The sequence below is a fragment of the Eulemur rufifrons genome, chromosome 4, assembly GCF_041146395.1.
Source record: "Eulemur rufifrons isolate Redbay chromosome 4, OSU_ERuf_1, whole genome shotgun sequence".
Classification (NCBI taxonomy): domain Eukaryota; kingdom Metazoa; phylum Chordata; class Mammalia; order Primates; family Lemuridae; genus Eulemur; species Eulemur rufifrons.
In genome coordinates this window covers 76,571,555-76,643,643 of record NC_090986.1, presented here as the reverse complement: position 1 = coordinate 76,643,643, position 72,089 = coordinate 76,571,555, and the positions used below count along the sequence as shown (strand labels likewise).

The 72,089-nt window shown below is 40.3% G+C and overlaps 2 protein-coding genes across 2 annotated transcripts; one reads left to right on the top strand and one right to left on the bottom strand.

Annotated features, from left to right (window-relative positions):
- The first annotated feature begins 37,027 nt into the window (after window positions 1-37,027).
- POMP (proteasome maturation protein) lies at window positions 37,028-51,752 on the top strand. Its single transcript, XM_069467397.1, has 6 exons — window positions 37,028-37,076; window positions 39,429-39,526; window positions 41,232-41,292; window positions 45,073-45,174; window positions 48,374-48,467; window positions 51,287-51,752. The coding sequence occupies exons 1-6, from the start codon at window positions 37,074-37,076 to the stop codon at window positions 51,352-51,354; spliced, it is 426 nt and encodes a 141-aa protein (XP_069323498.1). The 5' UTR covers window positions 37,028-37,073; the 3' UTR covers window positions 51,355-51,752.
- A 2,632-nt stretch (window positions 51,753-54,384) lies between these two features.
- Window positions 54,385-71,182, bottom strand: SLC46A3 (solute carrier family 46 member 3). Its single transcript, XM_069467743.1, has 6 exons — window positions 70,721-71,182; window positions 69,994-70,206; window positions 65,906-66,776; window positions 64,362-64,445; window positions 58,064-58,220; window positions 54,385-56,571 (listed from the first exon to the last, which is right to left on the bottom strand). The coding sequence occupies exons 2-6, from the start codon at window positions 70,180-70,182 to the stop codon at window positions 56,487-56,489; spliced, it is 1,386 nt and encodes a 461-aa protein (XP_069323844.1). The 5' UTR covers window positions 70,183-70,206; window positions 70,721-71,182; the 3' UTR covers window positions 54,385-56,486.
- Between the last annotated feature and the right edge of the window lie 907 nt (window positions 71,183-72,089).

Genomic DNA, 72,089 nt, shown 5'->3' with positions numbered 1-72,089 from the left:
CCTGACGTCTCGGGAGGGACTGGCTATGCTGGGCCATGCGTGTTCTACGTGACATAGTGGCTGAGTAGGATATTTTAATATTTTGGCATATTGTCTTTCTGGGTGTGGTGCACCATTGTTACCCATGCCGCACACCCAGACAACATTGTGTGAGGGTTGCTGCTTACCTGGAAACTCCGGGCACCAGGATTTGAACTGCAATAGTCAGAAAGGGTCCACCCTGCGCAGGTATCTTGCTATAACAACAGCTGGAGGCTGTCCTGGACCCAAGACTTTATGAAGATAACAAAAGGAAGTATCGAGAATGTCTGAACCTGTGCTATGAAATAAGACCAATCCAGTTACTTCCAGTTAACTTATAATTTTATACCACAAACTGCACATGATATAGAAAGGCATTTGGGCATAAAATCCCAAATTCTTCTCACCAAGGAATTAGAAAAACTCTTAGCCAACAGTGACTAAGGCAGTGTTCTCTGTTCTGGTCTTGTCTGAATTCTACTATATCTTGGGTCTCCAAGTTTTGGTGATTTTCTAAGCATAGTCCACATTTCTCTAGTAAGACCTCTGTCTCTACACTGGGACCTGTTCAGATTTCACTGTGAGTACCAAGTATTTAGCAATCATATTCCTAAGGAGATTTGTTTCTCCTCTTGGAGGCTCATTCGAGATCCCTGTTACACGTGATGTCTACTTTTTGCAAAGAGTTTCTCTATGTTTTTGAGTCCCTGCAAATCTGAAAACCCAATGTTCTGGCCAGTTGTATTTGGTTTCTTCCTAATTCACGTTGTCAGAAGTGATTATATTCAGCTTCTTTTGACAAGAAAGAGTGACCTTTTTACTTTAGATGCTCCTCTCATTAAAATCAAGAATGCTGAGCCTGATGTGATAGTGCTTGGAATCCCAGCTATTCATGAGGCTGAGGAGAGAGGATCACTTGAGCCCAAGAGTTCAAGATTAGCCTGGACAACATAGTGAGACCCTGTTTCAAAAACAAATAAATAAACAAACAAAACCAGGATTGCTGGGCCACTTCTTGTGTAGCCTTATTACAAATCCTTGGGGTGTAGCAGCTCAGGGATGTTACTATTAACAATGTTACCCTCAGTTTTGTGGGATAAGATCACTAAGATATGCTACTACAAGGGTCTAGGTTCTTAAAAGAAAACCATTCTGGTTTTGATGATAGGGGAACCAAATTTAGCATTTTTAATTTAGCTAAATGTGAACACCTTTTATGTGTTGGTGGTATGTTACAAGCATCACATACAAGCTTTCATTTCATTTTCAGAATTTCTTTATGAGTGGGTGATCTATACCCATCTTACAGATGAAGAAACTGAGACTCCAAGAAATTAGGTGACATGTACAAGGTCAGGGTCATACAGTCACTAGGACAAGATCTTGGATTTTTTAAAACTTGAGATCGAATTCACATGACATGAAATTTACTATCTTAACCATTTTTAAGTGCACAGCACAATAGTGTTAACTATATGCACATTGTTAAGCAACCATTGCCAGAACTTTTTCATCTTGCAAAACTGAAACCCTGTACCCATTAAACCACAACTCCTCTTTCCCCTCTACCCCAGCTCCTGACACCCCCACTCTACTTTGTCTCTATGACTTTGACTACTCTTGGTGCCTCATGTAAGTGGAATCATGCTGCTTTGTCCTTCGGTGGCTGGCTTACTTCACTTTGCATACTGTCCTCAAGGCTCATCCATGCTTAGAGTGAGTCAGAATTTCCTACCTTTATAAGGCTGAATGATAGTCCATTGCATGGATATACCACATCTTCCTTATGGATCTGAGATTTTAATCCACGTTTGTGAGTCTCCAAACCCCATGCTCTTTTCCTGTGAGTAAAACATGCTACTTTGTCAGTGCTTTAAATTAAAGATAATTACACACGTCACATTATACATAGAACAGAAGTGAGATGAGATAGTGGTGTCCCAAGCTCAGAGATGGAGGGACAGAGGGCTGACAAGGTCCTTCGCTGACTTACACACATTGCTAAGGGGAGCCGGTCTTTCTTGTTGGACAGAGAACAGCTCCCCAATCCTCTGAGCACCTCCCATGGCCCCAGACTGCCTCCCACCACCTCCTACCCCAGTGCACATCCCGGCCTTTCCTCTTCTGTAAGTCACGTACCAAGGGCTCCAGGACATCGCCAACTGAACACAAATAGCCCTGACACCGCAGACTCCCCACCCAGGCTTCCCTGTTGCCCAACTTCTCCATCCTGCTGAGCCGAGCCAGTACCCACCACTTCCGCAAGTCAGCAGCCTCCATAATCCACGCCGCCTCTCTAGTGTTCGTCACACGCTGTCAGCTGCCAAGGACAGCAGCTTCCTTCTCCACAGCCTGCCTCACAGCTGCCCTTGTCTTTCTCTTCCCCAGAATCCCATCCACATCCTGTGCCCAGGCCCCAGTGGCTTTGCAACATATCCACCCCCAAATCCCCACTACGGAGTGGCCTTGAACTACCTGCAGCCATTTCTCCTGCTCGGCTATGTTGTTCTACCACGCCGGGCGCCTCCGAGCCATGTCATCAAATCAAATCAACACCGTCCCGCTCAGGTCTTTCCTTCGGCCTCTAACCCACTGCCCTCCTCTTCGCCTACGCCCTCCTGGGGCAGCTCAGTTCTGATCAAGAGTTTTTCCGCCCCCATCCTGTCCCAACATCCCCAATCCACACGTTTCACTTTCCACTTCCAAGAACCCAGGGCCATTCGTTTAAACCGCCGCCCAGACAGGACTCCTTTCTCTCCCACCGCCCCGTGGACCTCTCCTTCCTCCTCCTCCCTTCTCCCTCCCTCCCTCTGGATTGCAGTTTGCAGCCCACATTCAACCGGCCCATTGTCCTTTGTATCTCTGAGCTCTCAGATTTCCATACAATTAACCTGTTTCTTTATAAATACTTCCGTAAGCTACCCATAAACCTATCTTCTTTTTATAAGTGTTCTTTTGAGGCCCGATGGGCTAGGCCTGCTCCTCACATTCCCACATGGTCCCCTCACCCTGACAGCTTACGTTACACCATAAATAAATTGTACCGTAAACAAGGCAGGTGGAGGGGATTGGACTTGATGTAAACTGTTTTCTCGCCAAGCTGAGTTGAGTCGACCAGTGAGGGCAAGAGGAGAACTGGAGGAACGGGGCTTAGGGTGCAGACGCTCCGAGAAGGCAAAACAAGCCCTGTTGGGGATCACAGGGGTTTGGAGGGTGTCTTGTCTGACGTCTATGTTCAAGTTTGGCACCTAAGCACGAGGGAGGACCCTCAGGGAAGGCTTCCGGGCAGCGTGGTAGAGCCTGCCCTCCAGCGTGATGTCCAGGGAGCACCTGGAGTTGCCCAGTGCTACCCACCCTTCAGCTCGGGATGCATAGGAGTGACTGAGAGGCCGCTGCACGGGATGCCACATGCAGGACGCCACAACCAGGGGAAGCCCCACCGTCAGCAGGGACCGAGGGCAGCACTCTGGCCTGAGGGCAAGGCCCAGCTCCTCAGAGGCAATGACAGCCACAGAACAGAAACAACCTCACTGTCCCCCCCACTGTCAACCCAGATCCCACCCAGAAGAAGGAGAAAGGGAGGGGCCAGAATCCAAGGAGGGGCTTCTCCAAAACAACAGAGATTGAACTGGAAGGGACCGAGCAGCTCGCTGGTATTGGCAGGACTCCCCCTTCCACCACCGAGGAGAAACGGGGCCTGGGAGGTTTGCTGCCAGGTCTGTGGCTTCCTCTCCTCCCAACAAACTCTGCACCCTGCAAACAGCCGCAGGCCTGGATGACTTGTGAACCCGGCCCTTTGACAGGGGCTATGGAGGTGACCTAGGTGGACCCTGTCATGTTAGTGGCAAGGACCCTGGCCCCAGGGAGGAGCAGGGATGTAGCCAGCTGGTGGGGAAGCAGCAGTGGGCTCAGCCCCCTGTCTGGAGTCCAGCGCTTCTCCCCACTTGTGCTGTCTGGGCAGCTCTGGTGCCTTCTGCAGGCGGAGGAGAATCAGCTCTAGCATGGCAGCATATTTTAAACGAAAGGACTCAGCAATTCCAAATATTATAGTGCCTGTGTGTATGTTAGGAGGCTGAAGGTGATATGAGATGGGGAGGGGAGGAGAATCCATTATTTATTTATTTTTACATCAAAATCAAAGTGGGGCAGAGTGGGGCAGAGGTGTGGGAAGGTGACACTTCCTGTCCTGGCCAGGCCCAGGCCCAGGAACTTGGAGGTGAAGGTGGGACACCTGGAACCCACCCTTCTGACAGCCATGAAGTAGCAGGGCTCTTGCTGGGTATTTCTGAAGCTGAGGGTTACACTGTAGTCTTTCCTCACTCAACGAACATTTGCTTTGCTTTTTACACAAAGGGTGCTTGCAAAAACATTGTACCCATTCGCACCATTATCTCATGCTTTTTCACAGTCAGAGAAGAAGCAATCCAAGCTGTCCTTATAGCCCTAGCCCAGCTCCGGCTCAGCTCCTGAGCCAAGAACAGAACACTTCCGTGTTGAACGAAGCAATCATGGATGATCAGTTTGTGGTGAAGGACTCACCATCCCTGAGTTAATACCTCATTTCCCCCACAGAACCACGTGTAGCACAGAAGCAGAAAAATTATTTTAATGCTTATTATGAGTAATCTCATAAGCTTATGATGAGTATGGTTATTCCAAGTGATAGTGACAGCAAACACCTGTTTCTACAGTGTCGGGATAAGCACCATGAGGTGCATTCACTTACTGAATGAAAAGTGCCTCAGTCATTACAGCCAAAAGTCTCTATTAATTGCATTGGATAAAATAATTTGGGACTTATGATGCCAATCACATCTGCTGTTTAGTACATCGCTGTTCTTACGTTACAAGATGATAATTTTCAAGTTTGTACGTGCACCCAGTCAAATTATTCCCTGCTGGCCTTTTGGAAGTGGGTGTGGGGGTGGGGAGGGAAGGGAGGGCAGTGGAGACCTGGGCCTTTGGCTGTGGGGTGATCACATGCTCATGCTTATGTCCTTGCTAAACAGCTAAAAGTGAGTACTGCACCACCCTGCCCCAGGTCGGGCCCTAGGAGCTAGGGAGGGATGCATGTTCAGCGGTGTTACGGGTACACGGGGCTGGGGACAAGGCTGGCTTACAGCTTTCTGCTCACAACCCCCCGGGGCCATGTGACGTCCAAGCACAGAAGGGTATCCAGCACCATTTCCTTGCATTGAATATTAAAGAATAGCTAATCATTCTCTAAAATCATTTTGAAGGTAACAGCAATAATAATGTCCTCATAAATGTTGTGTTGTGCCTTGCACCTCACACACAGTGTCTCATTCAGTGCTTTTCCACACCACAGGAGGAGGCATACAATGAGCCCCCTTTTGCAGACATGGAGTCTTTGTGGGTGGTGTACAAAAATGGAAGTGGGACAGCTTTATTTCCTTATATGAAAAAAAGATGGACGTGGCGACTGGCCCCTTACCTACATGCACGCTTGTGTTCTTTGTAACAAACACAGCGCCACGTGCTAGGCACTCCTCAGTGCTTGACGCATGCTCACTTGCTCACTCCTCATCGCAGCCCTGAGGTGGGTCACTTGCCCAGGGAGGTGGAGCTGGGACTGTGGCCCTTTAGTGGCTGGTGCCAGTCTGTGCTACCCCCACTCCACCCGCACTGTGCCGCGCCGCCTGTCTGTGGATCAGCTGTGTGTGGTCACACTCCGCATCGTGTTCCTCTCCTTCTTATCCATAACCACTAGATAAGGACCTAACTACTGGTTCCCTCCTTCGTCACCCGTGTACCCCACAGTGGCAAACACTAGGCCTGCTCTGCTCACCGTGGTCTCCAGGACTCAGCACAGCACCTGACACGTCCCAGGCCCTCAGAAACAAATGATTGAATTCCAGGATTTGTTTTAGTCATCTGTAACATATGCAGAGCTGAGCTGACCACAAGGACAGTCTTACAATTAATCTTGTTTGAAATTGATATATGATAAGTATGCAAGACATTGCAAAACTCTGAAACCATCTAAAAACTATGGTTTTGCCAAACAGCAATTGAGCTGACATCTATTAAATTCAGAGTAATCGAGGTATCTATTTAAAATGCACTGTGTTTTTCTCATCTAATTCTTGTAACAACTCTATGAAGTGATACTATTTTGCCTATTTCACTTTCTTTCCAACCTCAGATGTGCTAGCATTGGGTTAATTGGAATCCTTGGTTCAGGGCACACTGTCATTGTTCCAAGCATGGCCCTGTTTCATTCATCTTTCATTCATTTATTCATATTTTAAATAATAAAACAAAATGACTGCCCAACCCAAGAACTAGAACCTGAGCAACAACCTGCATCCACCCGTGTGCTCCTCCCTTGCTCTCTGCACGTGCAACCCCTACCCAGAACTTGGCATTTCCTTGTTTTTCTCTGTTGCATGCCTAAAGACTTGATTGTTTACTTTTAGTCATTTGGGATTTTATTTACTTTATATTTATTGACTCAGCGTCATATTTCTTAGATTCATCCCTGTTGTCACATGTAGCTCCAGTTCATTCATTTCCTCTGCTGTGTCATTTCTCCATACAGTCAGTTGACAGGTGTTTTAGTTGCTTTCCATTTTTTTGATATTATGAAGGATGTTTCTCTTGGATAGAATGCCAATTTTACAAAGGAAGAAACTGAGGCATAGAGGAGTTTTGAGTCACTCATCCAAGATCTCCCAGCCAATAAGTGGATGAACCAAAATTTGAGCCTAGATTTCTCTTGCTCTAAAACATGGGCTCTTTCATCACCGTAGCACACAGCTCTGTCACTCCTCCCAAGAGGAAAAGATAGTAGAAGGGAAAGAGCACATTTTCCTTCCTTATTTTACTGGTAGAAAGTTACTCCACCCACTCTTTGCCTACTGGAGAAGAAAAACTTGTAAGTTGAGTTAGCCTTTCAAATAAAATCACTTAACCTCTTGACTTTGGGAACTATCCACTCCTCCCCATTTCAAAAAGTAACACTGTGGAGTACTTTATCTCGGAGACCATAGGCCTAGTTTGGCTTTTCACCTGTAATATGTGTAGGTTTTGGTTTTGTGCTTAAATTCCCTTTGCAATGGAACTGTGTGTGTATGCATTTTCCTTTTAGTCAAAAGTTGTAAAGAGGAAAATGATGAACCAGTAAAGTGGCATGTTAGCTTCTACAGCCTGCCTTAATGTTCTAAGAAGCAAGAGAACTAAACTCCCCTCTTCAGATTAAAAATAGGTTTTATGTGGAAAATACAGCATTAAAATAAAAGAAGCTCTGATCATACAAACTATAGATCACAATTTTAAAGCAGAAATGATTTCACTTATGTGCAAAGGAATTTTCCAAAGAAAATCCTCGGGCATCTGGAGTTTAGGAAAAAATGGGAATGAGTACATGGTATCTTTGCATTTATACAGTTTGGGCTTTTAAAAAATGGGCATTTCTGTACTTTGGAGCACTAAAAAATGTAAACTTTGAATTTATGTGGATTTCAGATGTAGACCAGATTTCGGTCTGTTTCTACAAGGTCATGTCCCCCACCCCTGTCTGGCTCCAGGCTTATTGTGCCCTCTTCTTCTCACCCCTCACTTCCCTGTCACAGAACAGTCTGAAACAGCTCATTTCTTCGACAGCTCTCCCTCACTTCTGTTTCCAGCCTTCTGTGCGTGTGGATTTGGAGTGTACAGATGCTTTTATTGTTGTTTAAAAATATTAAACAACTGGTCCAAGTACAGTGGTGTTTACAACTAACTGATCACAACCAGTTGCAGATGAACTCCCACTGTTTCACTTGACTGGGCTAAAAAAACTCATTTAATAAAAATAAAGAAATAAAAATACCAAATAACAAATATTTTAAAACCTATTTTATAGAACATTTAGCGAGGAGGTAGAAACTCACACACTCTCATCTTCCTCATTCCACTCCCACCGTTGCTGCATGCTCCTTCTCCCCGTAGCCTGGGTGCACACGCACTGTCTACACGGTGGCAAACAGGGATGTGTCAACATTCCCCATCCTGCGAGTCTTTGCTTGGATTTTCCCAGAAGAAAGCCCTGAGGAAAGGATTCGGAGAAGGTGGTTCACTGGGGAAGTTCAAGTAACATGGTTAGGGGTAGTGGGGATGCAAAACAGGGAAGAGAAGGCCACCAATAAAGGGGCACTTATTAAGAGATAGAAGCTTAATCACCAAGGAAATTTGGGGAGATAGTGCTAAACTCACACCTCAAAATTGTCCTTCTCCAAGGATGATGGAGCCGGGGTATTCACACATCAGCTCACTGTGGTCATTGTTTGAGGACTGCTGGGGGCAGGAAGGGGCCACTGAGGCCTCAGCTGTGTGGGTGTCCACAGCCAGTGGTTCACTGGGACTGGGCTGGGACACACTGAGAGCCCTATGTGACATGGGCGGTCCCACAGTGCTGTCCTGCCTTATTCACTTAACATTAATTACAACACAAACACTTCCTTGTTGCTAAACAGTCTTTACACTTATGAGAGAAATTTCTGCATAATGTTTCATAATGGAGTCATACTTGAACTAACCTCAATATTGGATATTTTAGGTTGTTTCAAAATGGAATAAGTGAGTTGGCAAGAAACAGCTAACCCATTTCTGTCCAAACCCAAAAAACAAGAGCTATATACCAGGGAATGGAAATGGGATATGTTCTTGAAGATATTGGAGGTTCTGTAGCTGAACAAGCAAGCAGAGAACCAAAGGTGAGATTCATGAACTCCAAGACCCATGAGAAAGTAGGCTATGCAGCATGTGCTCTGCATTTAGGGTGACACTTTAATAGCTGGTCTGTGATCAAGCAATAGTACTATATTCTTCGGAATTTCCAAGCTCTATAAATTTTGTATATCGAAACTGTATCAGGGTTATGACAGTTGAGAAGTGCATAGATAGCTACCAAGTCATTTTGTGCCAAAAAGTAATATTGAAACAAGAGCCCTGGATTTTGCAATGGTTTGCCATCAAGCAGCTGTATGGTCTTGGGGAGACCTCAGTGCATCTCTGTGCTTCACCTGCACATCAAGGTGTGTGGCAGACATGGTCTGCAGCTTCTTCTACAGCCATTGCCACCTGCCCCTTCTTCCTCACTGACACAAATTTTATATGGCTGCCAGGTGGAAAGTCCCTGTTCCCAGGTAATCAGTCTTGAGATAATCATGATTGGCTTGAGTCACTTGCAGTAATTCCTATCTCCTTTGCCCCATACTCATGTCTCCAGCCTCCTCTGCAGTTAGGGATAACTAAGCTAAAAAATAATCATTCTTATACAATATAACACTTTCTATGGGGAGCTCTTTAAGTACGCAACAACCCCATGAGCTAAGGGTTATTATCATCCTATTTTCCTGAGGAGGAAACCATGCAACAGAGAAGTTAAGCAACTTTCTCAAGGTCACATGACTCATAGATGTTGGAACAAGAACGCTTATCCAGGCATGTCTGGCGCTAAGACCCATGCTCCTGTGTCACATGCAGAAATCCAGGCCTGTCTGTATGTCACTAGGAGCACATCCAAGCATTGTTCCTGAGTTAGCAAAGGTTGGCCTTGGGAGACATTAGCTTTCCATGCAGCCTTACTCATCCCCAGAGGGTCCCGCAGGAATGGTCTTCTGGCTTTGAATGATCAAAATTTGTAATGTTCTCTTAAGGGCCTCATCATTCATTACAAACATTAGTCAAAATCACACTACTGAAAAGGTAGCAGGTAAGAATGTTTAACTCCCTCTTTTTCCTGCCCTTTAAGGGTTAGATTGTACAGGGTTAGCCAGTTCCACCCTGTGTCTTGCACATGCTCATGCACACACACACACACAAACACACACACACACACACACACACACACACACACACACTAGGCACCTCATCTAGACGGTGCTCCAGGACAGGCTCGCCTTCTATGTGCTCAGTCCTCAACTTCTTATTTGAAGAAACGTTTCCTCAAACCTCACCCTGACTTGCTCTCAACTCTTAAAGTCACTCTTTACCTTCCACAATCACTTTTTGGCCTAAGACATTGTAATCTTTCAGGCTAGAAGTATGGGTTCTTTTGACACAGAGTCCTTATTTCCTGTCTTAGTGACCGGCTAACACCTCTCCCACTTCCACAGGGCCTGGGGGTCCCGCCTACCTTGATCTCAGCTCTCAACGCAGCACCCTCAACTGGAGTGCCCGAGGTTCCAGTCTTGAACTCTTCTAGTTATTGGCGACATAGTACTGTCTGCCTAGCACCGCTCATCTCTCATTTGAGGCCCAGGGACTCAGAACCAGTACTCGGAACAAGATCACTGGAGGATTTGCTTGAGGAACCACGCTGAGTTTTCTCTGAGAAATCATATAGAATGACAGGGTTTCCAGAATACCGGTGATAGAACACACTGTGTCAGTGTTCAGGTGGGAGAAGGCTGTATCACAGAAACGATGAACTCTTCAGCTCAACCCCTCCTGGGTGTGACAGTGAACATTCAGAAAAGAAACCCAAGGAGGGCACCAAAGCAGAGTCAACGTGAATTCCCTAAGAACAAGTCAGGCCAGGCTGACCTTGTTTGCATTTTGGGGAGTGCTGGTAAATTAGACAGCAAATCTTAACCTCAGCTCTCAGTAGCCTGGGGTGTAATAACTGGCTGAAATGAGGGAGAGGGCAGAGTTATAACCAGCCCTGCAGAAACTGCGCGTATTTTCAGTCCATATTAATCTGTTTCAGCCCTTTAAAATATAAAAGAGAAGGCTCCCAACTGAGCAATTGTTATATTTAAATACTCTTTAGAGGGCTGTGATAGAAGAAGGATTAGATTTCATAGGGCAGAGCCAGGGTATGTGCAATTTATAGGGTGGCAGTTTTGCACCCCAAAAAGGGGAAAACTAACACCTAGAACAGCATTTCTTAAACCTGAGTCATGTACAAACCCTGACAGAAAAATATTCTTACAAATTATTTTTCTATACTATTTCCTAATAGTGAACAAACATACAGTTAGGTATAAAGTCCTTATGGTTACAATTATACTAATTTATAAATTAACTTTATAAAATACAATTACAAATGTATAAATGAAAGGCAAACAGAGCTACAATATTTAAATAAACGACCTTATTTTAAAAAAAGAGATGATGGTGTTTTGCTGAAACAAAATCCTCATTCAGAGCATGATGATGGTATTAATGGCTTTTTTTGTGCAGGTACAGATGGCTACATGAATAGTGAGAACCCAAACCAAACACAATTCTTTTTCTAAGCCACAGACAAGCCTTCATATATGAGGCATGCTATCATGTCACTTTCCTTAGCTAAAATTGACATCATTTTTACCTATTTAGACACTTCATTCTTTTCTTATTCACCTCAATTAAAGTAGAACTACTTTCATAATACAGAAACAAAAGAAAGCACTGAAAAATATATTATGGTGGTACTCAGATAAAAAGTGGTCGCTACCTTTGTCAAAATCTATAAATATACAACACAGTGAACCCTAATAGAAAATATGAACTGTAGTTAATAATAACGTGTCAATATGGCTCATCAATTGTGACAAATGTACCACACTATTCTAAGATGTTACAAATAGGGGAAATTGGAAGCTGGGCACGGTGGCACATACCCGTATTCCCAGAAGAGTGAGGCTGAGACAGGAGGATGGCTTGAGCCCAGGAGTTCAAGGCTGTAGTGTGTGATGATCAGGCCTGTGAATAGACAGCACTCCAGCCTGGGCAACATAGTGAGACTCTAAAAAATAAAATAAAATAAAACAAATAGAGGTAGAGGGATCAAGAGGAACTTTATGCTTTTTGATCAATTTCTCTGTAAACCTAAAACCACTCAGAAGAAGAAAAAAAAGTCTACTAACTAAAAAAAAAAAAGTGGTCACTATAACATGCTTACATATTAGTTCTTTTTAGATTATTGTCCAAGTGAAAAGACAAACATTAATAGATCTTGTCTAGAACTCTTGGCCCTCCAAGAACATGTCTGTGTAGCCCAGATGCCCCATCACTGCTTTAAAAATGCTGAAATCAGGGGTTCAAGACTGGAATGAGGTATTCTGAGAACTTGTTAGAGCCCCTTTACTCAAAGTGTACCAGAAAATGCCTGGAAGGGCTGTCTTTCAGGGACGTCTTTCTGGGGATTATTGCTTTTGGAGAGATGTCAGAACACATGATCTCTAATTCCAAGATTATATAATTCCAGTTTTTATGAAGATTTAGCCCTGAATTAATTTGCTTTTAGCTCTACTTTTCACAGGCTGTGCAATGGCCCAAAGCCAGAACAATAATGTACTTGTAGCTTTCTAAGTCTCTTTTCTTATTGCCACAACCCCGTCCAAATAGCCACAACTTCATTTAGACCAACCAATTGTCAATCAATTGACAAATCCCACTTCATTCCAGCAAACCCAGATTGCATTCCTTTCTGATGGCCTGTCACATTGCACTCTGAGCCTAGTACCGTAGTTACAGCTCCATTTTACATCTTGGGGTCATCCATTTTCTGACAGTTCTCTTAAAGAAAAACCTAGAAAATTTTTCTATTTCATTATTCCCTTCGGAAAAGACTTCCTTCCAGGAATCTGAGGCTAGGATTGAATCTGTGTGAGGACTCTTGTAATTCTAACCTTTTTAAAACCCCTTTTTTATATTTTATTGAATTCACATATGTACATCTTTGTTCAGTTTTAACAGATGACACCAGCATGTTAAATGTTGTAACATCATTGTAATTGAGTGTGTAAAATCCTCTGGCAAAGTGTCAAAGTTTCATTTCTTCAATTGGGGTAGAATTCCTGAATTAGGGTAGAATTGTTTTCCATTTGCAAGGGAGGAAGGTGGGTATCTAAGGGAAGAGTAGAGCTTGTGTTTTCTGCTTGCCTCTGTGTCTGTCTCCACCAGGCAGGGTTCCTCCCCCTGCCCCATTGCAGCCACCGCTCTCACTTCTGACTGGGGACTTCCAGAAAGGGTGTGTGGCTCAGAGGCATGGCTTCTTGTCACCACCCACTGTCTGCTCCGAGAACTGCATGATTATTTCAGGCAGTCCAGTCTCAAACCCACCAGGAAAGGTGACTCTCCCAACCTCAGAAAGAGGAAATGCACTGGAATAGAAAGAATAAAACAGAAGAGCAAATCAACATCTGGGGAATCCATCTGAGAAATGAGTCACCAAGGGAAAGCTGTGTTTGTATATCTATTGTGATATTTCCAAAAGGAAAGTCTTATTTGTAAAAGATCACAAAGTCCAATGGTCTAAAATGAGATGATGTTTTCAATATAATGACAAGATCTACTCACTATTCTCAAGTTGAATTAAAAGCAGTAGTTGGATAGCATTTCTATGGAGTGATGCAAATGTATTTGTTTTTCTAATTGCTATCCCAGTGCGTTCCCTGTTTGAAAGCTATTACAAGGTTAGCATCAATGTATTTTTGAGGACAGTAGCAGTCTAAAAACAGGCAGAACATGACTCCTTAATGTGTTGAGATTCTTCTTTTTTCACTTTAGTGGTAATTTTTTTTTTTTCCTACTTTCACCAGTTTCAGGAAAGGGTGGGTTAGAGTCAGGGGCTTCCTGAAACTTTTCAGAACAAGAATTCTAATGAAGCAGTGTGTTTGGAGGAGTCCCCTGAGAATCGTGTTTTGGAACATACCGACCCCATGTGGTATTATCTTTGCCATATTTTGCAGTTTCGTGTGAAATTTATTTTTAATCTTTAACAAAGCATGCCCATGTTTATCTTAAATGCTGAAAAAGTTTAATGGTTTAAAACAAAACTTTTAAAAATAATTAAATATACAATGAATGCTGAAACATAAAAGTCAGACAGAATGTTACCTTAACAAGAAAGGGTTTCCTAAAGATCAAAGGAATGTTGTTTGTTTTATTTGCTAAAGACAAATAACAAGTACTTTCACTTTAAGGGATTCGGATTGCTATTGAAAGAGCTAGAAGTTCTTATTGCCCTGCCCCCACCAAGATAAATGCATCGTACACCTCATATTCACAGAGCTGCAAAATTTGCTTATTGATACTACAAAGATATACTGCATGTTCAGAAAAATAGAATGCTGAGATTTGATTGAAGATAGCATAGGATTCAAGCCAATGGCATTTTTCAACATCTTTTGGTTTTATTTAAAATGGCAAGGGAAAGAGACAGTACCTTGGCTTTGCCTTTTTGTGTGTGTGAGTAGTAAATAATCAGTGCAGCATTGATTAGTAACTAATTGCATGGGCTGCTATCACTGAATGCAAATGCTTCTGAATTCTACCCCTCTCATGTGGAGCTGGTTTTAATGCTACCTTTGATAAAGTCGGGAAGAAATAGACTTTTTGAGAATGAAAGTCCTCTTTCCCCCTAAATACCTACAGATTTGGGTTTTCTTTAAGTCAGTGATACTAGCTAAGTCAGCTATGGACTGACACGTCAGAACATGGTGAGATGGAAATACGCTCTCAGTCCAATTTGCAGTGGCATATAAGACATGGGTTTGTATTAATGGTGGGCCCTTTCTTTATTGGGCAATTATAATCAGGCAAAGCGACTGTGAATGATGTAATAGCTGGTCATTTCCATCTGCAGCTATCTAGCCCTTTCTAGTCCTACAAAAATACTACTCAAAGAAAAACAACAATTCTTTTTTTTTTTTAATCGTGTATGTGTCACCTCAAAACAGCTTCAAACTAGATTTGCTACTCTTTATCAAGGCTTCAACTGGCGAGATTGTGATTTCTGGTGTTTTCCTGTGTTGTTTCTGGACTTTCTAGCCAGGCAGTACAGTAACGTGTTTAAGAGCTTGAGCTCTAGAATCAAACAAACTGACTCTCACTTGTGTGATCTGAACAAGCTAATGAGCTTTCCAAGACTTCATTCACTCGTTTGTCAAGCGGCAAATATTAATAGTCCTTAACGTGAAGGGTTGCTGTGAGAATTGAATGCAAGTTAAGGAGCTCAGCACAGGGCCTGGAACTTAGAAAGGATCCGTTAGATAATAACTGTTATTGTGATCAATAAGGACAGGTGTCCAAGTCCTTAGATCAATTACAAAGAATCTAAAAGACTTCTGGCAGGAGTTAATGCTACCACTCTTCTCAACTCATTTCCTTTCTGTCTTTGCCTCACGGAATGATGTGGAAGTTCTCACTAGCAGGCCTGTCTATGGGCAGTCTACAGCTCAGGCTGTGAGGGGCAAATGGAGGAAGAGGGTCCTGAAGCAGAGAGGGTGACCTGATAAGTGTAGACATCACAGAATATTCATGCAGAAGACGGTTTTGTTGAACCTATGATTCTCTAAGACTGTGTATGGGACTGAATGTAACTGCAGTATGTGATAAATGATATCCCATGACTTTAAGAAATCTTACAAAAAAAAAAAAAAATGAACTCTCATGGTTGGGAGAGTGGTAATGCAAAGATTCCAAACACCAGATACTCCCCAAATCATGGCTTTGGAATGCACCGAATCAGCAAATTACTTTGTTTTGCTTAATTTACTTTAATGGGAGACAGTATGGCAGAGTGGTAAAATGTGGTAGTTCAATTGTTATGGTTGTTTCAAAAATTATTTCATAGTTTTGCTATCGCTAATTGCTTGTCATTGTTGATTGACATTTTATAATTGCATGCTCACCAAGACAGTGGGAAACGTTCATATGTAGTAGAGATAATAAAAGTAAGGTTTAAAAGTATTAAAGACAGAGTAGGAGACTACTACTTACAAGAGAGGATTCAGAAAATAGGACTAGGTATTTTCTATAGACTAACTCTGTTGTATCAGGCTTCTAAAAGAGTGGGTTTGGAGAAAGACTTGAGTTTGGATCGGAAAGAAAACATTTGAAAGCTCTAATTTATCATCCGTTTGATATGTTTTATATGTAGGGTTTTATTTGGTTTCCAAGAACTGAAAAGATGATTTTAGGAAACCATTTCATTGACAGCATGATTAGTATTTAGACTGACTTTACGAGTGTTTTTCCCAATGTGGATTTCATAGTTCCTTTTCAGTTCTGGACGTCAGGGACAAGCTTTGTTTGACCCGAGGCGCGGCTGGTTCTGAATGGGATGGTCCTACCATATCTCTGTTGGAATGTTCTTTGCAGTCACGTCCTGACCTTCCAGATTATTAGTCAGTAGACAGTTGTAGCTCCAATCCCACAGCTCTCCCACAAAAATAGAACTGCAGATTCTTTTAATATGAATGTTATCTAGATAAAACTATATCTAGGTCTTCCCTGACAAGTCATATAATTCAGTGCTTTGTTTCTGTGAACTAAAGTTAGAAACCCAGAGTGACTCACTTTTCTTTTTTGTACACATCTAAGTGTACGAGGAAATCAGGCTGCTTCTGGTGGTGCTTTCTTTAAAAGAAAAAAAAAAAGACATGCTTCTTCTGGAGTATCCTTTTTAGGTCAGCAATTTTGAAGTGCAGGACTTATTGGCATCCGAGCGGAAAGGGCTGATGCTCTGATTCCTCCCAGCTCCCTGTGAGTGGAGTTCTTCCACGGCTGGAGAGAGGAAAACATTTGTTGTACTAATACTGAATGTGCTTCCTGTGTAAAATAACCCTTAACTCTGCGGAGATCCCCCACTTTAATGACCAGGGACGTAGTGGGAGAAGAAGGAAATCCAGACTGCCCCCAGGCAGCCCTTCTCCTCCGCAGCAGGGCCAGCGCAACTCTCCTCAGGACAGAAATGACCGCTGAGGGAAGGTTCCCCTGGGCTCTCTTTCACCTATTCGAAGACATGACTACATGCATTGCTTAAAATGTGTGTGATAGTTCGACCCAGTAAGAAGGCTAAGTGACATCCGTCAGATCTCTAGAGGTGGATGGGCCTGGGGGGAAGAGGGTGGTCTTCCCACTGGGCTTCGGCCACAGTCGCGGGCACCGCTGAGAATCTGGCCAACGGCAGAAGCAGCCCCCGACCCCCAGCCAGACCACACGTTTCTAAATCACCACATCTTCATTATGGAAACACCCCTGAGCCTGCCCGGACTGCCCTGGCATGGAAACTCCTCTGTCTATGCAAAACTTGAAGTGGATTCTTTACACTGCAGGGGAAAGCCCGGCAGTGATCTATGATCTGGGTGTTTGCAAACCCCAGGTAGCCCAGCCCTCTGAGTTCTGCAGAAAGTGCATCCACGAGATGGGGAAAGAACGGGGTTAACACACGTTTTCAGGGCTTCCCCAGCTCCCTGTCATTGCGGTGTCTTAGTGAGGGACACAGTCACGTTCTGTCTCAGCTGCTGCCCCTGTGTAACGACTCTGCATTTCCAGCTGCAGTTAGCAGTGGACAGAGGTGAGTGTTTTCCACGGGCAATCGATGCCACGTCTGCCTCCAAGCTCACTTGCAGGTGGCTCCTTTTCAGAAGACGCGTCTACTTATTAAAAGACAGCTGAGCTGGTCAGAAGAGAGGGGAGTAAAAGCCACTCACTATTTTCACCTCTCTCCCATTCTTTTTCTCTCTCCTCCCCACCCCCACTTACATCTACAACTCCCTCAAGCCAGATCTGCCAATTCATCTTGATTTTCATCTGTCTTGCCGCCTCCTTCCGAACAATGAATGATTCGTCTCAGTGAGTACAGAACAAAGCTTAATGACCTGAGTCTTGTATTTCACATCCCTGAGACTGGATCAATAGGTCATGAGACTCCAGTGAGGTCTGACATGGCTGTGGTACGGTGGAAGAAACACTACCTGGTATTTTAGTTGTTTGATAACATTTGTTCATCAACTTGTGTTTCATATTTGATGTTTGTTGATGGGTTGAATGCTGGTTAGGAATCATGTGAGCCAGGATGTGTCAGCATCCTACTACTACTAGTTGCTTGGCCTCTCTGGGTTTAGTACGTTCTAAAAGAATTGCACTTGCATGATTCTCACAATGGGGTATGTAGACCCCTAGACAGAAGAGTTTGAGATTGTGTCAGAGGATGTACATAGCCAGGAGGTAAATGTCTTCTCAGAGTATCGGTTTCGTTTGAGGGTAAATAACCGTAAGGTTTTATTCTCTATTGTTACATGAAATCAAACAAGGACATATTAGGCACTCCAGAAATGTAAACTGTGTATAAATTTTATGCTTGCAATCAACGGTTTTGACTCGTGCCCAGTGGAGAACTCTGAGGAGTACTGTTAGGTGACAGCCACTCTCCCTTTTAGCTCCTGTTTGTATCCAGGACTCTGATTACCACCTCTATGCGGATGTCTTTCTTATGTGTCTCCTCCGGGCGCTAAGCCTGTATGTCAGCTGTCTACTTAGGATTTCCTTTTGGATATCTCAAAAGTGCGAACCCAGCATGCCTACAGTAGAACTCATGATTGCCTCCCCAAAACCTGGTCCCTTTCCAGTGCTCCGTGTCTGAGTAAATGCCACTACATCCATTAAGTTGCGCAGATTAGAAACTCGCATCACCCTTGACATCTTCCTCTGTCTTATTCCCTACAGCCAATCCATCACAAATCTTGTCATTGTTGACTTCTAAGTCGCTCTCAAATCCATCTTCTCTCCATTTTCAAGCTACCTTCTCCTCTGTTTTTACCCCCTCACTGTTCTGGCCCCTCTGCCTAAAAGACCCTGCATGCTTTACCCTGACACTTACTTTGAGCAGCCTCGCTGTTCTGCCCAGCCACCAGTCCCTTTCTTCCAGTCCCTCAGAGCCACCAGGCTCCATCTTATTGCAGGAACTTTGCCCATGTCTGTTCTCACTTCCTCCCTCCTTTACTCCGTTAATTTCTACTCATCGGATCAGAGAATCCTTTTCTAACCTCGCTGACTCCTCTATGAGAACCATTTATTTCTCTTTTGTGGCACTTGCTGGAGCTGCAGTTTCATTTTTGTTTATTTGATCATTTGGTTAATGTGTGCTCCCCCCAAGGCTGAAACTCCACGAGGACGGGAACCGTGTCTGGCAAGCACTGTGCCCCCAGAAGCTAACACAGTAGATGCTTTAATCAATAAATATTTGGTGAACCAATGAATAAAGTAGTTAGAAATTGGGACTATTGATAAATACCATAAACGATAATGAGTTAATACACATGAACGTATTCTGTGAATCTTAAACTGCTGTTCAAGTGTTAGGTTCGGTTTGGAGTGATTAGTTGGGATGTTATTTTTCAAACATCAAATGCAGGTCACTTGAATGTAGTGTGTAGATTTATGAAGACAAAATGCAAATGAGTAGTTGGAATCAAGCGCTCTAGATTCTTTAACAGAACTGCTGACCTTTTCTTTAATTTTTTTCTCATTTATTTATTTTTAATTTTTTTAGAGACAAAGTCTTACTCTGTCATCCAGGCTGAAGTGCAGTGGCACCATCATAGCTCACTGTAACCTTGAATTCCTGGGCTCCAGTGATCCTCCTGTCTCAGCCTCCCAAGTAGCTGGGACTACAGGTATACACCACCATGCCTGGCTAGTTTTTTAAATTTTTCATAGAAAAGGGGGTCTTGCTATGTTGCCCAGGCTGTATTTATCTTTTATATGCATATATTCAAGGGATACAAGTGCAATTTTGCTACTTTGAGAACTGCTGATCTTTTAATGGCTGCTATACTCAGGCATTCAAACAAAAGAATTTTTATACATACACATAAACCAGACTTTCCATATCTGTTAGCTATTAAAATTAATTAGTTTCCTGCACTTGCATGACTTTTATCTTAACAAGATAAATACATTTTCACAGTACTTCCTCCTAAAAACAAATCTTCCTGAGAATGAATGGCATTGCGTGGGAGTGCCAGCAACAGAATAACAAAAGAATGATACTCTTTTACTTTTAAGACCCAAGACTTTTGTTTAACTGACAATATGAGTCACAACACTAAGTTTAAAAAGGAATTCCAAGAAATATAGTTTTCCAAATAAATTTTCAATTGAAGGAGAAATCTTATAAAGTTGTCTTTAATCAATAATTAATCTCTTCTTAGTAGCCAATAATTTAAACATATGCTCAAAGACAAAACAGATTTCTCCATGTACATGATACAAAACAATCAGTAGTCACTTGAAAAACATTACTGTGCATTATTTTCTCTGTTACAATGTTCTAGCACACTTCACTGGGGAAATAAAGTATAGTGTTTTAGTTAAGATTATTTTGGGATACAACAGAATACCTGACTAAAGAGTATAAATTAAGCAAAGAAGGCATTTATTTTTCTCCTATAGCCTGAAGTCTAGAGGTAGGCAATCCTGTGCTCAATGGGGTTATCAAGGACTTGAGCTCCTCTCCGATCTCACAATTCTTGTGTTTGTTAGCTCATGATTTTGAGACAGTTCTCAAAGCTCCAGACCTCATAACTGCAATTAAAGGTAGTGGTGGTTGTGAAATAAGGATGTATAGGCAAGGGAAAAATGTGAATTGTTTTTAGAGTGGCTCTCCTATTCTGTCATGGAAGTTTTAGTATGCCTAAAAATTCAAGGCAGGATAAATAAAAGGCATTCACACAAACACACACTGTAGTGATATGCAGAGAAAGAGAAACTCTTAAAGCAGCCAGAGAGAAAAGTACAGATTACCTACAAGGGAACAATAGACCTTTGGCATATTTATCAACAGCAACAATGGAAGCCAGAAAGCAGTGGAATAATATCTTCAAAATGCAGACAGAAAATAGCTGAAAATCTAGATTTCTCCCAGAAAACCTATCTTTTGAGAAGCAAGGCAAAATAAAACATTTTCTTACAAACACAAAATGAGAGTTTACAATCACTCATTAGAGGAACTTCTAAAGGATATATTAATACTTTAAAATGAAGAAAACTGATTCCAGGCAGAAGGTCTGAGATCCAAAAAAAAAAAAAAGATAGTTAAAAGAAAATAATAAACACATGGGTAAATCCAAGCAATCACTATGTTAAACAACAATAATAATGTCTTAAATAAATATGGGCTTAAAAAATAATATAGAACTAAATGCTGGTAAAAAAATGGCATATAAATTGGAAGGAGGTGATCAGGAATAAGGCATTTAAAGGTACGTGTTTTGTTCAGGAGGGTAAAACATTGATTAACTTAAGCCTTTACTAAATTATACATGTGTGTGTATATAAATATATGCTAAAAATTCTAGAACATCCCATAAAAATATAAAAAACAAAGGTATAAGCTCCCAACTAGTAAAGGAAAAAACAGAATAAGAAAAATTTTAGAAATTTAAAAGTACAATTCTAAATAATTCCTCAGTCAAAAAAGAAAGCAAAAGGGAAATCAGGAAATACTTACAACCAACAGTAATGATTCTATAGGACAACTTGTGGGATACAGCTAAAGTGGTAGATGGAAAAGCCTTATAATACTTGGATTTTTAAAAAAAAAAATTAAAGGTGAAATTACAAGAACAAAACCTTAAATAGAATAGAATAAAGAAAATAACAAAAAGAGCAGAAATTACTAAAACGAAAAATAACATTCAGTAGAATGGATCAATGAAACAAAAATTTCGTTCATTAATTGAAAAAAAAATTAATAAAACTGACAAGACTTTGGCAAACTGATGAAGAAAGAAAGCAGATACAATTTTAAGAATGAAAAATAAAACATTGTAGATACAACAGCAATTAATAGATAAGAATATTATGAGCAATTTATTAATAATTTTTTATTATTTTTTAAGAGATGAGGTCTCACTCTGTCACCCAAGCAGGCATGCGGTGGTGTGATCATAGCTCACTGTAGCCTTGAACTCTTAGGCTTAAGTGAGCCTCCTGTCTCAGCCACCCAAGTAGCTAGATCTATAGGTACATGCCACTACATCTGGCTAATTTTTAAAAAACATTTATTTATTTTAGAGATGGTATCTGCTATGTTGTCCAAGCTGGATTCAAACTCCTGGCCTAAAGCAATCCTCCTGCTTTGGCCTCCCAAAGTACTGGGATTACAGGCATGAGCCACCATGCCTAGCCAATAAATTTTAAAATTTAAGGAAAATGGACAATTTCCTGGAAATGTATAATTTATAAAACTGACTTAAGAAGAAACTTAAAATCTGAAATTGAAAACATCAGAGCTGTTATTTAGCCTGTATGCAACTCTATAGCCATACTGTTTGCTGAGGGCCAGGGTCTGTTCTAATTGACTGGTACAAACCATTCTAATTGGTTGTTAAATATTAATAGTTTTCCATCCAGCCTATAATCATTAGTGAAATATGATCAGTAGTTAAAATTTTTCCCACAAAGAAGACACCAAGTTCAGGGAGTTTTATAGGTAAGTTAAGCAAGATTCAAGGAGCAGATAATTCCAATTTTAAACTCTTTCAGAGAGCACAAAAGGAGAGACATCTCCTGACTCATTTTTATGAGGCTAGTATAACTTCATATGAAAACAGATAAGAGAAAAATTACAGCCTAATTCCACTCTAGCTTATGGATGGAAAAATACTGAACAAACTATTAGCAACTCTATCCAGATAATGATCAATTGTATTTATTCCAGGAATGGAAGGTTATTGTACCACTCGAGAATTTATTAATGTAACTCACCACATTAACAGATTAAAAGAGAAAAGCACTCTGGTCATTTCAAGAGAGGTAGAAAAAGCATTCAAGAAATTTTCATAAGCCATTTATAATAAAAACAAACAAACAAAAAAAAACCTCTTAGCCACAAGGAATAGAAAACATCCTAAGCCTACCTAATAAAGGGTATCTGCAAAAAAATCTCCAGCAAACATAATGATCCACAATAAAAAAAAGTTAAAAGCATTCCCTTTAAAAACAAGGAATAAGACAAGGAGATAAACTAGCCTCATTCCTAAGAACTTTTTGTGCTGGAGTTCTAGCCATTGCAGAGTATCAACAACAACAAAACACAAAGAAGGAAGTGTAAGAATTGGAAAGGAAAGAACAAAATTGTCATTATTTATAAATTAAATAATTGTCTGCCTGGAAAGCTCAGAGTCTACCACAAATTATAAGAAATAAGAAAACTTAGCAAGATTGCTACATATAAAATCAACAGGCAAAAGTCAATTGCATTTCCATATCAGCAAAAAAAAGACGTAAATTTAATTTTAAAAAAATATCATTTACAGTAACACAAAATATAAGTTATTTAGGAATAAATCTAACAAAAATATTTTTAAAACATGATGTAGAGTACTATAAAAATTTACTGAAATACATGTAAAAACACCTAAGTAAATGGAGGAACATGCCATATGAACAAAAAAGTTCCATCTTAAAGATGTCAATTTTCCCCAAACATTATAAATTCAATAAAAATCCAAATAATCTTTTTAAGGGTCTCTTAAATTTATATGAAAGAGTAAAGTGCCAGAAATAGTCAAGATACTTCTAAAGAAGACAGTACAGTCTTGTCCTAGATAAAATCTGTCTTATCTGAGATATCAAGAGATACTATAAAGCTATATAATAATTAAGACAATACAAAATTTGCACAGAGGTAGACAAATTAACCAATGGAACAGAAAAGAGAGCCCCAAAATAGGTATTAGACAAAGCTGACATTGCAGATGAGTGGCTTTATGGATCTCTCAATAGAGACAGAGGTGGAATAATCCATATGGGGAAAAATAAAAATAACTGAATTCCTACCTCACCCAATATGTGTGTGTATATTTATGCATGTGTGTGTATATAGTTACAGTTACATTAGGAACATAACTATGAAAGGTAAACTTTGTTTCTGAAGAAAAATATTGATGACTTTGATTATATTTAATTTTAAAACATTTATAAAAAAACCTACCACTGACCTACAGTTCTCTCACAGGAGAGAAAACATATATTGGCCAATAATATAAAAATACACTAAATTTCAATAGTAATCATAAAAAAACCACAGTGGGATACAATTTTATACTTCAAAGATTGACAAAAATGTAAAAGTTGAATAAGATGAAGTATTGACAAAAATGTACAGAAGTGGAAAGCGTTAGTTGAAGTGTAAATTACTTCAACCTGTTTGGTTAACATTTTGGTGTTATCTAGAGCCATGTGCATATTCTACAATGCAATATTCCACTCCCAGTAGAGAAACTCGTGCACGAAGAGATATGTACAAAAATATTTGTATACCTACTACTTATATTAGCAAAAAGTGGAAACAATCCAAAGAACCCAGTAGAATGGATTTTTTTAAAAAGATGGTATGTTTATACAATACAATATTATACAACAGTAAAAATGAATCAACTGAATATTAATATGGAAACATTGCAAAAACATTATTGAGTAAAAATAATAAGTCATGGATGAATACACCTTCTGATTTTGTTTTTATAAAGGTTAAAAACAGGCAAAACTAAATAAGGTATGTTTAAGTTACAAAGAAATTGAGAACTTTAAATAATAAATAAATAATTAATATACCTTTCCACACATCAGAGCCAGATGTTTCAATGTTTTTTAAATCATTCCAGACCATAGAAAAAGACAGAAACCTCCACATTTAATTGTATACAACCAACAGAATCTTAATCTGAGTATCTGATTTTAGAAAAACAGTACATGAAGGAAAATACAGAATGACTTCACTTAAGACTGTAAGTGCAAAAATTCTGAATACAATTTTAAGAAATAGAATATTTCAAAGCAACAAAAAATTATTATAACTAAGTGGGGTTATTCCAGCAATATAGGGCTGGTTCATTATTAAGAAACCTGGCAACATAATTCATTACACCAGCAAATTAGTGGAGAAAAATAATGGTTATACAAGTGGATGATGAAAAAACATTTGAAAAAGTTAAGCAGTCATTTCAAATAAAAACTCTTCATAAAATCTGACTAGAAGATGTATTAGTTAGCACAGGCTGAATCATCTTACAAATAACTCCAAACCTCAGTGGCTTCACACAATAAATTATTTCTCCTTATGTCAAAATCCAGTGTGGGCCAGCAATGGAGCTCTCCAACACAGTCATTCATTTGGAGACCCAGGTTCTTTCCATTAGTAGCTCTTCCATTTTCTAGGACCTCATAATTCTCCACCAAGTCCTCTGCACATATGGAGAATTGTGTGGGCGGTTCAAGGTTAGGACTGGAAGTGTAATCATTTTTTCCACCCGTATACTTCTGACTAAAATTCAGTTACGTTGGGTCTACCAAATCACAAGTAGGACTGGAAAATGTAGTTTAGCTGTGTTCCCAAGAGAAAAGAAAAAGGATGCAGTGAACTCTAGCCAGTCTCCGCCACAGAAAGAAACTACCTAAAATATCAAAGACCTTACCAAAAAAACTAATAACAGACATTATCCTGAAGAGTGAAACATTTCATATATTTCTACTGAAATCACAAAAAAGACAGGTATGTGCACTATCAGCATTATTTATTCAACATTATTTTAGAGGTTGTAGCAAGTACAGTAAAATATGGAAATAAAACATAAATTTGGGAAAGAAGAGATTAAATTATCTTTTTGCTGATAATATGCCTACATATTTAGTAACTTCAAGATATGTGTTTAAAAAGAGCATATCATTTTAAATAATTGAGTAACATAGCTGGAAACAAGATAAATATAACACACAGGAACACATACATATAAATATATATATATGTGAGTATGTATACATTGATCCCTATTAATTTACTTCTACAAAAATGACTCTTGGGATTTACACAAGCTCTCAATTTCACCTATGAAACCTACACACTATTGCCTATGTGAGCTGCTCTCTTACACAACCACGTATTCCTCTTTTAATAGGTGAGTTGTTTACTTACTAATTTCCAATTCTGCTCACTCCTAAACATTTTTGTGATAATTGTACTGTTATTATAACCAAGTAACTTAAATAAATATTACTGGATCCAATAAATAATAAAGTTAAAAGAATGAATTTTTGTTTCTACGAAAACCAAATTGTCTGTTTTAGAAAAATTCAATAAAGGCAGGTTAACAAAAAAACACCGTTGGTTCGGGCATAACAATTTTAAAGGATGAGGGAGAATTTATAAGATTTTGTATTTATATTTTTCTATAAGTATTTTTAAATTGTTGATCCATATTAGAGAAATCCAAACTGGAATATGATGAATTATGGATGTGATTTATGTAAGAAACATGTCATGGCACTTCAAATCAGTAGACTTGTACTTATTTAAAAGAAAAGTACCTTGTCCTACATAAAATTTTCAGCAAATGAAAATGTATATACATGTATGCTTTATATTAAAAGATTTAAAATGTACATTATTACCACAGCATAAGTTACCCTATCCTGACCACAAAGACTCTTTGGGTGACATCCAATCTTCTGCATGATGCCATTCTAGCTACCTTGAACTATTGGTATTTCCACATCAACACATACTTATATAATCACTATGGCAGGGACAGTGTCCTGGAGAATCATGCTCCAACTCCTCAGTGCTTCTGTGCAGGAATGAACACCTTACTTCTACTCACATTTTCATTGGCCAGGATTAGTCACATGGCTATGTCTGATTTTTAAGGGACAAGAAAGTGTTATCTTGTGTACTTAGAAGTAGAGAGGAACCAAATATTGTTGAACGGTGGTAAATGTCTATCACACAGGGATCATTTTCTAGGATTTCTCAATCTTGCCAACTTAAAAACAAAGCACTGTGATAGATTGTATTAATGAGAAAAATATTTGCTGCCCTTCAAGTTGGAAGTTTATTCATCCCCATCCCATTGGTATTTATTGGATGACAGGTTTGGCATTATGACTTGAAGGGCCCTTCCCTTTGAGGGAATTATGCATCCCTGATGCTTCAATATTAGATAGGGGCATTTGTCTTGCTTTGGCTTATAAAGCATGAGGGGAACTGATCTGTGACACTTCTTGGTAGAAGCTTTAGGAATGAGCAGATGCTGCACCTTGATTCCTTTTGTCTCTACAAGACGGCAATGTGCCCGATAGCGATGGCTCCAACAGCCTGGGCCCCCGAGTGAGGATGATGTGGAGCAGGGCTGCAGCCACCTTGGGATGGGCATGCAGTATCAATAGGAAATAATGTGTTGTTGTGAGCCACTGAGATTTTCAGTTTACTTGTCATTGCAGCATAATGGGGCCGAAGCTGACTAATATACACACCATCCTTACTGCATCTGTCGGAATGCTTATGGCTATAAACAAATAGAAGTGAGAATGGAAAAACATACATAGTCACATGCCACATAATGATGGTGGTCAACGATGGAGTGTATACATAATAGTGGTCCTATAAGATTATAACACCTTATTTTTACTGTATCTTATGTATACACAAATACTTACCATTGTGTTACAGTTGCCTATATATTCAGTACAGTAACAGGTACAGATTTGTAGCCTAGGAGCAATACACCGTGCCATATAGCCTAGGTGTGTAGGCAGCTATACATCTAGGTTTGTGTAAGTATACTCTACTGATGTTCACACAATGACAAAATCATCTAATAATGCATTTTTCAGAATGTATCCCTGTGGTTAAGTGAAGCATGATCATCGTATTCTGCTTGTAATAGTGATAAAACTACAGAATACTTAAGGCTAAATTTGATAAGAGAGGTTTAAGACATATGAAGAAAATTATTAAATATTATTAAAAGATATAAAACATGTCAATTCTCCTAAAATCAATGTATAAATTTCATACAATTTCATAGAATTTCATAAAATTCATAGACATTCATACATAATCCTAGTGATTTCTTTCTAATTTGATAAAGGCACTTTAAAGTTCATGTGGAATAACAGAATTTACCCAAAATGTTGCTACCAGGATTAAATGAACTAAAATATGTAAAACACTTAGGACAGCATTTGGCACATACAACATATGCACTCAATACACGTTAGCTAGTTTTGTTATTTGGAAAAATAATCAGATCAGTTTTAGAATAGAGAGTACCAAAATGTATATTAGTACACATGGGATTTTAATATAGCCATCTAGAGGAAAATAAAATTAGACCCCTATTTAATCCATATTAAAAAATAAATGCTATATGGATTTTAAAAATGATATTTTAGAATAAAATTTAAGATAAGAAATTTAATAATTTTTAATAACTTTAAATTTTTCCTTTTGCAAAGGAAAAGAGAATTTTTTTTAATGTGCATGTCAAAGATACCATAAAGAAAAGAAAAATATTATAACAGACTACAAGAAATATCTGCAGTTCATAAGATAAAGGTTGACATCTATAGCACATAATGAATGCCCACATATTTATAGGAAAAAGAAGAAAAATCACACAGAAAAGTGAGCAAAGGCTGTGTGAATAGGCATTTCCAGAAAAGCAAATCTAAACAGTAAATAAATATGAAAACAATGCTTAATCTTAATAGCAACCAGAAAGATGCAAACTAAAGTAATCATGAATTATCACTTCTCACTCATCAGACCAACAAAAGTGAAATTTTTGTTGACAGAAATCTGAATTTAAACGTTTTGGTTCATTTTTACCTTTTGAGGAAAAGACGTTTCAAAGCAATCATTTAATATATATAGTGGTCACGGAGATTACTCGCTATTGCAATTAATCAAACACAAACTACACTATTTTGAAAGTTCGGATTTTCATGGAATGTAGCCTGACAAGCCTCTGACGTACGCTGCTCTCTGTATTACAGCGTACGTTCCTCTCAGCTCCAAACACAGAATTTTGCAACTACTTTTGGTCCTTGGACATTTTTTCTTCATGACCACTCCGACCCTAGACCAGGTGGAAGCTCCCGACAGCATCGTCTCAGCACTCTGCCCATGAAGTTTGGCAGTCCTGCTTGAACTCTGGCTAGCCAAACCTTTTTGGATCTGTGACCTGCATGGCTGCCCACATCTGATCCTTCACCTAGCTTCTCACAAGCTCCTACTTTCTCCACTGACTCCTGCTCCTTCCCCACACCCCATCCTTATTGGGAATGTGAGCATGGGGCCAGGTTTGGTGAAGGGTGGCTGGGGTTGGGTGGGGTCACATGATATCCACTATATTAAATAAATTAGACCCAGTGCCAGTTGTGCCCTGGAGCTAACTTCCCCCACGGCCCCAGACCTTTGAACCAGACAAGCTAAGCCTGCTTACTCTGGGGAAGCTGTGGAGCAGGTGGGGCCGACTAGCTGAAAGGCTATTACCATGTTCCTGACGAAAGATGAGAACCACAGAAGGATATAATCAGCTCCAAAAAGATGGCGAATGGAGTTTATAGTCTAACAAGGAGTGGCACATACAAAAACAAGAAGTACAACAGTGTGTTAGAGCTGCTGGGATACAATTACTCATATTTGTGCGATGGAGCACAAAGAGTCTATTCTCCCTAGAAGAGGGGAAGGCAGGAAAGGTTTCCTAGAGGAAGTGATGCTTGACCTGAGTTGGTGTGATAGAGCATCCCAGAATGAGGGGGGAGCAGGGATAAAAGTACAGAGGCATAAAATCAATGACATTTTCAGAGAATTCCAAGTATTTTAATGTGACTGCAGTAAAGGATTTAAGAGTGAGGTTGGTAGATCACAGAAAGCCTGTTTCCCATGCTAAAGAGTCAGAAATTAATCCTGCAGGGCAGGCAACAAGGAGCTATTGAGGGTTTTTAAAGAGGAAAGTAATAGATTTGAATTTTAGAAGACAAAACACCTTTGGCAATAGTACGGAGGATGCTTTGGAATAGGCGAGGAGCTCTGTTTGTGGCTCAGGTGTCAGGTAATTAATTCTGTTAGCCACAATGTCTTCTTTCTCAATCAGGTGAGTTCACTGAAGCATTTTAGAAATATTAATAATACCTTTCATTCTCACTGATGTAAAGATACCTAACTAGAATGATAAACAAACAAGGTCTTTTTTTCCCCCTAAACTCTATTGTATAAACTTAGTTGTACACTCTAATTTAATAAATGGAGTGAGGCTGAATAGCCTTTGGCATCCATCCCAGGTACTGAAACAATGAGAAAACAACACAACATGGAACATGATATCTACCCGCAAATCCAACTGTATGGTTAGGGTTATGGAGAATTTTAAGAGTTATGATTTCCCTGGCAAAGTATCAAAAAAAATACCTTCAAAAATTATTCAGAACAGCCATTTGGCATCCAATTATGCTGACAGAATGAAAAATGTTGAGTAAATGCCTACGTGTAATTTCCCACTCCTAAAGAAGTAAAGAAGTAATTTCCCACTCCTAAAGGAAGGATTTTTTTAAGGCTCCAGGGTGACATATTTTACTAAATAATTCCACGGTAATTTAAAAAAAAATGTCAAGAGAAGACTTCTCAGGTCACTTAGAACACGGAATCAGTCTATTTTTTTTTTTTTTAAAGATACATAGATATGTTCTGTTACATGGAAGACTATCTCAGAGGATAGCCACCGACACATTCACAGTGGTTATCTCTGGCTGGTGAATTACAGTTCTTGTCATTCTCTTCTTTCTGCCTTTTGGTGTTGTCTAATTTTCTACAATGAGCATGCATTGCTTCCGGAAGGAAAAACAAAGAAGTCCAATAGACCAACTTATACGCCATCTTTTTCAGCTGATTCTCCATGAACTTTCTGATTCTGAATAAGACTAACATAAACCGCTTTGAGGTAACCCTCTAGTGTGCTTTGAATATAGTCTAAATTTCTTTCCTCGAGTCTTTGTCTTCAAGGAAGATATTTTTTAATTTTCAAATATACAAATACAGGGTGGGTGTGGTGGCTCACATCTGTAATTCCAACACTTTGGGAGAACTAGGTGGAAGGATTGTTTGAGGCCACAAGTTCCAGACCAGCTAGTACAATACTTTATTTTTGTAAAATGTTTATTCTCTACAAAAATTTAAAAAATTAGTCAGTTGTGGTGGCACGCACCTGGAGCCCCAGCTACTTGGGAGGCTGAGGCAGGAGGATCGCTTCAGCCCAGGCGTTTGAAGTTACAGTGAGCTATGATCCACTGCACTCTAAACTGGGCAACAGAGAAAGACCCTGTCTCTAAAAAAATAAAAATAAATGCAAAAACATCAACTCTAAATTTTTTTTATGTCAGTGAAGGGGAATACTGACACTAGTGTTCAAAAACAGCAGGGAATTGAAAACACCGTGTATACATGGATATTATATTAGGCTTTGTAAGGTACTGCACACATTACTTTTGGCAGATATGTCTTCTGAATAAAATTTTTCTTTGGCTAATTTTAAAATTACTCTATACTCATACATGTGGGCTGGCAAATGAAGAGAGAAGGCTATAGTGAAAGAAACATGTCTAGAGTTTAAAATTCATTGCATATAATCTATAAAATGTATACTGTGCAGGCAAATGAATAAAGGCTTTTTATGGTGAAAATATAAACCACTTTTAAGCACAGACAGACCTGAAATAGAGCTATGAAAGCATGGAAAATGGAAGGCTAACCTCTGCAGTGTCTGATGCAATGCAGATGTAAAATAATAAAACAAAACATCTGGATTCAAAATAGTCCATTCTAGTACTTATTCTCAAAACTCAGCTTTTCATAATCAGAGGACACCCTTTTAAAAGCAGCTCCATCTGAAATCATAGTCAGCAAAGTATTTCAGAAGAAATATGAAACACTCATCTCCAGGGGTTAAAGAAAAGGGTCTGTCAAATAAACTTGATATAAAGTATTTCTCCATCTCTTAACACATAGGAAGGGTCTTGCAAAAAAAGATGTGTAAATATGATTTATCTTAAATTAAGCACATTGAACCTTTCCCAACACTGCAAGAATTTAGATCATTTAAAGATTTTTTTTTTTTTAAGACAGGGTCTCTGTCACCCAGGCTGTAGTACAGTGCTGAGATCATAGCTCACTACAGTCTCAAACTCCTGGGCTCAAATGATCCTCCTGCCTCTGCCTCTGGAGTAGCTGGGACTAGAGCCATCATGCCTGGCTAATTTTCTGAATTTTGTAGAGATGAGATCTCGCTATGTTGCTCAGGCTGGTCTCAAATTCCTGGCCTCAAGCAACCCTCCTGCCTCAGACTCCCAAAGTGCTAGGATTACAGGTGTGAGCCACTGTACCTGGCCAGAAGATTTGGATGTATTATTTACAATTTATAGATCCTTTTCAGGTCCTCTGAAACCTAGTAAATTTCTTACTGGTTAAGATTTATACCACCTCCTCATATGAACTGTCTCCCCCAACCTTGAAGGAGAGTAAAATTTCTGAAACTTACAGCACCATACAACATTCTAATTCTCAGGTACCTTGGAGAAAATTTTCCAAACTTTTTACACTAATTGTTTTTCCCTCCCATCTATCTCCAACAAAAGAGTTCTCGTGGCCGGGCGCGGTGGCTCACGCCTGTAATCCTAGCACTCTGGGAGGCCGAGGTGGGCGGATCGTTTGAGCTCAGGAGTTCGAGACCAGCCTGAGCAAGAGCGAGACCCCATCTCTACTAAAAATAGAAAGAAATTATATGGACAGCTAAAAATATATATAGAAAAAATTAGCCGGGCATGGTGGTGCATGCCTGTAGTCCCAGCTACTCGGGAGGCTGAGACAGGAGGATCCCTTGAGCTCAGGAGTCTGAGGTTGCTGTGAGCTAGGCTGACACCACGGCACTCACTCTAGCCTGGGCAACAGAGTGAGACTCTGTCTCAAAAAAAAAAAAAAAAAAAAAAACAACAACAACAAAAAAAGAGTTCTCGTGCTTCTCCTATTCTAAACTCTGAAGGAACACCAATACCACCAGTCCCTGCTGCCAGGCCCTCTTCAAATCCCCTCATTCTGCTTTCAAAGCCCCAAAGAATCCAATAAGCTGGGAAGAACTGTCCTCCGATACTAGGACAGAAAAAGACCAAGCAGGCCTTGACAGAACTGGCAGCTAGCAAGAAGGAAAGGCACATGTATGCATTAATACTTCTCATCCAATCACACACACATCTGTGATTCTTGATGTTAGTGGATGTCACATTGTAGACTGTGTGGTGGGCTGCCAATTTTTGTTGAGTCTAGCCCTGGGGGAAAGGATATATATGTATAATTGGAACCAGGCAAGGAGTCAGGGCCTTGGCTTACGGTGCTGAGCTTTGTGGGGGGTAGGTCAGGCTCTAGGCCAAGGGGGCCGCTTCTGGAAACAACTCCAAATACATTCTCTTAGATCACCAATTTCCCAACCAGACTAGTCAGTCTCGCCTATGAGGCCCAACTGTTCATTCATCCTTTCATTCCCACACTCTTCTTTCAATAAACACTTATCAAGTGCTTTCTATTATTTCCATACAATGATGTTAAGGCATAGCCCTTGACTTTAGGAGTTTATCGGAGGGAAGAGATAAACATGGAACTAGCTCAGTCAGTGCGACCAAGCGTTAAGGTTACAGTAAAGTGTGCATAGGTTTCATGAGGGGCATAAAGGAACCTTGACTCCACCCTATGAACTCTGCTTTCCCATTATCCACCCAGCCCCTGAGTCCACTAAGGGAGGCTGAGGCAGGAGGATTGTTTGAGGCTGGAACAACATAGGTGAGACTGCCTCTACCAAAAAAAAATTAATGGACATGGTGGTGCATGTCTGTAGTCAGGAGGCTGAAGTGAGAGGATGTGGTGAGCTATGATCACACCAATGCATTTCAGCCTAGAGACAGAGTGAGACCCAGTCTCTTTAAAAAAAGGGGGGTGGTGGTGCTGGTCTATAACTAACCAAGCTGGTGGTAGGGTTTAAGTGCCCAGGGCAGAGCTTAAGAAAAGAATAAAAAAGAGCAAAGGTAAGTGTAATTCCATGTCTTTGGAAAGCATGAAAATTTAAGTGAGGAGAACCAAATTCAGTTGACAAGATGAAGTACAGGAACAGGACCTGAACAGGAGACACTCAAAGGTAACAAATGCAGTAAGAGCTTATCGCCACATGCTGTGAATGAAGCTGAACTTGTCCTCACTTGGCCTATATAGATCATCAGACTGGCTTCAGAGTAAAGTCAAAGAAGAGAACAAAAAGTTAAAAAAAAAATAGGGTGCTTGTTTTCACACAACGCACACAAGCCTCAGTTTCTTCTGTGAAATGTGGATATTAGTAGTACCTACCTCATAGAATTAATTGAAACAATGTATGTAAAGAACTAAGTCCCGGGCCTGACATATAGCAGATTATTAATATTGCAGCCTTTGTGCTATATAATGTAAAGCTTAAGCAAATACGTTAAATCATTCTAGTATCAAATCTAATTTAATTCTTTCAACTATTTAGCACACTCAAAAGTGCCCTTTATTAGTTAATGCTGTAACAAACCTTTTAAAATAGGATATAACATGGGTGTACTGCTCAAAATAAGAAGAACTTTCTCCCTGTTGAGCTACTAAAACAACTGCTACTAAAAAGAACTGCCTTCACATTGGTCACCAAAGGTCTACTTTCAGGACTTCATAATCTCTTTTTAGCTACTTTTGAACTACTTTCTAACCTCTCGATACTTTCTTGCCCTTTGAATTCTAAGATATCACTGTCTTCAGAGCAGGCTCCCCTTCTTCTCACTGCCTTCCTAGTATTTCTCAGGTTCATCCTACTGTTTCCCACCTCCAAAGCTTTTCCAAGATGCCACATAACCTTAATTTTCAGCTTTACCATCTCTGGCTTGGACTACTGCAATAAAATGGTATCCTGGTTCCTACTTTCTCCCAATTATCAGTCTGTCCCTCCCTAAGTGCTGGGATTGCAGGCCTGAGCCACCACGCCTGGCCAGTTAGAACCCTCTTAACAGCTGTTTTGCCTTTACAGCACAGTGCCTTGCATACTTTAGGCAGGCACTCAAAAAGGTTTTAAAATCTAGTATGTAGTAAATGTCTCTTTAGAACTTGGGAGAAGCTAGAAGAGACATGAAAGAGGTATGGAGAAGAAAGGTAGGAAAATGTTTCAGAGCTAAGGAAGATACAATGTCAAGATAAAGGAATGACCAGTCATGTCAAGTATTATGATTATGGGAAAATCAATGGGGTTTGACAAACAACACGTCATTTGTATGATGTTCTGGTGAGCAATTTAAAATGGTGGGAGTGGAAACCAGATTGCTAGGAATGAAGAGTTAGTAATAAGAAAATGGAGGCAGCTGAATTTTGTAGATCAATCTTTTCAGAAAGTTGTCAGTCTCAAAAAAGAGAGGAAGTATTTTGGTGTGAATGAAAGTTGGGTTTTGTTTTTGTTTTATGTGTATGGCTTGTTGGACAGATGTTAGAGTGAGTCAGTGAAGGGGCAAGAGTGAAGTCGCAGCAAGAAGGAATGATTGAGGTAATGACCTCCCAGATGCCCAGAGCAGGTGTGAGGGGGATGGAGTCGTAGGCATGGAGTTGCTAGAAACAGGAGAAAAGGTATTATAGAAAACGTGGTGAAGAAAAAGTCCTGAACTTTCAGGAGGAGGAGTGTTGTGGAATTCTGATCACCACTGTTAACAGTGATGGGGATGAGAGGGACTGGTGGTGGCATTATAAGAGCAGAAACATTGAAAAGTCACCATGGAGAATGTACTTGCAGATCAGTAAGATGAATTAAAAGAGCCGCTCAGAACCATAAGGAGCATAAGGGAAGGTGAGGAGCATCAATTTGTAATGGGCTAGATCAACACAGTTTCACTGTGTTCTGCATGCAGCAATTCTCAGAAACATGAGTAGATGAGAAAGGATCACAAAGCAGACAACATAAAGAGTAAGCAGAGTGAGGGTTCTAGGGGACTATGGTATGAAAGGGGTCAGAAAGGCAAACAAACTGATGAGGAAGGAATACAAGGCCCTCCCAGAGCACCCGCTGTCTAGTCCTCTAACACCCCTTTGTATTGAAAGCCTCTTTCTTCACTTGCTATTTCTCTGGACTGCAAGCTCCTTGAGGGTGGGGACTATAATTTGTCTACCTTTAAACGCCCACTCCCTGGCACAACATTTGTTGAATGCATGTTGTTGAACATAGTCAGAATAATGAAACCGGTGAGATGATGGTGAATGAATACAGCCAGGCAGGAGCTGAGGCTGGTTAGAAGAGATGGAAAATCATGCTGAGTTGAAAAATGGCCGTGGCTTGGGTCGAATCCTCATCCCTGCAAAGCTGAGATCGAGTGGTGCGAAGCAGGGGGCTACACTTGGAAGAAGGGGTTGAGTGGTCATGTAAACTAGCAAGCAGCTCGTTGGGAGCAAGAGGCGGTGTTGACACTCTCCTTGCCCTGCGGGTTAGGGAAAGTGGAAGGAAGAGTAGATGCCACTGACAAGCTTTTGAGGAAGGTGGCATTTAATGAGAAAGCTAGGTTTGGTTTCAGTGAGGGCTAACATGTGGAAAGAGAACGTGTGGCAAAGTAAAAAATACTGGGAAGTCTATTTGTGTCTTCCAAGGGGCATAGTGGAAAGGATTAGAGCAGAGGAAGGTAGTCTCTGGGTATATTTTATTTAACCTCTTTATGTCTTGGTTTCCTCACCTGTAAAAATAGGGAAATAGTAGTAGCTACTTAATAAAGTTATTCAAAAGATTAGAGATAACACACGAAAGCACTTAGAATTGTGTTGATATGCAGTTCTAAGAGCCCAGCGTATGTCAGTCATGATCACATTTACTTAGTCTTCACGACCCCCCCCCCCCCCCCCCCCCCCCGCCCCTGGAGTAACCCCACTCCTCAGGCCAGGAACCGCGCCAGCCCGATCCTCTTTTCTTTCCTTAAGCCTCAGCACAGGGTTCTGAACATGGCAGGGCAAACGGACAAAGCCTTGAGTCGCACTTCTGCCTTACTAGCTAAACGATCTTAGGCAAATCACTCAAACTATCTAGGCCTCATTTACCCTTCTGTAAAATGTACTACCTACCACACAGAGATTTTGTGTTAAATAAGGCGACGTATCTACAAAAGCACAATGCCGTAAAAACGGTAGATGTTTATTAAAAAAGCGAAGTCCACGTCTTTCCCCCCCTACGGCACATCTCTCCCTCCTCCCAGCCCACACCCCTACTACGCCCTTGGCCTGGGTCCCTCGGGATTGCAAGCGTGGGAGCCACAGTCCCGCGCGGCTCCCTCCCGCCTCCCTTCGCCCTCCTTCCTTCCTCACCCGGACGGACGCACTTCCGGCGGATGTGGAGGGCGGCCCCCGGAAACGGAAGTAAGTGGCGGGGTCGGCTGACGGTAACGGGGCTGAGAGGCTCTTCGCAGAGCGGCTGAAGATGGTGAGTGAGTCCCCGGGCGGCCCGAATTCCAGGCGGGCTGGAGACCGTGGCTCGGCAGGAACAGGCCGCGGCCTCCCAGTCCGCCCCTGGGTGGCGGCGGTGGCGGCGGTGGCCATGAAGCCGGCCTCGGGCGCCATGATCTGTCGAGTCATTGGGTAGGGGCGGGTCGTGATTGTAGCCGGGGCCCGGCTCCGACACTGGTCCCACAAGCAGCGGTTCAGCTTAATCCTGTTTCTCCTCTTTCGGTTTGCGCCCTTTCCTCCCCAATCCGCCTAGCAGCTTGGGCCCCTTCCTCTTAGTTAGCGCGCAGCTGGAAAGGGAAACCCGAAAGAGAGCCTTCAAACTCCTCACTCCACACCCCCGCCCGCTTGCAAATGCATAACCAACCCACACCTATAGGTCGCATTTATATAGCTAAGCTTTACTCTGCAAACGGTGTTGAGAGCTTGTAGTATGCCAGGTGTCGTAGGTAAAATAATGATAATAATAATGCAGTTATTCCCAATTTGTCAGTATTGTTAGTGCATCTCCCCCTTCCCTCTTACACCCCTTCCCTTCTCTTTCTGTTTAACTTAAAAGTTGTGATATTTAGGAAGGCTCCTGAGTTACCATTGCCACTGACTCTGATATCAGTTAATGCTGGTAGGCCATCTGTCCAAATCTAGAAAGCTTCTGTTGGTAAATATTGCTAATCGTTGTAAAGAAGTTTTATAAACACTCTCAAGTGTAACTGGTAACTAGGTTTTCATAGATTTTTCTCTGCTACTTTATTAGAAACATTAAAGTACTGGCCTGATATTTTACAGAAGCAAATTGGAAAAATGACTGTAACAATAAAACCCAGAGGTCAGAATTCCCCTTTTCTTTGTGCATAGAAGAAACTTTTTCTTTCACTTTACAGTAAAGCAATGTAGCTGGAGGAGAATGTCCATGTAGGAAAGAAGCAGAAGACACCTTTGGAAAGTTGCAATCATACAGCTCTATGGAGCATCCCCAATTTATGATGGTTCAACACATAATAGGTGCCTAATAAATATTCAGTGATTGCATGTTTCATAGTATAAATGTGTAGGGTGACAATATATCTGTACTAAATGCACTGTCTCTTCTTTTTGGTTTTTGTTTTGTTTTACACTATTCTGATTAGATACATTTAGTTTTTATAGATAATGCCCTCCTCTTATGGAAACCAAATACTTTTCACTGGGGGCAGTGGTATATGCCTATCATCCCAGCTACTCAGAAGACTGAGGCAGGAGGATTGCTGGAGCCCAGGGGTTCGAATCCAGCCCGGGCAACATGGCAAGACCTTGTCTCTAATGTTAAGAAAAAAAAAAGGAAAGAAAGAGACTGAACACTTTATGAATTACCTTTTTTCCTTTTTTTCCTAGCTGTATTGTTCTTAATCCCATTTCTTTGTTATTCCTTGTCTTTAAAGAATGGTATTCCACAGGATTCTGTCTTCCACTTGTTCATTCTATGCTAAACATTCCAACCTAAGGGAGAGAGCTTTCCAGTGAAAGCAGATCTGATCATACCATATATCCCTTCACAGGCTCTCTATCAGTTTCAGTATAAAACCCAGATTTCTGTGCATGTAAAACTTTTTTTCCCCATTTTTCCAGTCTTTACTTCTGCCTACTGATACAAGTATTTAGCCAGTCATCTCAAACTACTTATAACTTGTTCATTTATATTTTCACATCTTTCTTCATGTTATTTCTTTTTTCTTTGCTGAAGTGCTACATAATATGCTATTTCTTTTTTCCTGGAATTTCTTTCAGTTTGTAGCATTAAGAAATCAGCTCAGGGCTAGGTATGGTGCACACATATGTAATCCCAGCACTTTGGGAGGCTGAGGTAGGAGGATCACTTGAAGCCAGGAGTTCAGGTCTAGCCTGGGCAACATAGTGAGACCCTGTATCTACAAAAAAAATGTTAAAAGTTAGCCACCTGTGGTGGCATGCACCTGTAGTCCCAACTACTTGGGAGGCTGAGGTGGGAGGATCACTTGAGCACAGGAGCTCATGGCTATAGGAGCTGTGACCACGCTACTGCACTCCAGCCTGGGTGACAGGCTCTGTCTCAAAACAGAACAAAACAAAAAAAACTCTGGAGATCAGCTCAGAAATCCTTCCAACTCACAAATTTGGTATTACTCATTGTACCATGTATGTCCCTCTATCATAGTGCTTAATGCTTGTTGTAATTGTCTACTTTGTCGATTCTTTAAGGGAGAGACCTTATCTTTTCTCTGCCCTACTTAAACAGTATTTTTGACATAGGTGTTGGGGGTGGTGTGTATGTTTAAATTTTTTTGGTATTTAATAGTGTTTTTTATTTGTGTTGTAGAATGCCAGAGGACTTGGATCTCAGCTAAAGGACAGTATTCCAGTTACTGAACTTTCAGCAAGTGGACCTTTTGAAAATCATGATCTTCTTCGGAAAGGGTATATGGGGGACTTGTGACTTCAGCTTTGTTATGCAGTGTTTCCTGTGAATTATTTTTCATAATATTCTTCATCAGACTATAAATGTATATTTAACTTGGGAGATGGAAGTAATATACCTTAGATGGGTTGGGAAGGGGGAGGGGGAGAGACTTAGAAGAAGCATCTTCTCAGAGTAGTAGGTTCCCAGAGTAGGGCATCCTCCTAGGCAATGGTACCCATTAGCATGATTTGATAGGAATTATTATTATTATTATTACTACTGATAGAGAGCCATTTGCTTCTGTATTTTTTTAGTTATTGGAGTAATTCACTTTTCTGGGGGAGGCACTAGAACATAGGAGTTAAGAGGATGGACTCTCCACTCAGGCTGCCTGGATTTGGATCCTGGCTATGCTATTTAGTAAAGGCTATGTGTCCCTTTGGGCAAGTTACTTAATTGCTCTATGTCTCCATAGATAGTGTCCTTATCTATAAAATAGGGCCAATAATAGTATATATCTCATTTTGAGGAATAATGAGTTAACACCTAACAAATACTTAAAATGATACCTGACATTGGAAGCACTCGTAAATGTTGACTGCTGGTGTTTTTCTTTTCTAGCTTTAGCACACAGTTATGCCCCTTTCTGTGTTTTCGTTTATGTTTCTGTATGTTTAAGTCTCAGTTTCTGCCACTAGTCCTTTTTCTTGTCTGGTCACTTTTCTGCTTAATCAAATAAGAATAATGCCTTTCCCCCTATAAACATTCTGTATTCTGAATTTTTAAATTTTATATCTAATTTTCAAGTGTTATGATAATGGAGTGACATTTGAATGCTGATGTCTGGGTGCAGATATAATCTCTCATTATAGACTTCCAATTTTATAGTAAAAGATGAATTGTATAGCCTGTTGAATTGGAGATATAATTTGATTTGTAGTATAATCAGATTCACTGGCTAGGCAGTAATTAAGTCCTGATGATTTTTTTTCACATGAAATGTTCCTTTTTCTTTGTTTCCTGATTGAGCTGTAAGATTGCCACGAGCAGGACAATTGTCAAGCCCCACTTCTTGGATAATGTTCTGTAAAAGACAATATTCAGTAAATGATCATGGCAGTATTTCTAAGGTTTCCTTCAGCTTTCAAATCCAGGTTTGGACAATAAGATAGTCATCTGTATGTATCTAGGGTGATAAAGACCAGTGGCCTACTTCTAGCTGTGCATCACCTAACAATACTTTTGCACAGAGGTGTTTAGTAAATGCTTTAACATGTTTATTAAAGATATATTAAATATTGAGTATGTGATAGACCTGGAGGGAAAAGGCTTAAACATTTTATATGGTGTTAGAAGCATCTCATCAGAGTAATAGTATTACACATATGTTTATTAAATTTCTTTTAGGTTTAGGGCATCATTTAGCACCAGGTTTTGGAAGGTTCTCTCTAGTGATTGGAGTCTTGACCACCGCCATAATAGATGCATTCTTGAACAATTATCATACGATGCATTTGATTCTTTTTCTTTTTGGTGAATAGTTCTATGAATTTTAATACATGTATCAATTCTTGTAATGCCACAGTCAAGATACAGAACTGTTTTTCATCTCTTCAGAAAAACTCCCTCATGCCATTCCATTGAAGTCACACGTTTAATAGATATGATTTTGAGCTGTGGCTATTAAGTGATACTTAATTGCCCTTTTAATTTTGTTTCCAGTTTTTCCTGTGTGAAAAATGAACTTTTGCCTAGTCATCCTCTTGAATTATCAGAAAAAAATGTAAGTATGTTACTTGTGTCAATCTCCTTGTAGGCTTTCAAATTATCATTATACTGCTTCGCTAAAACTCTCTGTCTACACATCCTTTTCTGTCTTTTATGCAAGCATCTAAAGTTTGATCCACTTCTCCATTCTTCTTGTAATTTTCTCATTTGATAATCCTGATTTTTTTAAATATTTTTCTCTGCCATTTTTGTTGTTGATCTCCAAGTCCATACCCCTAGCCTTGACATCTTTCTCAAGCCCTGCATCTCCAAGTTATTGAGGGACATATCCACTAGGCACAGTAGGTACACTGATAAGTATGATATAACCCCCATCCTTAAGGAACTTAAAATTTAATGGGAAAGGCAAGCAGTGGGTAAGAGGAGGCTTCGGAAAGTGCTAGAGAGGACCAAGGATGGATCAGTCCCCTAAGTGCTTAGGGCTTTTGGAAGACTTTATAGAGGAGGGGACATTTGGGCAGTTTTAGGCCAAGATCCATCAAGTAACTAGGTGGGGAAAGGTCACTTCCAAAGAAGGGATGGCATGTACATACAGATCTTCTAGAAACAACTTAAAGGCTTCTAAAATAAGCATTAACAGCGAGAAGATAAAGGCTTCTCACTACTTGGGGAAGGTGGTACAATGTTATTAGGTAACAGAAAACTGATTTCATTTTTAAAATTTTTTTGCTTCCTTTCTCTTTAATGAGGGGATAGATCTTTCTATAAGAGTAGACAAATAATGTAATTGTGACAAGTAAGATGAGAAAATAAAGAGCTTCTAGTTGTTTTAATTGCATTCAGGTTTCAGGCTCAGAAATTGACAGCCCAGAGTAGACTGAAAAGCATATGAGTATGATTATAAAAGCATAGTTGATCATCTTTGAGAAATAATGGGAGAAATGAAAATTGCCTATAGACTGAAGCTGGATAAAATAGTCTACTTTTCTAAAAGGGATTTAACTAAAAAGTAAGGTTGTTTGTGGTAACATTGGCCCCTGGTACTGTTCTTAAGTGGACGATTGAGTAGAGGTCTGTGAGCATTAATCTTAGTTTGTTCTTTTATTAAATTACCAAATGGATCAGTGAAGGGACCAAATTATCTGACATGGGATAAGCTTGAGGATTAGATGGTAGATTATGGGCAAAGTGAAAGTAGTGTAGGGTGAATTGTGTGTGGTTGATAACTGTACCCAGAAAGCAATGATTAAGGAATTGTTAATTTAGAGGGGATATATTGGTAGGGATCTTGGGTCTCTACTTACATTTTAGGTAGTAAGGTGGACACTTAGGAGGTTAAATATTTTTCAAAGATGTGAGAATAACCATAGAAAACACATAAATTAGGTTTTTAGAAGACAAAGCTGGTAAAGATCATTTTGGTAAATAATTGAACTATATCACAGTGACAAAATAGACCAAAAGGCTAGGCCAGAACTTTCACAAAAACATTTATAGAGGTGAGCGTGAAGTTCTGCATTTGAGTTCAAAAAATGAATTATACACATTTAGGTAGGGTAAACCTGACTTGATATGTAAAATTTGACAATTGACTTAGTATCCTTAGTATAAGTATTGCGCCACCAAAAAGAACGGTTAATGTAATCTTGAACTTTATTAATAAGATGGTTGGCCAGTAGATTTGGAATATTGGTTCAGTTCTGAGTAATACACGTTAAGAGAAATTTTGACAAATCTGAGTGAGACTGGCCAGAATGGTGAAGACTCTAAAAACGTAGGTCTTTTGAGACTCACCTTATACCTACTGCCTCTATTCTTCCTTAATCACTTAACCAGCTAATGGCAGTCTTTCTTTTTCTTAAAGTTCTGTACCACTTACTGTCTATTACAAGTCCTTTAGCATGGGTTGTATAGTTGAACTACATAGGCACCGCACTTATTATGTAAAGTTGAGCAAATTGCTTAATTTTCTTTGCATCTTCGTCTCCTCATCTGTACAATGGAGTTAGAAATAGTTCATCTCTTGGCATATTGCTGGCCTCTAGTAGCTCTCCATGATTGGGAGCTGCAGTGGTGATAGTGATGGAAGATGACTGTCATTATCTGTATCAGTGGTTCTCAACTAGGGGAGAAATTCCCCCTCTCCAGGGGATAGTTGGCAATGTCTAAAGATATTTTTGGTTGTCACAAATGATGTTTGTGGCAGGGGTTGGAGTATTGTCAATACTGGTATCTATTGGGTAGAAGCCAGGGATGCTGCTAAATATCCTACAATGCATAGGAGAGGACAACACCCCACAAGAAAGACTTACCCGGCCCAAGACATCAGTAGTACCAAGAGTAGAGGAGCCCTGATCTGTATGTAATGCCTTCCCAGCTAGAGTACAACCTCCTCCAGGGTAGACTTTCTTCTGTTTTCTTGTATGTCACCACAGAGCCTAATTTTGTATATGGTTGCTAATTTGTATGTGATTGATAATTATAGTTTTAATATCACATTAGAATGTGACACATGAGTTGGATGTATTCATCAAAATTTATATGAATTGGGTTTTTTCTTCATGAAATTATATTTATTGCTGGGTACAGTGACATGCACCTGTAGTGCTAGCTACTTGGGAAGCTGAAGCAGGAGGCTCACTTGAGCCCAGGAGTTTGAGGCTGTAGCTATGAATAGCTGCTACATTTTAGCCACATAGCATAACCCCATTTCTTTAAAAACCATATTTACTTATCATGAGGATATCTCAGTATTTAAAGGAAACCCTTTAGAAAGTCAGATCGTGTACTCATAATAAACTATTGCAGATTTTTCCTAATGACCATGTCAAAATTTTGATGTGTCAGGCTAAAGTAATTAAAACCATATTATTAGACACCTTCATAGTAGGCACTAATTTCTCCATAGATTTTTGATCAAAATGATCTTTTTGGTGACTGTTAGAAAAAAAATCTTATCAAGAAAGTATAGTATAATAAAAAATAATGACAAGTCACTTTACCTCATTATAATTACCTTAGCCTAGACAAATCTTTGTAGCAGTCTATATATCATATTCACTATCTTTAAGAGCCATTTTGGGAAACTGTTTTAGAATCCATGAGTCAAGTTGATTTATATTTTACCTGAAATACATTAAATTATGATCAGAGTTTCTTAAATGTAATATCAATTCTTATTGAAAGTATGATTCCAGAAAAAAATTGTTGATTTGGACCCAGTACAACTGAATAGACTTTTCAGAGTTTGGAATTTTTTTCCCCCCGAGTCAATTACCAAAAAAAAGTGAAGTTTAAACGTTGTAGTTTAATTAACAGGATGGTATAATGGTCTGATTATTTCTTTTACTAAATCCTTTGAAATATATACTTTCATACTTAGAAATTCTAAGTCAGTGTGACATTTTCTGAATCTCAAATTACACTTTTTCCTTGCACCCCAGTTTTGCAGTACTTTTAATCAAAAGCATGAAGTATGATGCCTTGTAAATACACTTCTGAAATATGAAAAGCATTCCTTAATTTGTTAGTTTTGTAAATCCAAAATTTGAGAGGCTGAGGTGGGAGGATTGCTTCAGGCCAGGAGTTCAAGACTGGTGTGGGCAACATAGTGAGACCTGGGCTCTATAAAAAAAAAAGAAAAAGAAGTATACCTGCATGCTGAATAAAACATAGACATATATCCTAAAATTTATCAGAAGAAATTAGTAAAAATCCTTCATTTTTATTATGTATATTAAAATTCTTCATGTAAGCATTATGTTATATATGTATCACTGCTGTTTTGAAGGCAGAATATTGAGTATAACATTTAAAATTACATTGTCTTTTGTAGTTCCAGCTCAACCAAGATAAAATGAATTTTTCCACGCTGAGAAACATCCAGGGTCTATTTGCTCCGCTAAAATTACAGATGGAATTCAAGGCAGTGCAGCAGGTGAGTGTATGGATCTCAGTTACGTATGTGTGCCATATGTGTTGATATCGGTCATGAGGACTCTTCTATTTCCATAACAGCTATTCAAACCTTACCTTCTCTGCTCCCTTACAACTTATGCTACTTTCCCCCTTTATAGGATATGACCTTGATTCCTACTTCATAGAGGAAAAAAGAAGTCATTAAATGGAAAACTCCTCCTAATTACAGGCTCAGTGTCTGAAAACTTGTCTATGTCTACTTTCATGTTTTTCTGCTTTTGGGGTTGCATTGAATTTAAGATGACTAGGAATATCCAAGTGGAGGTGTCGGGTATGCAGTTTGTATGTAGCTGATATACCTGTTGCTGAGGAATAAGTACTTGGAAAATGTCCTTCCCAGTGTGTAAGAATTATCTCCCTACCTCTGCTCTGGATTCTGTCCCATCATAATACTTCAGGAAATTCCCTTTGTTGGTGATCATTTCTGTATCTCATATCTTCAGCAGCTCTCTCTCTTCCATCGTGGCAGCAGCATTTACACATATTTGAACCTCTTTTGTCTTTTAAAACAAAACAAAAATCGTATCAATCTCAAATCCTTTAGAGTAACTTCTCTTTCATGGCATGCGCTTTTTGCAAGTTGAACTTCTTGAAAAAGTTATCTACATTTGCTTTATATACTGCTTTACCTCCTATTCATTTAACCCACTATAGTCTGTCTCCCATCACAGCAACAAAACAATGGGGCCCTTTTTTTGCCCTCATTTTACTTGATCTTTCTGTTGTATTTGATACTAATAGCTCCTTCCTTCTTCCGTTGGTTTTTAGAACACCACACTTTCCCTGTGTCCTCCTGCTCTCTGAACTTTTGTTTTTAGGTGTCTCTGTGTAGGTTCCTTTTATCTGTTCCCTAAAATGCTTGGCCCCATTTGGTCCGTTCCTCACCCTATTTTGTGCCTATTCCTGTGACTTTAGTTTCATGTATATGCTGATCACTCCCAAGCTGTAATTCTCATGAGCTGTAAACCTGTCCTTTTCCAGTTGGAGTTTCACATGTACAAGTACAGAGTAACTCATTATTCCTCACATACTCCTTATCATGTGTGCATAGGTTTCTACCTAAGGCAGAAATTGGAGCATTACCCTTGGTTATCTCACCTACCACCTCACCCCAGCCCCTTTCCCCCTCCCCGCAAGTCACCTGGTCTATTACTTGATCTCCTCACCATTGCTACTACATTGGTTCTCACCCCTGCCATGCTTCATCTGAATTACTGCAACACTCATCCCTGCTGCCGCTTCAGCCCTCGTTCACACTCAAGCTAGAATAATCTTTGCAAAACACAAGTTTGATCATGCCACTCACCTCAACTTTGCCCTCAAAATAAAACCCAACTCCTTAACTTGGCTCGGTTCATGAATTGGCTAAAATTGTGTTTTATTCAATACATTCTGTTAATGCAATCATTTGTATTTGGCTAAGTCATTCTGGAAGCTACTGTGAGTACTTCTCTCCAGAGATAAAGCTCTGAAATAGCATGGCTTTAAATCAGAATAATCTGGATCTGAATCTTGGCTCCATCATCTGTTGGTCTTAAAAACATAAATAAGTTGGAGACTTTTCTGAACCTCAGATTTTTTCTTTGTTTTTAATGTGAAATGGAGAGAGCCTTCAGAGCCTTAAGCCTAATGGGGTTATTCTGAAGATTAAATGAAATGACATATTTGACAAAAAATTGTTAGCTTCCCCTTTTATTTTCCTGTGTATTCAGATTTCAAGTACATGTGCTCAAATTTTGGACTTAAGTTTTTAATACTGTTTAATCCAAAAATCTGCCCAGAATTCTGGCCTTTTTTTTTTTTTTTTTTTGCTGTACTTTAGCAATTCTTGCTTGTCAAGAATTGCTGCCTGCTCATCCTTGCTTTTGATGGCTTCCTGTACCTCTGATCTAACTACCAGACCCTTTCCTGCTGGGTTTAATTTATAGGCTCCTATTTCTGTCCCTCTTCCTCCTCTTCCACTTCCTTTATTATTTTTTTTTTTAAAGCTTGGCAATCTAGAGAAATTTTTCTACGCTATAAAGATTGAAAGAACTCTGTAGGCCATTAGTAATTGCAGATAGTATGTTTAGTCTAAATACATTTTGGGGAGGAAAAAAATCTGAGCGTAACTGCCCCCTTAGATTCTAAAGGTATGGTTATTTTCAAAATGCTAATATCATTTAGTCACTGACCACCTATTACTCTTTCGATAGTCTTTTGGCAGTTTCTAAAATTATCTGCATTGACTTCAATTATACCTGCTGGACAACTAACAAAGAACAGAAAAACTGGAAATTTGATTTGGCTACATTTAAGTTTATAGAGTACCAACTACGTGCCAGTGACTATACTGGGTACATTCTTTACCTCACGTCTTGCTATAGTTTTCAGAGGAAAGTAGTATTATCCTATTTCACAGATGAGGAAACTGAGGCTGAGATGGGTCAGGTAACTTGCACAGAGCCATATGATTGGTAAGTGATAGAGTCAGAATTTGAATTTAGATCATTTTGCCTCTATAGCTTATGCTTTCTCCACTAAGGAGTCAGTCTGCCATATGTGTATTTAACATATGGCAGATTGTGATCTCCAAAAAAAAATTCACATTAGTTTGTAATGGTGTTGTGTTTTTAAAGGCTCCACAAGTGACTTTGATCTGCATTTCTGGTTACTGCTGTTTGAAAGGGTTATACCTTACATTTGAGCAATGAGCAGTACAAAACAACATAGAAGATGAAGTAACCTGTATACTAAGTAGAATAATGCTGTCACTGAGTTGGAATTTCTTCAGGAATTTGATCATCCCACATGTAACAGAAACAAGATATAGTGTTAGGCTTTGGGATTTTATGTTTCATCACGTGGCTATGTGCTGTAGTTTTCCTGGACAGAAGCAAAGCCTCAAAGTATGTGCAAACCTGATGGGATTATTAAGTGTTAATAAAATGTAAGTTCATTGTCTTGACATACTTTGAGTAAAGTTTTGAGGAAGTTTTAAAAACTTGGTGTCTAAAATATGAACTGCTTTTTCCCCCCCACTAGTTAAATTTATATTTTACCTAGTTTTGTGAATTTTTTTTCAAATAAAGGATATAGAACATGAAATTAGATTATATATTATATTTTTCCCCCTGGGTTTTTTTTCTAATCTTGCCTTTTTCATACTTTTCCCAAAGGTTCAGCGTCTTCCATTTCTTCCAAGCTCAAACTTTTCACTGGATATTTTGAGGGGTAATGATGAGACTATTGGATTTGAAGATATTCTTAATGGTAAGTTGTCATTCAGTACCTTCATATGGAGCCCCTGTGCTATACAAGGTGACAGCAACAAACAAAGACAGAGAAAATTCTTGTCCTCATGGAGGTTTATAGCCAATTGGATTCGCTTGTGTTTATTCCCTGTAGTAAGATATGGTTTAATGGTAATAATTGTTCTTTATTCTTAAGAGTGAAAATTATTTATGAAGTTCTAAGAGTATAGTCATTTCAGTCAAGTAATGGTAGTCATTGATTTCATGTCCTAGCATCAAGTCTGATGTGTCGGTCTAATGCAGTATTCCTAGAGTGGCTTAAGCAATGAGAGTTGTTTCAGTATTCATGCTTGTGGGATGTGATTAGTGTTCTTTTGTTTGCTTGTTTGTGGGGTTTTTGCATGTGTGTGTATGTGTAGACTAGTGTTTAAATGAGTGGAACAAATCTTTCTTTAAAAAGTGGTCCTCCAGACAGTGATTTTTGTACTTCTATAGGTGATGAGTAGGAAAGAAGAACCTTGTCATTTTTAACAAAATTCCTTGAATAATTGTATCATGTATGAGATGACTTTTAAGTAAAAATAATACACACAGCATCCTCTATTTTTTCTGGTCCTGAGGAAGATAAACAAATACAATCCTGTTCGGTACTGCCTCTGCTCGTTATGTCCCGGCAGTGTAGGAGAAATAGAAAAACTCAACAGGATTGAGTTTTATTAGTTTTGCTTGGCTGCTGATGTCCGGTAAGGAAATGCTGTGGACATAACAGAAGTCTAGTGAGCCTCCTTTTTGAGAATCTTCCTTGAGGGAACTTTTTAAATTCAGGAAAAGCTGGGATTCTTATGCTTTTACATTGAACTTAGACCTCATTTAAAACTAGTAAGGTGATAGTTAAGGTCTGTATAGTTGTAAGTTTTAGTTATGAAAATACATTCATTTAAAAATCTTCTGTAATTCTGTGTAAAGAAAGGGAGAGAGCCTTACTGGGCATTTATTCAGTCAGATATTATCTGTCTGAATGCATAAGCAGTGAACTAAACATCTCTGTTTTCCATTGGGGTTGGCAAACGTTAAACAGATAAAACACAAACATAATTATAAATCGTGGTAAGTTCTAGGAATAAAAAGAATGTTGTCGGGTTGGGAGAGGCAAGTGCCTCTGGGAATACGACACATAAGTTGATTCCCGAAAGGTATATGGATTATATGATTTAGTTGAGCTACAAGTAGAGGGAAGAGTATTTCAGGCAGAAGACATAATATGTTCAGGGTCTTTCATGGTCTGTAACCCGAGAATAGCTGAAGAACTCTGAAGGGTTTGAGATCTTACAAGCTAACACATTAGCCTGCCATGGTTTCATGGATGCTAGTGGAAGACACAAGACTCCTAAAGGACGGTTTAATACTCGTAGCAGTAGCCAGAGCATGACTATTTTTGTTGGTTCCCTGAGGGCAGCAAGAAGAGGATCCGGTGATGCCCACACATACAATGTATTTCGTTACGGGAGAGGAACTTCAAGTTCAGGGCTTTGTCTTTAGTGAGCTTAATTAATTGGTATTAATTTTGAAAGCTCTTTTACATACATTATCACAGTTAAAAATAAGACTTTTTTCTGGCTTATCTGTAAACACAAGAGTGTGAAGATTTTTAAGGTTTTCTTGCTTTAGAATTCTGATTTATGTTGTGTGTATGCAACAGAGCAGAAAATGATACAGGGAAGACTTTTTTGCAAATTAAATTAAGAGGTTATTCCCAGAGTCACGTGGGAAGCCACAAGAAAACTTGAACCTTGAAAAAGGAAAACTTTTCAATTGATTTTTTTTCTTTTTAAATCAGTTATATTGGGCCGGGCGCGGTGGCTCACGCCTGTAATCCTAGCACTCTGGGAGGCCGAGGTGGGCGGATCGTTTGAACTCAGGAGTTCGAGACCAGCCTGAGCAAGAGTGAGACCCCATCTCTACTAAAAATAGAAAGAAATTATATGGACAGCTAAAAAAAAAATATATATATATATATATATAGAAAAAATTAGCCGAGCATGGTGGTGCATGCCTGTAGTCCCAGCTACTCGGGAGGCTGAGACAGTAGGATCGCTTGAGCTCAGGAGTTTGAGGTTGCTGTGAGCTAGGCTGACGCCATGGCACTCACTCTAGCCTGGGCAACAGAGTGAGACTCTGTCTCAAAAAAAAAAATAAATAAATAAATCAGTTATATTGTAGTGTAATTGACATACAATGGAGTACACCCATTTTTAAGTGTACACTTCTGTGAGTTCTTATAAATGCATACATCTGGGTCCCCTCAATCAATATATAGAATGTTTTTATCACCCCCCAAAAGGTCCCTTGGTCCTTTTGTAATCAGTCCCTATACCCCGGCCCCAGGCTTTATCTGTTTAACGTTTGCCAACCCCAATGGAAAACAGAGATGTTTAGTTCACTGCTTATGCATTCAGACAGATAATATCTGACTGAATAAATGCCCAGTAAGGCTCTCTCCCTTTCTTTACACAGAATTACAGAAGATTTTTAAATGAATGTATTTTCATAACTAAAACTTACAACTATACAGACCTTAACTATCACCTTACTAGTTTTAAATGAGGTCTAAGTTCAATGTAAAAGCATAAGAATCCCAGCTTTTCCTGAATTTAAAAAGTTCCCTCAAGGAAGATTCTCAAAAAGGAGGCTCACTAGACTTTAGATTAGTTTTGACTGTTCTAGATTTTCTGTCACTTTAGATTAGTTTTGACTGTTCTAGATTTTCATGTAAGTGAAACCATTGAGTTTATCTTTTTGGGAGACTCTTTTAAAATGTTTGTTTTTATTTGTTTTCAGATCCATCACAGAGTGAAGTAATGGGAGAACCACACTTGATGGTGGAATATAAACTTGATTTACTGTAATACATTGTGCTGTTTGTGAAAATAGAGGGGCTGCATCTCGTTTATAGTTGTCTTTTTACTGTAATTTGATGTATACAACATTAAAAGTACTGACATGAGAATTTTTGCAAAAGTTGTATCAGTGATCATTTAAACTTATTTGGGTCTTTGGTTTATGGCCATGTGACAATTGAAAGCACTAAAAGGAGGCGATTTTAAAGTTCCTAATTTATATTAAAACAATAGCCTTCTATGTCTTTAAAAAATTGTTGCTCATGAATATTATAAAACTATCCACAGATTCCAATTTATCCTATTTTCTAGGTATTCCATAAATTTAATTTTGAATAACCATTATTAGTAGTTGAATCTGTAAACTTTATAGTAGCATCTTTTAGAGTAAACATTTGTAATTGATTTCAGTGGCAACACTTCAAATTGAGTATAATATATTTATCTTGTTTCAGTATAGCCTATTAATACTCATACGAATAATCAGTATATTGATGCTATTTTTAGAATTATAGCTATTCTCTGATTCTTTCAGGTTCAAAAGTGAGTTCAGAGGTTTTGGTTTTAGTCTTATCTTTAAAGTGTAAAATTAAATCAATCACCAAGTGTAGGTTAAGCTGTTGTACTTCATAGACTTAATATGTATTTAATATATTACCAAGCAACTGTTAAAAGTAAAACTCATTTTTCCTTGTTTTTAATTTACATATCACAAGATGCTTAAATTTTTTAAAAAAATTATTAGAACATTTATATATATACTATGCATCCATGAGCTAATTCTGTAGTAATTTATTTAAAAATAAGTTTTCACCATGGTTCTTTCTTATAAGGTATTCTTTATGAACCCAGTATAGAAAACTTTAACTGTTTAGAACATTAGTGAATGGGTCATCTTTTACAATTAAAAAATATATTTTGATTATCAACATTTTGGTAGCATCTTTTATTAAATAAGTTACTGATTTGAAACGTTTGGCAATATCTAGAGACATTTTTTGGAGTCCCAACTTTGGGAGTGAGTTGCAACTGGCATCTAGTGGGAAGAAGACAGGGATACAGCTAAACATGCTACAACGCAGGGACGTCCATTTATGGTCGTCATGTAGCTAGTTGAAGACACTAAAGGTCGTTTTATGTCTTAAAAGTTACTAATGAATATTCTAAAACTTTCTGCATCTACAGCTTGCTCCCTGCAACCAAGAATCATTTGGGAAACTTTACATTTATTCATTTGTTATAAAGCACATTACATAAGATACAGATGAATAGCAGGTCGAAGAGATGCGTAGGGCAAGACATGTGAGAAGGAGCACAGAGCTTCCATGCCCTCTTCAGGTGCACCACCCTCCAGGCATCTCCATATGTTCACCAGCCCAGAAGTTCCGAACCCCATAGTTCAGGGTTTTGTTTTGTTTTTTGCATTTGCCAGGAACAAGCAGAGATCAGGGATTTTTATGGAGGCCTCGTGTAGTTATTAACTCAATCTCCCTTTCCCCTTCCTAGAGGATAGAGGTGGGTGAGTGGGACTAAAAATTCCAAGCTTCAAATCATAGTATCATAGTGCTTGATTAGAATTTATTAACAGCAAAATGATAAAAGAGATAGAAGCATATCTAATGGGGGTATAACCTAATTCTGTATTAAGCCTTTTTTTTTTTAATATATGTGAGAACAAAGGAGTTGATGGGTTTTACCATCTGATGGAAGTACAGGTTTGTCATATAATTGAGCACTCATGGGATGACTTTGACTAAATGCATTTTTTTCACTCCTACAAAATATAAATAATAAGTTTATCGCTTTTCATTAATTTTGACCTTTGCTGTGGGCATTGTCCCTTTTTCAGGAGGACAGGTAAATGTAGCTCAGTGCTCTCCTGCATTTTGTTATTCCTTTGTTTTGTTTTATTTATTTTTAGAGATGGGGTCTTGCTGTGTTGCCCAGCCTGGAGTGCAGTGGCTGTTCACAGGAGCAATCATAGGCACTACAGCTTCAAACTCCTGGGCTCAAATGATCTTCCTGTGTCAGCCTCTTGCGTAGCTGGGACTACAGGCATGGACCACTGTGCCCCGGCTTATATCCTTTGAATGCACACGTTCAAGAATGCGAAAAATGTTCTGAACAAGATTACTTTTGAAAAAATGGAACAATTACGCAATATATAATCTTTCACTGGAATCTACAATTGGATAAATGTGTTTTTTCATGTCACATGAAATTCAGTATCCGCCAAATTTTGACTTGCTATTTCAGTAAAACAAAAATGCCATGATACTTCATTGGACTTACGTACCTCATGATTTCAAATGAAATTCAAGTTCTTTCATGTATAATAAATGCTTAAGAACCTATACTTAATTTGTTTTACTATAGATCCTTAAATATTATTAAAGAATGAGAACATACTGTTAGTTTTTCAAGTGGAATTTTTGTAGGGTTTTTCTCCCCAGATTAAAAAAGTGTAAGGGATTTTAAAACTTTTTTTTTTTTTTAAGATGAAAAATCAAGTTTTGAAGGGTTAGAGTTTGCTTCCAGATCTTGAATTTATTTCTGGAGCCAGTGGATGTGCTTTGTCAGCTGTACATTGTCTTCTTGCTTATTTCAGTGTCTTGACCTAATAGAGGCAGGTAAAAGCTATATTGTTCACCACTGTGACAAAATGGAGGTCACATGGAGCATACGGCTTTGGGTCAGTGGAGGAAGGATCTGGTAGAATCTGCTTTAACTTTGGCTACACTTAACTTTCGGAGAGATGAATTGATTTTAACTCAAGACTTCCACCACCATTTTAATTTGTTTTCTGTATTCTATAGAAATCTTGCAAGACATAAACCAAACGATTTTTTTCACCAACTTTTTATTTAAAAAATTTCAAACTTAGCAAAAATCTGAAAGAACAATACAAGGAATACCCATACAACTTTCATGTAGATTCGCCAATTATTAACATAGTGGCTTACTTCCTCATGAGTATGTCACTTCTGTAACACGGAGTGACAGAAGCACTCTGTATTTTTTTTTTTTTTTTTTTTGAGACACAGTCTCACTCTGTCACCTAGGCTAGAGTGCCATGGTGTCAGCCTAGCTCACAGGAGCCTCAAACTCCTGGGCTCAAGCAATCCTTCTGCCTCAGCCTCCCGAGTAGTTGGGACTACAGGCATGCGCCACCATGTCCAGAAGACATTAGCTAAACCTAAAAGGAATGATCTTAGAAATAATTTGGCATATTGAATTAAGAGTGCTATTTGCAGGGAAAAGCCCTAAGCAATACTATCAAACAGAAAACTATCTGCTTTCAAGAGATTACAATGAAATTAACCATCTAGTTGCACTTCAAGACATATAACTTAGAAAATGGGAGATATTGAAGGACCTATGAAAATGCTATAAATGCATATGGGTGGCCGACGTGGTGGCTCACGCTTGTAATCCTGGCGCTCCTGGAGGCTGAGATGGGAGGATAGCCTGAGGTCAGGAGTTTGAGGTTGCAGTGAAGTAGGCTGATGCCACTGCACTCTAGCTGGGCCACAGAGCCAGACTCTGTCTCAAAAAGAAAAAGTATATGGGCTAGCCTAATGACTATGGCATGATATCAGTAGTTACTCTCATAAGGCATTAAATATATAACTTTAAATGATTTTTACAAGTAAAAATAAAAAGTTGTCATTTAGTTCAGAAAACATTTATTGAGGATATAAGAAGTAATCAAAGATTGCCTCTGTATTCAAGGCAATGATTGTCAAGTAGCACAATCTAACAATTACAAGACAGTGGAAAATGCTAGGATCGAAGTACACACAGAGAGCTGTGGAAGCCCTGCAAGGACTCGGGGGCAGAGGGTATGTCCAGAAGGCTGGCTGTGAAGAGGGAGCAACGTTTGGCTGAGACTTGAATGTAATGAGGGAGGAAGGGCAGATGAACAGTGTATAAAAAGACGCAGAGGAATGAGACAACGTGGTTTCAGGGACCAGGGTGGATCCCAGGATGAGCGCAGGGCAGTAAGAAATGAGACGGGAAGGGGTCAAATCATGTCTGGCTTATTTGATTGTTTTCCTGTGGGTACTAACTGCTGAAGGAGTCAGACTTGAACAACACAAGACCTGTGTTTTAGGAATGCCCTTCTCAGCGCGGTGGGGAGGGGGAACAAGAGCTGGGGAAGAAAGACTGGGAGGCAGAATGCCCAACCCGGGCTTGTGGAATGCGGACATCCTACTACTGACACAGAGAACAAATGTTGGTGTTGCAACATTAGTTGCTTGGTACCATGATTCGCTGTTTACTAAGTTTTTAAATTTCTTTAGAATAATTTTATTTATAATCTTATTTTTCCCAATTACCTGTTCTACATTTAGAAATGTTATCATGCTTGTCACTGATGAAACATATTCAGAAAAGCAAAAAATACATATTCTTTAAAGTGCCTCCCTTTTAAGGATTTTGTATCTATTAAAAGCTTTGGGGTGCATACCTACATGATGAGTGCGATGGACATGCTTGAAGCTCAGACTCGGGGGCTGGGGGGCATGGGCAATATATATAACCTGAACTTTTGTACCCCCATAATGAGCTGAAATAAAAAAAAAAAGCTTTGGCTATTAATAGCAACTTAATGAGCTTTATAAAACAAAGCATTACTCAAGTATAGGTAAAATTATAAATATTTGAAACATAATTATTTTCCGATCACTGAGTGACTCGTCATAATTTTCATTATATCTTCATAATCCCTGAGAGAGGGGCCAGAAACTCCTTTTGCAGATGAAGAGACTGAGGTAAAGAGTTCTCCTTGGTTCCATGTCAGAGACTGGAATATGTCAGGGAGATTATTGCTTTTGACCATATCAAGTTTCTTAATCCCTTCTTACACCCTTACGTTTCAGTTCCTTTTCTAAGTCCAAAAGTGGGCAGTATGGGAGATTGGTGGTTCTGTGTATTGGAAATACATGGCATGGTGGGAACAAAGTGCTCAAAGTGCGTGGTACCGTAAGAAGCCAGAGCCAGGACTCTCCCTGGCCGTGCAGTTCAGAAGAAAGGGGTGTGTCACACTGATTATTGATGAAGCACTGATTGTGGAGCTAGTTTACAGTCTTCAGAATCACAGTGTATGATATGTGTATTAATGTACTGAAAGATCCCAATCATCTGTCTGAAGCATCTTCACTGGGTTCCTCCTGTATAAGAAGTTCATAGCTTCCCTCGTTCCAGCTGGTGCACTTGACAATGCTACAAAAGCAAACAAGACATTTTAAAATTCAGATTAAGACAATACATAAATAAATAATCTGCATTCCATCTTTTCCCTGGTTACAGAGCTTTTAACAAATTATACAAATTATGAATAGGAGTATCCTGGCATCTTGAATCCAACAGACTCATTATGCATAGTGCTCTGAAAATAATAAAAAATCTATAGGCATGCACCAATATGGCCTGCTAATTTTTCTATTTCTTGTTAAGACAGGGTCTCACTCTTGCTCAGGCTGGTCTTGGACTCCTGAGCTCAAGCGATCCTCCCACCTCTGCCTCCCAAAGTGTTAGGATTACAGGCATGAGCCACGGCGCCTGGCTGTTAACTTATTTTTAAAGCTTTGGATCCATGTTCATGAACTGCTTTGTGATAGAGATGAATAACGCAACTACCAACGACATATCTGCTCACTAGCACAGCATGTATTTCATAATTTTGCTAATTCAGTAGGTAATAGTCCCTTTTTAGGATACCTAGTAAAAATAACTTTTCATCAAATTTAGAGGAACTGCAAGTACTACTGTACTCCGACACAGATCTAGGGATCAGAATTCAATCGGGACAACGTATTGAGCTCCTTAAGGACGAGGCGTGGGCCAGCCCTTTAAGGAGCTTGGCACCCTGCAGAATGCTTAAGGCCTGTGCTTGCAGCTTCTTTTCTCCCTCGCTCAGAGCCTCACCCCGAAGTGCTTAGGAGAACACAGAGAAGGCCTGGCTCCTTGTCACCTCCTTTGCCTCAATTCCCGTCACCACGCTATGCCGTCAGCCACGTGAAAGGGATACAGGCCAGTGGAGAGAGGTTAATGAGCTTTTAGCTTGACGCTGTGGCCCCACAGGATGGGTGTTTTAGCCTTCGCTCATTTGGTTGGCTCACACTTTTTGTGAAATGGAAGGCAAAGGAGGAAATAAACATTTCTTTTATATTTATGCCTCTGACCTATCTCTTTATTATATGTACTACTCATAAATAGAAATTTGTACTTTGTTTTATTTGAATATTTACATTTAAGAAGGGAGTCATTAAACAAGCCAACTGTCTGGGAAGAGAACTCTTCATGGTCAGTGATTCCATCTGCTTTTGTCGTTTACCCGGGAATCCACAGGAAAGTAAATCTTGTTACAGCAATCTCTGACCAGCAGGGGATGTTATCCTCTGGGAAATCATAGTTTGAATATATGCATCTCTAACCTCAGATGCTAATTTAGTGAAGTGTTTGTATTTGAAGAGGGGCAGGTAACTGCTCAGAGTCTAACCTGAGCTTTCTCTCGCCTGGCTCTGGTCAGCCTTGTCACTGCCTCTTCTTAAGTCTCCGAAATTATTTACAGGTGTCTTCATGTCTAAAAGGTCTTGAGAAAAGCACATTCTGAGGCAGACTTTCAACAGATCTATGTAATTTTATTGGTGGGGTTAGAAAATTCACTTAATCCCGATGCCCCTTGATAAGATGATTGGAAATGACTACGTACCATAGACTGATCGCAGGAATTAGTAATAGACCAGCAGACAGCAGGAAAATGAAGCCAGGGAACCAAGCTACAGTGGCTGAATAAATTCCATTAAAAATAGAAACTGCAGCGACTCCACCAAGTGTTTCCAAGAAAGCAATACAAGCAAACAGGGTACCTGTTTGGGGTAGGGGTGTGGAGAGGGAAAAAGAAAAGTCTGAACTACAAACAACAAACAAAAACAAATGGAGAAAGTTGTTACTCATTGAAAACAGCAAACATGGGAGCACTGCTTGGTGAATGAAAGTTATACCCTCAAAATCCCTGAGAAGTCAGTAACCCATTTTGCAGAGGAAGAAACTAAGTCAAAGGGTTCTTGGACTTAATGTGAGAGATGGTGAAAACTAACAGCTGAGTTCTCATGTCCACAGGGCAAAGCTAAACAGGCAGCAGCAGCTGACTCAGCCTCAGCGAAGCCATCGCTACCCCTGCAGTTCAGGCTGCTGTGTCCCACCCTCTGTCCCCTTGCTAATCTGTGACACACTGAATGGGCAGGGTGGCGCCTAACAAGCAAAGCTTCCCTGAAAGGGCCTTTCGAAAGGTACATAAATCCTTTTCATCTGCCTCTCAGTCCTGGCAAGGGTGCCAGCTGCAGGCAAAGAGAGATGAGATTCTCATACATCCTGCAATTTGAATTTCATCCCTCTCACCAAAGTGACCAAAAAGTCCAGTCCCCAGCTAGTTTCCTGCAAATTTGACCCATTAAATTAACTCCCCTGTGCTCTAGCGAAGGTTTATGCCACAATTTGATGTTAAGTGATTCTTTTTTTTTCTCATTTGCCCTCTCTGCCCCTTCCCTAAGTGATTCTTTAAGGCATATTTTTCTCTCTTCTCTGCTTGCAACTGCCCCTGCCCTAAGGTGTGTTGCAAGATTAAGAAGAGTGGGTATGAAGAATAGTATGGAGGTTCTTCAAAAAACTAAAAATAAAACTTCCATATGATCCAGCAAAGCCACTACTGGGTATATATCCAAACGAAAGGAGGTCGTTACATTGAAGAGATATCCGCACTCCCATGTTTATTGCAGAACTATTCACAATAGCCAAAATATGCAATCAACCCAAGTGCCCATCAAAGGATGAGTGGATAAAGAAGATGTGGTATATATACAACGGAACATTATTCAGCCATAAAAATGAATGACTCCTGTCATTTGCAGCAACACAGATGGAACTAGAGAGGTCATTACGTTAAGTGAAATAGGCTGAGCACACAAAGACAGCTATTGCGTGTCCTCGCTCATATGCAGGAGCTGAAAAAAGTGGGTCTCGTGAAAATAGAGGCTAGATTGGTGGTTACCAGAACCTGGGGAAGGGGGAGAGGAAGAGGGAAAAAAAGAATATAAATGAATTTATAACCACTTAAAAATGTATTATTACACTTAAAAATGGTAAAGATGGTAAATTATATGTGTATGTTTTTACTTCAATAAAAAACATTTTAAAAAAGGATTAAGAAGAGCAGGGATTCTGCTGTGGTCACACTTGTGTGGTAACAGGGAGGCCACTCAGCTTTGTTCAAGAAGCACGAAATGACTGTGTGGTCAGGTCAAGTTCACAGTCGGAGGGAAATGGACATTAGTCTACCCATTTTTAGCCTTGTCTGCAATCCAAGACCACGTCAACCGAAGAGCTAAACCTCCAGAAAACAGGCTTGCCATTTTGATTCCTCTTTGTCAAATTTTGCATCACTAGATACAAGATTTGTGACCATTTTCAGTCAGACTGACATGACTCTCTTGGTCTAAGTTCCTGCGGACGTAGTTTCTGCTGGCTGCAGACTTGATCATCGAACCATCGAGCTTGTTCCTTCCTTTGCCACATTGACTTTTCCATGATAGAACTGCCTGCATTTTCCTGTAGACCGTGCAAATCGTGCCAATAATTGTGTTTGCTTGACTGATAGAAAGGGAAGCCAAGCTGGAGGATTACCTTTCATAATTAGGTTGTAGTTCACATGTTTATATTCTAATTTTCTCCACAGTCTTGATCCTTTAGATTGTGTATTAATTTTTATTTATTTTTTTATAGAGATGGGGTCTCACTCTTGCTCAGGCTGGTCTCGAACTCCTGAGCTCAAATGATCCTCCTGCCTCGGCCTCCCAGAGTGCTAGGATTACAGGCGTGAGCCATCACACCTGATTTTTATTTATTTAAACCTTTCCATTCTATTCTACATATTCTCATACACTGCTTCAAATTCTTCATTGAATGATAGGACATACATTCATAAAACATAAATCTGTCTCTACAAAATAATGTGTGGTTATTTATGTGCCTTTTTTTGACTAAAGCGAAAGCTCTGCCAACCAATGCCAAGTGCACATCTGCCTTGCTTGCTGCTATGTCCCCAGGGCCCAGCTGTCCTGGTGCATGGCAGACATTTAATAAATATCTGTCAAATGAATGAATAAAAGCTTAATTCAGGAGCCCACTTATCAACCATCAAGTAGCATGTGGATTTTCTGCCTCCATGACTTATGATAATATATTAAGTCAGTTTAATTGGAAGGAAGTTCTCCAACTTGTTTACTATGTTATTATTTGCTTTTATTAATATTTCCGATCTTTTGCTACAGCCAGAAATCGTGCTATATGGAACAGACTGCACAGCACTGGTTCTGTTCTGCAAGGGCTTTAATGCATTCTTGACGAGAAGTGGGTCTGACAATGCACCATCTGTTCTGATAGAACCACACATTATGAAGCAGCTTTAGCTGGTTCTCTGAGCAGTTCAGCTTGTTTAACAGTTGCCAGAGATAAATTCAATAATAAGCACAATTGAGTTTATTTTCTAAACTTTGTTTTTTAAATCAGTAGACCTCAAAAATCAAGTCTGTTTGACTATATTCCAATTTATGATCACAAGGAGTACACGGGTGATGCCAAGGTAAAACAGGTAGTCCGAGGTGGCTTTAGCTGTGAGTTTCACAGCTGTGTAGAGCACAGAGATTTCAAAATAAGTACCAAAATTCCATTTTCTCATTTAAGATAATAGAGATATAGAGGCATCTGAAAACCTCTGCAGTATTTCCCCTCTCCTCTGATTATTTTAAAGTGCATAATATTTTCACAAAAATGGCCATTTTTGAATACATTCTTTTTTTTTTTTTTTTTTTTTTTTTTTTATATCACACTGTTGCCCAGGCTGGCGTGCAGAGGGCTCAAGCCATCCTCCTGCCTCAGCCTCCAGAGTAGCTGGGACTACAGGCATGCACTACCACACCTGGCTAATTCATTAATTTTTTTAGAGACAGGGTCTCACTATTTTGCCCAGGCTGGTTTCGAACTCTTATCCTCAGGGGATCCTCCTGCCCCAGCCTACTGAGTCACTGGGATTACAGGTGTGAGCCACTTCATCCAGTGGGAGTACATTTCAGTTATAGAAATTTTGACACCATCCAAAGGATTTCTCAGTTTGCACTTAAGAACAGAGTAATTAAACTACCCTAGAATAAATGGAGTCACAAGTCACAAAGTTACTGCAATCCAGAATAAGAAATGCCAAAACGTAAGCTTAACATTTTTAAATGTTACTATATTTAACAGTATAAGATGACCTTTTAAAAGACTTTATAAACTAAACCAAATATAAACAGAAATAAACTATACATCCTGACAATTCTATTTTAGCTCTACATAAAATCAGGTAATTTTTTTTCCTGTAACAACTTTATCAAGATATAATTCACACACCATAAAACTCATCCTTTTAAAGTGTATAATTCAGTGGTTCTTAGTACGTTCACAGAGTTGTGCAAGCATCAGCATAATCTCACTGCAGAGCATTCTCACACCCCACAGAGCAACTCTGTAGCCATTAGCAGTCACTCCGCTCGCCAGCCCAGGTGAGCCCTAATCTCATTTCTGTCTCTATGGATTTGCCTCTTCTGGACATTTCATATAAGCAGAATGAATCATAGTTATATGATAACATGTGGCTTTTGTGACTAACATATTTCATTTAACATAATGATTTCACAATTCATCCATGTTACAAGCATTTATCAGAATGTCATTTCTTTTCATTGGTGAATAAAATGCTGTCAATAAAAAGAAATGACTGTCCATTGGACAGATGCACCATGTTTTGTTTAACCACTTGTCGGCTCGTGGACATTTGCATTGTTTCTACTTTTTGGCTATTGCAAATAATGCTGCTGTGGACATTTGTGTACAAGATGTTGTGTGCACATATGTTGTCATTTCTCTTGGGTGTATATGTAGGGGCGGAGTGGCTGAGTCATAAAGAAACTCTGACTTTCGGAGGAACTGCCCATCTGCTGGCTGCAGCATTGCACGTCCCGCCTGCAGGGCACAGGTTCCAATCTCTGTACGTCCCCAGCACTGGCATGGTCTGTCCTACTTGGGCCATCCTGTTGGTTCTCACTGTGGTTTTGATTTGCATTTCCTTGATGGCTAATGATACTGAGCATTTTTTCATGTGCTTATATGTTATTCGTGTATCTTCTTTGGAGAAATGTCTATTCAAATCCTGTGCTCATTTTTTTAATTGAATTGTCCTTTTGTTGTTGAGTTTTAAGAACTCTTATACATGCCTGATACAAATTCCCTCTCAGACACATGGTTTGCAAACATTTCCTCCCATTCTGCAGGTGGGCTTGTCACTTTCTCAATGGTGTCCTTTGAAGCACAAAAGTTTTTCAAAGGACAAACTGAAAGAAGTTGTTGGATGAAGTCTAATTTGTCTATTTTTTCTTTTGTTGTGCTTTTGGTGTCATATCTGGGAAATCATTGCATAATCCAAGGGAGCAGGTAGAATTTTACATAGTTTAATTATAAATTTTTATGTTCCTAAGTGGTTTTCAAGGTAATCGTCATCACATAATCTAGAAGCAGCTGTGTGAATATACAGCTACATCACATGAGTGAAAAAGAGTCAAGAAATATTTTGCAATTTATTGAATTATGTAGTCTCCCCCAGTGTTGACTGATAAACTGGCATAAATACAATAGCATAATTATGAATTATTCACAAAAATCAGATAAGAACATTTATACCAGGCCAAGATATGAAACTAAAGAAAGTGCCAAAGTCTAGTAACATTCATGATACAAAAGGGAAGGAGGACAGCCCCATATGTCTAATATCTAACTTGCAACTAGTTTGAAATAGGACTTTGTCTTCATTCCATGCTGGTTTTCTCTGCCCACCCCTTCAGCGCTGTACCCCACCCTGTGCCTGGGAGGCTGACCCACACACTGTGCGACCGGGACTTCCCTGCTGGCCCAACTTCCTGCTGCACTTGGTCAAAAGAAAAGGTTATGGTGTTTCTTCTCTGCTCCCTCCCTGTTTGGGGCATCTCTCTGGCTGTCTCCACCTGCCCAATCCTGTCGCTCTATTTTTTTGTCCTAGAATCTGGGGACAATCAACCCACTCCTCCATAATGCCCTTGAAGAGGGTTTCTTGTTGAACTAGGTGAGTGGGACCCTGTTTCCTGTCAGGACTCTGATTCAGGCTCAGCTGTAACATTTGTGGGGCCCAGAGTAAAGATATAATTAGAGGTGTATATATAATTATTATATTCTCAGTATTTAAAAGTTACAAATCTGGCTAACAAACCGTTAACTAAAATATGTTCTGTCTCCCTAGTGTGAAAAGCATACCTTTGTAATGAGCCGGAAGGCCGGATTGGAACTTAGCATTCTCAGACTTTCTCAGAGTCCCTCACAGAAACATGGCAGCACTGGGAGGGGGGCCCTCAGCCCTCTGTCCCCAGCCTTCACCCCACCCCCATCCATTCTACCCCTGCTCCACCTGCTCAGAAGGGGCCATTTACACATGAGTGCAGACCCCTGTCCTGGGCTCCCCCTTTGGTCTAGCGGTGAGCACTCTGCACGGCCCACCCTCAGGAGAAAGGGGCTGAGGAAGAGGATCATCCAGGCACTCCCTGGACCTGAGCCCAGAGCTGTCCGGGCTGGGAATTACAGGGTTCAGTCTAGAAGAGGAGGGGGCACTGCGGGCGCCCAGTGGGAGTATCCTCTTGGCCCCCGAGGTCTCGTCTCTTCCTGGGGCTTGTGTGCCAGAGCCAGGCCAGAGCCAGCCCTCTAGAGCATGAGTCCCTCGGCAGGGGCTCCCTTGCCTGAGTGTCAGCCTCTTCCTGACAGAGCTCACCACTTCATTCAAAAGGAGACTCATGCAGAAAAAGGGCTGTGGAACATTCTGCAGCCTCAGACATTGATCACATATGTATTTGAGTTGGTACAAACTGTACATTCATGATGTTCTTTAAACTCACCTTGTTCAGTAGAACGAACCACTTTTGACAACATGGAGCGTAGAACAGACAGCGGCAGAATAACGAAAAGGAATGGTACCCTGGCTGTGAGAGAAATGATTGGAAATCACTGGCTAAGTCTGAAAGCTAACGGTCAAGTTAAAATGGGAAACAAGTTCTCTCTGTCTAAATATTTCCTTTTCTGTGAGCATCCTAACTCACTGCATCTAAAGATTGCATCAGTTATAGAATTCTGTTTAATGAATTAAAATAAACTATGGACTAGCCAATTTAAGGTACCTTTACTCTAGAATTCTTAGTCCAGTACAACAAGAGTTCATTTAAATTCTAGGTCCAGATCTGTATAATCCGCCAATTGAGATCTGCTTATTTTCCTGATTATATAGTAACCCTTTATTTAGTAAATTGTGGCTGCTGATTAGTTTTTGTGCTTTTCAGACCTGGCATTCTCAGTGACAGCATTCCTTTATTATAACGATTCATTTATTTGTAAACTGGTTATCATCTTGCTTGTTCATCTTTGTGGTTGAATAACTTCACGAACACACACTGCATCTGGTCTTAAATTATGGCCCTGAATAGTCAGTAGTGTTTCTAGTTATATCATAAAACAGTAATATATTACATTTGCAGAACACTAAAGTTTTCCAAGTGTTTTCACATCTATTAACTTACTTGGCCTTGGCAGCTCTTAGGGAGACAGGGAGAAAAACTGGCATTTACTGAATAATAGGCCTCGTGCTAAGTAAGTGTGTTACAGTTATCTAATATTCATTATAGCGCTCTGAATTAGATACTGCTGTGCCCATCTTACAAATGAGAAAATGAGGGCTCAGAGTAGATAAGCCACTTGCCCAAGATCACCTACTGCTACAGATGGAAATGAGCCCAATTCTGTTTGGTCACACTGCTTCCCTGCAAGGTAGCAAGGGGTTAACACCTCCACAGCAGAAAAGACTAAATCAGACCTTTCCCAAGGCCCCACTTTATAGTCTGTATAAATCTCACACAAACCCTGCAAAAATAGTTAGGGAGTTAGGGAAGCAGTCCAATTTGCCAAACTGCAACTCGTCAAAAGTCAATTCACAGAAATGACTAATTTGCTCAAAGATCAACTCGCAAAAATCTGTCTTAAAGAATTTGCTTCTTGACTATATTCAATGAATAGGAATTTTTCTTATGAACCTCTGAGTATACTTTATATAATTATCCTAAATATTTTTATGGAAAGTAGCCTCCTTAGTAGCATTTTAAGAAATGCTCTCATTGGCAAAAACTATATTGAATAAACTGATTCATAAGAAGAATGTTCTTCAAAACAATTTTTTGGCAAGTGGGCAATTGTGGTTATCAGTGAATTAAATTTTTAAAGCAAATTTGGCTTTCAGTTTATTGGTTTCTGGCCAACTAGCTTTTTCCTTTTAATTGAATTAGAATGGATTAAATAGAGAGCTCTATATTTCAGTTTTTCTCCCAAGAGACTCACTTCATTTCATATAAACATCACACACAGAGTTAGTTCTAAGGCTACATTTGTAACTCACCGAGAAACATCATCAGTGTTGTCCTGGCAAAAGCAGTTATGGTCATTCCTGCCATGGTGGTAAAAATCCCAATGAAGGCCATATGTATATCTTCCATACAATATGAAAAGAACCATATTCCTAGGAAGCTAGTCAAAAAAGTGGCACTACCCAAAGCTGATCCATAACCTACAAAAACTTCATTCCAGCAGAGCGGTGAATTCAATTCATAAAGGATAAAAATCGGGGCAGTGCCAATGACCATGAAATAGTAAGTGATCACCGTAAAAAGCAGCAAACAGAGCACAGACCGTTGCGTGCCAGAAGCATTTTTAAAAAGCATGTAAGTTCGGTAAAATAGGTTTTTAAAGCCTTCACCACATGACATAGTAACATTCTGAGATGAAGACTCTTTCATTGGATCGCTAAGAAAAAATGAAATATAGATCAAGTTAACAGCAACAGCCACAGCAATAATGAAAAATGACCACACAAAACCTAGTTCTCTGATAAAATAGCCAGATGACAGTCCTGTTAGTCCAGTAACAACTCCAAGTATAAAGTCAACTATAGCTATTCGAATTGTTTTTTGTTTGTGTTCTTTACACTGATCAACTATATAGGCAAGGGATGCTCCAAAAAATGTGGTAAAATTGCCACAAAATGCACCAATGAAGGTAGATGCAATCAAAAGCTGGATTGGAAAGGCAAAATAGCAAAGCAAACAGAGCCAAATGCTGGTTGCAAGACCTCCAACAGAAGACAAAATCATGGGGAGTTTTCGTCCATAGTGATCACTATTAGACAAAAGTATGAACGTAGACACTAGACCAGGAATTAACCCACTGAGGTCCACCTGCAGACTAAAAAGAGATGCTTTTCTCTGAACTTCCTGCAAAGACATAGAAAGAACAGAATATGTTTACAGAGGTTTATACAATGTGCATAAACATATTATGGTGCATATTTTTCTTAACATTGACAGTAGATCATGGGTGGGGAGTCTCTGGTGTATGGGTAGGACTGATACAGCTTAAATCTTCACACAGCTCACAAAGCAAGTATAGGTGGATTATCCGTTATGCAAAATGCTTGGGACCAGAAGTGTTTTGGATGATTTTTTTCAGATTTTGGAACATTTACATATATATAATGAGATATCTTGGGGATGGGACCCAAGTCTAAATCCAAAATTCACTTATGTTTCACATATACCTTGTACACATAGCCTGGAGATAATTTTATACAATATTTTTAATAATTTTGTGCATGAAACAATGGTTGTATTAAGTACTTATGTGTGGAATTTTCCACGTGAGGCATCATGTTCCTGCTCAAAAAGTTTTGGATCTTGGAGCATTTTGGAATTTGGATTAGCGATGCTCAACCTGTATCAAAAGGTGACATAATTATCCCCCACTCATTCATGATATTGAAGTGCCACAGTGGTGACTTAAACCCATAAAAAGAAAAATATGTATGGGTGTGTGTCTGTCTTATACAGAGGGCCTGGAGACCCCAAGTCCTCTAATACTGGCCACACTGTGACTTTTCTTTCTTCTAGAAGCAGTTCACAGTGAGAGATCACGACCACTGTCCTAAAGCAAGAGCAATACCCTTTTCTGTGAGATGTCTTCCTAGCTGCTCTAGAGGAGAAAGTATAGCACATGCAAACTCCATGCTTAACAGGCCTTTATTTAAGAAGAGCTCAGTTGCCCTTTTTACCTGTGTCTCCACAAATAGATTAGTGGGAAACCTATTTCTTTATTTACTAAATAAAATAAAAAATAAGATAAAATCCAAAGAGGAGCCTGTCATTATCTAAAGACGGTCGTGTGCCATGAACTGAGGGGGTAAGATAAACTCCACTCCTGGGGACCAAAACAATGATGGCAGACAACTACATGCACACAGATTAGATGTGACAATTGTTACACTAGTTATTTGTGGGAAAGAACTCTGAGTGATTTAAAAGCATTTTCTGCTTGCCACTTCTATTTTCCAAATTTAATATAAAGAGTATATGCCATTTTATAATAGGAAATACTAAGCTCATTCAAAAACAGAAGATCTAAATCTTTTTCAGTCATTGAATGAATCACTGAAGGTGATGGTGGTGCCTGCTGGGAGCAAACATGTTCCTTTGTCCTAAGGAGCAATGGCGAGTGGGCTGCCACTCCAGTGTGGGTGGCAGGTGGGGCTGGGGGTGGTTTCCAGTTCCCAGAGGTCAAAGCACCCACTTTAAGGGAAGGGATCTAAAGCAGTATGTTCTGTTGAATATTAATCCAACTAAAAAACAGTAAATGAAAAAATAGTCAATCTATTTGAAAATTTCACAAAAAAAATCTTCAAAATGAGACCACTGCTCTGGTCTCAGCAGCTGGGCCAGGCCAGAGGGAGGCCAACACCCATCATCTGCACAGGTGCAGAGGCCACCAAGGCGTCGGGACCAAGGCCTGTCTCCTCTCAGCTCCGCCAGGGCACAAGCAGGCTTTCCTAGACATCAGAGTCCTCTCCTCCCAGGCCCCTCCCACTGCGACAAGGCGGCCACTCCCAGGGCCCAGTGAAGGAAAGCACAGAGTTAGATCCACAATCTAGTGAACCTTCTCACCCCAGGGAATGACATTCTTGAAGGGAGACAAAACCACTAGGTGAGAGCCTCAGCCCCTCTCTTTTTATGAACCTTTTCTAGGCCAGCACTTTGATGTCTTTACTTCGTGGCTGCCCAGCAAGAATCAGTTCCAAGCAAGCTTCTCCCATGGGAATGAGGAAATGAGCAAGGTCAGGGAATGTGCCAGACAGCTGGGCCTCACCCCAGCCAGCTCCACCTGACACCTGGGGGTCACCTCGGGAAGTGTTGGAGCCTCCCCTCTTGGCCCTCGTGGCCATTTCCTCAGACTCCTCTCCCAGTCACCTCAGCAGGAGGTGACTCAATTCCCTTAAACGCTTTTCATCTTTGACTGGGAAGGCTGCACTACTCCTTTGCCATCACAGAATATCCCCAAGGGGAAGAGTTCAAAGTTGACAAGCGTGGTTTGTTTTTGAGACATTGTAGGAAGAAACATTTGCAAATCTGGAGGCTGTCTCTTTGGTAGACCTGGTAGACTTTTGTCAGAAACTGCCCCAGGGACCAGGAGAACGGTGAAGTACCTCCTGTTCTAAACAAAAAACTGGCAGAGGGGGCTGGAGAGGGAGGAAGAAAAGCCTCCACAATATCTGGCTAAACATTTTCAGTGTCCTGAGAGCAAAAGTGAGTCCACACAGCTGCTTCCTCAGCATGTGGGAGCCAAGGCTGGTGTGATGCCACCACCAAATGCAACTGCTCCCCCAGCCACAGCCCGTGACAGACACTGGCCCACAGTCCTCACTGACGGGCCACTTTCTAGGGTCCCTGCAAGCTGGGACATGCAGAGGCAGTCAAAAGGGCTGGGAAGCAGAGAGCAGGGGAGAGGCAGAAACACCATGTTTCACCCACCCCTGCCCACCCAAGTAGCCCACCCGGCCGGCCCTGATTCAATTTTCAGAGGAGATGATACCGTGCTGAAATTTTCTGAGGAAAAGGAGAAGAAAGCCAGAGCGGTGGTGCACACCTGTAGTCCCAGCTACTCGGGAGGCTGAGGCAGGAGGATCGCTAGAGGCCAAGAATTTGAGACCAGCCTGAGCGAGAGTGAGACCCCGTCTCTACAGAAAATGGAAAAATTAGCCGGGTATGGAGGTGCATGCCTGTGGTCCCAGCTACTCCGGAGGCTGAGGCAGGAGGATCACTTGAGCCCAGGAGTTTGAGGTTGCATTGAACTATTGCACTCTAGCCCAGGAGACAGAGCGAGACTCTGTCTGAAAAATAAAATAAAATAAAAAAATTAAAAAAAGGAAAGAGAAAAGCTAGTGTCACAGGAGGAAGGCAGTGTTTTAAGAAGAGGCAGATGAAAGGTGTCAAGAAACTTCCCATGGGATGAGAAGTTCAGTAAAGACCAATTCGGTTTAGGATTTAGGACTTTGATGGGTGCCCTTGAGAGATCGATGTATATTGAGTGCAGTGACCCCTTCTATTTAAAACTCCGGTACACATTCCCTTTTTATTACATTTTGTGGATATTTTAAAGTCTTACCTCCTGGAATGCAAAAAATGGGCTGCTTTTGTTTTTTTCACACTCAGAAATATTGCTGTCAAATGAAAAACTGTAGTTGCTTGTTTCTTCCCATATTCTCCTATAAACATACTGTGTTGTCAGTGGAGAGGTCAAAGCTAGAGCAAACGCATTAAGGAAAATGGCAGGTTCTACAAATAAGATCTTCATATTGCTTGCGTAGATAGCTGAATTCTACAAAAAAGGAAAAAGAAAAAAAAAAAAAAGGAGAGAGGTAGTCAGGTGCATTTTTATCCCAGTGGCTAGATTTTCAAAGATGGGGAAGTTAGGACACTCAACTTGTGCAGTGAACAACAAGCAAACTAGAGAAGAGAAGAGAAGCAAGCACTTCCTAGCAGAGTAACTTTGACATTGGAGTAGGGCACTCAGTAACAACCCGAGGCTGTCATCGTTTCCATTTTTAAGAGTGGGGACCTTTTAGGACTCAAGCAGCCTCTAAGATGATTCTTTGAAATAATCTTAATAAGCTGTCACCCAACCTGGTTACCTAACGATCGCTCTACAGTCCCCACATTGTATATTGCCAGCCGGTTTTCGTAAGTTAAACAATGAGGTTCCTCTTGGGACGCGGCAGTTACACAACTGTTATTGTTATTTTGCTGCGTGTTAATGACGGACAGGGAGGGGCCTTTTAAAAAGCAGCTCCCAATCAGAAGGGGCTTTCTTGTTTTGTCCTGTTTTAACTCACCCCACGATGACAGTCCGGCTGCCGGGCCGCGCGCAGGTCCGACCCCTTTCGCGGGCTGCGTGCTGGGTGCCCGGCGATCGCGCGGCGCCTCCGGGGCTCGGGGCCGCCTGCGGGGCGGGGGCGCCGAGGACACGCCGGGGACTCCGGCCTCCGCGGGGATGGGGACGGGGCTGAGACTACGCAGCCGGCGCTGGGGCGGGGAGGGGACTTTCCCGATGAATTCCCCCAAATGCGTCCGTCGGGGAAACTAGCCCTATTTGAAAGCAAATCCAGGCAAGCGCACTTCCGCTCCCGAGTGACACCTGCGACGTTCGCCGCGCAGCCCTCGGTTCCCCCGCGGCCCTGCGACTCGGCCTCGGGCGGCTCCGGGAGGCGCCGGCGAGCGGGGCAGCTGTTCCTCCGGCGCGGTGGGCTGTCTGGGGTCAGCCGATCTCCGAGCCTCGACCGTGACTCAGCCGCCGCCAGCTGAGCTTCGCGCCCGCCCGGGAGGCGGGTCGGCCGCTGTCACTGTCCCTCTCGGCTCTTCTGCGATTGGTCCACCACGACGCCGCTCTCGTGCGCCCGCCCCCGGAGGCACAGAGTGGATCCCGCGCCCAAGAGCCGCCGCTGCCCGGTGCCCAGATTGCAGTTGCAAAGCACGTCTGGGTCCGAATGGCGCTTTGCACAGAAGCACCCAGGAGATCTGTCGCAAAAGGAACATGTTTGGGCTGCAGCTCCCTGCTGCATTCCGGTCCGCAGGGCAAGTGCCAGCAGAATCCCCGAAGAAGAGGGGACAGGATCTGGGGCGCCCGTGGAGGGTGCAGAAAAGAGTGCACAGTGCAAAGAGTTAGCGGTGGCCTGGAATGTGGTCGCTGGCTCTTCCTAGTGGTGTGACCTGCGGCGAACCGTTAAATCCCTGTGAACCTCGTGTCTTTATCTGTCAAGTGGGGGTAATAACAGGGTTGTAGTCATTAAACCCTCCACGTGTATGCACAGCATAGCCCCTGCGGGTAGAGGAGCTGCCAGTCCTCGCCAACACAGCCACCAGGCTCAGCCAGTAGGAACACCTACATGGGGACCCGTGGGGGCATCTCAGTAAGAAGGTGTTAGAATTTATTACGGGATTGAGCTTGCGTTCTGTGAGTTTGGGATGAGTTCAAAAAAGCAAGGCCTTACTCTGGACTGGCTGCTACTGGGAACTGAGAGGACTTATGATTAGGTATCTTAATAAATCTTATTTAGAAGGAGTCAAGACTAGACAGAGACTAAAGCCTTAATTGATAATGAAGCAGCAGTCACACATATTAGTCATTTTTGTGGTTTAAACAATGTTCAAGTTTTAGCTGGGTTCAGAGGGCGTTATGGAGTGGTCTTGTTTTCGTCTTGATCA

Bases quoted from the DNA above. Each gene is read 5' to 3' on its own strand.
- POMP (XM_069467397.1), top strand. The intron at 41,293-45,072 runs GTAAGTATGTTA...TGTCTTTTGTAG, and splicing joins TTGAATTATCAGAAAAAAAT to TTCCAGCTCAACCAAGATAA. The intron at 45,175-48,373 runs GTGAGTGTATGG...CTTTTCCCAAAG, and splicing joins AATTCAAGGCAGTGCAGCAG to GTTCAGCGTCTTCCATTTCT.
- SLC46A3 (XM_069467743.1), bottom strand. From the start codon at position 70,182: ATGAAGATCTTATTTGTAGAACCTGCCATTTTCCTTAATGCGTTTGCT. The intron at 66,777-69,993 runs GTAAGACTTTAA...ATGTCTTTGCAG, and splicing joins CATTTTTTGCATTCCAGGAG to GAAGTTCAGAGAAAAGCATC. The intron at 56,572-58,063 runs GTACGTAGTCAT...TTGCTTTTGTAG, and splicing joins ATTCCTGCGATCAGTCTATG to CATTGTCAAGTGCACCAGCT.